The sequence below is a fragment of the Trichomycterus rosablanca genome, chromosome 3 (assembly GCF_030014385.1).
Source record: "Trichomycterus rosablanca isolate fTriRos1 chromosome 3, fTriRos1.hap1, whole genome shotgun sequence".
In the NCBI taxonomy this organism is placed as follows: Eukaryota; Metazoa; Chordata; class Actinopteri; order Siluriformes; family Trichomycteridae; genus Trichomycterus; species Trichomycterus rosablanca.
Window position 1 is genome coordinate 4033174 of NC_085990.1, and position 72089 is coordinate 4105262.

Genomic DNA, 72089 nt, shown 5'->3' on the forward strand with positions numbered 1-72089 from the left:
ACATTTATATTGTACTCCTTTACCACAGACATGGCCTCATAACACAAGAGACGCACCGGTTTCTCTTCTTGAAGCACAAACTTGTTTTCACTTTCCCATCTTTCATTACATTTCCTCCTTCTGCTTCAATTTTCTGTTCTTGTACATTTTGGGATCATTTGTAAATATTTCTCAACATCACTTGTTGGAAAACTGCTTCAGTTAAATGCTGATGATCTAGTGGCAGGATGCAGTCACTTTGCAGGTCACAAAATCAACATGCATTGTGGGAGATGTAGTTTATGTACAATTTAACAGTGTATTTTGAGACAATCATAAATTTTTTAAGCTCTCGCGGGCCACAAAAAATGACATGGCGAGCCAAATTTGGCCAAATTTAAGTTTGACACATGTGACCTAGTACATGGTGTCAGTCCATCGCAGGACATCATAAACTATATAGACCTATACAGTGTATATGTACATAGACGCCCCAGCTTTTGTCACTGGGATCAATCACTTTTGATAGCCATCAAGCTCCTGGTGGATCTTTGGACCACTCTACTTAACAGAATTGTTCTTGGCATGGATTTGAGTACAGTCCATGTAGTCTTAATAGGACTGAGATCATGAGAAGGCAATTCGGAAATCTTAGGATTACCTTGATTTAGCTTTCCCAAACCTAGTCTGGACATTTGTTTGGCACACAGTAACACCCTGGATGGGGTGCCAGTCCATCGCAGGGCATACACACATACACACACACACACACACCCATTCACCTATAGGGCAATTCAGTGTCTCCAATTAACTGCATGTTTTTGGACTGTGGGAGGAAACCGGAGCTCCCAGAGGAAACCCACACAGACACGGGGAGAACATGTAAACTCCTGAATACATTGTTCCTACAATAATTTTTTTATATATGTTTTATATATGTTTTTAAGTTAAGTTATGATCCAAGATGACGGGGTGTTAACACGCAGCGTGGGCGGCACAGTGGCTAAGTGGGTAGCACGCCTCACAGCAAGAAGGCCCTGGGTTTGATCCCTAGGTGGGGCCGTCCAGATCTTTTCTGTGTGGAGTTTGCATGTTCTCCTTGTGTCCGTGTGGGTTTCCTCCGGAAGCTCCGGTTTCCTCCCACAGTCCAAAGACGAATAGGTGAGATGAGTAACTACCGTTCCTGTCATGAATGTAACCAAAAGTGTAAAACATGACGTTAAAATCCTAATATCCAAACAAACACGCAGCGGATCCTCTCTGGATCCTAAAGACGCTGCTATTCACTGTGTACTGTCTTGCACTTTTGTTCTATGTTGCACCCTGGTCCTGGAGGAACGTTGTTTCATTTCAATATGTGCTTGTGTAGAGCTGAAATGACCATAAAGCCTCTCTTGAACTCTTGAACTCTTAATTTCAGAAGTACATACGTTTCATTTCTGATTTATCAGTACAATATCAACACTGTGTGAAAAGCTGCAAAGATACATTTAATGGAAATACATTAAATAACTAAAACAAAAGGGGTTGAAAACGTATTTCGCCTTTAACTCAGGGTACACATATTTTGTGTACGGTACACGTGTGTGTGTGTGTGTGTGTGTGTGTGTGTGTGTGTAAAATTCCAAGCCCTACCATTTACTGTAATCTGACACCTAAAACTGGGCTGGAGATTCAAAGTGATTCCAGATGAAAAACCCACTTTAACTCTTCCCTCCTTCCACACTTCCTCAAAACCTATCCATATAAACTGGCTGTCTGCTGAATCTGTTTCAGTCTGAAGTTGAAGAATTTCTTTCCACAGAACCGACTTTTGTGGCTTTAAGGTAGGATCAGCTTGTGCTCATTCTCGGACTCGGTTCTTTTTGGAAGAGCCCTCCTGCTTTTATAGTTTATACATTTTTACATACATTAGTTCAGGTTTTTACATTGTAGTGTGTGAGCATCTTGTAAAATACAAGTTGTACATTTATTCTTGTTTTGTTTATCTTAAGCTTAAAGACTTTAACTTAGTTTCACTTTCATTTAAAACAGGCAGAGCTCTGTGTGTGTGTGTGTGTGTGTGTGCATTCCTTATAAGTACACAGAGACTCGTACATTGTTTAAATGTGTGTTATTGTTGTTTTTACCTGCATGTTAAACAGTATTAATGTGACAGTAGTGTAATGTGTGTGTGAGAGAGAGAGAAAGAGAGAGAGAGCGTGAGTCACTGGTCTCATGACTGCCGTATTTTTTCTTGCAGGATGTTTGTGGCTGGCTTAACACTGCTGCTCCTGGGTTCTGTACTGAGCCATCCTTTAGATCAGCTTTCTCTGGATAGTGAATGGGAAAGCTGGAAAACCACTTACAGAAGAGAGTATAATGGCCTGGTAACTTACTTTATACTCTATACATATATGTTTCTCTTATGCAAAGCATAATGGTCATTTCTAAAATAAAGTTAGTTAGAAATTGTCATACCAATAATTGCTATTAATAACTAAAATGTCTTTCCTTTATACATACATTACATTATATCATAATTGGGCAGCTCTGGAAGCAACCCAATAATAATAAGCTATATTATACAGTATTTTATAGCATACATTAATATACATACATAAAGTATTTTGAGATATTAAACCTTCCCGTGGTTGTTTATTCATTTACATACATAATCTTTAAAACACTGAATTTTGTCATGGCCTTACAAATCTTTGTCTTTGACAATTATGGCACTGATAAGCTTTCTCTGGACAGTGAATGGGAAAGCTGGAAAACCACTTACAGAAGAGAGTATAATGGCCTGGTAACTTACTTAATACTCTATACAGACATGTTATAGAACTATGCAAAGCATGATGGCCATTTCTAAAATAAAGGTGGGCAATATGTTTGCCTGTTGCGATTGCATTTGAGTTATGGATTGTCACATAAATCATTGCAATTAATAACTAAAATGACTTTCCCTTATACATTACATTATATTATAACATCCCAATAAGAGTGTTTTAACTAAATAAGAAGCTATATTATACTTGATAGCATAGCGTACATTAATAATACATACATAAAGTATTTTGCAATATTAAACATCAGAAGTAACTTAGAAAGACAAAACAGATAACACATTAAGACACTTATGATGTTTTCTTGTGTCTTTGTGGGTTTTCTTGCATGACAATGTAGAATAAAGGAACCTGTTAAGCAGCTGATATAATATACTGTATATACTGTTTATTTATTTACATAATCTTTAAAACACTGTATTTAGTCATGACCTAAATCTTAGAACACTGCATTATGTTCAAGTGCATTTATTGTATGTGTCTAATGTAAAATATTCTGGGCACAATAAACCTGTGTGCAGAATAATAAATCACAGTATTTTATTTGTATCATTTGTATACAAACACCTATGGAAGATAAGCTTTAGTACTTGGCCTGTCACAAATGTGTCTGTATGTTTGTGTGTACATGGCAGGGTGAACAGGCTGTTCGCAGAGCTATCTGGGAAAAGAACATGAGGCTGATTGAGGCCCATAATCAGGAGTATGAGCTGGGCATTCACTCATATACACTGGGAATGAACCACCTCGGAGACATGGTAAATACCACTTTCATCACAGCCAGTTTCAATAAACCCAAACTTGAACTGTTTTGTGTTTAAATATTTCCAGGTTAGCACTTGTATTTGTTCTTGTTACTCAATTAGAAAAAAAATCTAACTTATTTCTTTATTGCTAGTCTACCTGCTTAATAGATCACTTTATTGATCCCAGATGGAAATTCATACTAGCTTAAATTGGACTGGTTTTTAATAAATGGATCTCACATTTTCTAAAAAATATTCTGTTCTATACCACATTAAGGTATTACGAGTTATTAACATGGTTTGGTAAATGTATAATTATATTTATTTCTACTCAGTATGTATTTATCTATTCGTTTATTTGGCACCGATTGTGCTTCCTTCCCATACACCTGTCAACCAGGAAGTGAAAGCACGTTGTTACTGGTGCTGATATTGTTTTTGGTTGTCTTGTATCTCTGATCTCAAACACGTTTGTCTCGTGTACTTACCAGTTCAGAAGAGGAACTGATCTTAGCTACAAATAGGTTGCCACATGCTTGGGTATTTTTTAATTAAAATGTTATTTTGTTAGGAATACCCCACACATGATTTACCAGAGTTATTGCTATTAATACAAAACAACAAGAAGAACTAAAATTCATAAACTTGTGAACAGTGGTAGCCTAGTGCAGTGGTTCCCAACCACCGGGTCATTTATTACCAGGCCACACAGAAAGAATAAATAATCAGAGGTTGCTAGAAAAGCAGTTTTTACTGCTTCCATTATCAAAATATTTAGGGTGTTTTTGTCTTGTATCACCATGAAAAAAGCTCATTTTCAATCATTTGTGACTAGTATTGTTAAATCCTCCCATCCCTGCCGGTCTGTGAAATTATATCTTATATGAAACCGGTCCGTGGTTCAACAAAGGTTGGGGGCCGCTGGCCTAGTGGGTAAAGCTTTGGGCTATCAACTAAAAGGCTGAGAGTTCGAATCCCAGCTCTACTATGCAGCCACTGTTGAGCCCTTAACCCTCTCTGCTCCAGGGGCGCCGTATGATGGCTGACCCTGCGCTCTGACCCCAGTTTCCAAACAAGCTGGCATACGTGAAGAGAGAATTTAGTTGTACTGTACACCTGTATATGTATATATGACAAATAAAGGTGTTCAATTCTAAATTATTAGTAGTAAGTCACAAAGACATTATTTCTTTATTTAATTATTAGCTACTTAGCATTAAGTAAAATTAATGTATTAACAGCAATGACTGTGGTAAATCATATGTGTATGGTGTTCCTAACAAAATAAGATTTGAATTTAAACACCCAAGCATGTTGTAGTTAAGATCAGTTTCTCATCTAAATTAGTAATAACACCAGACAAACTTATCTGAGATCAGAGATACTACACAACCAAAAACAAAACCAACACCAGTAACAACATGCTTAGCATACAGCCAACTATTGATGGTTTATACTGGTTTAAACTTTATAAGATAAGTTTTATGTTACCCTTTTACTCTGTAATGACTGAATATAAGATTCGATTGGCCTTAAATTGTAAAGTTTCATATTAAGAATGCAGTATCAGTCCGAATTAGATTTTGGAGAAATTACACTTTAAGTCTAATTTGTCCATAACTGACAGTATAAGGAAAAAAAAGTCTCCCCATGCTACAGCCATTCAACAGAAGCTATGATTTTAAAATCATGTTTTTTAGTTTGAGTGCATTATGTATGGTGGGGGATACATAATGTTTGGGGGTTGCTTTACTGCATCTAGGACTGTAGGCCTTGAATGCGTTACAGGAACAATGAAATCAGAGGATTATCAGAGCATTTTAGAGTAAATTGTGCTCCCAAGAAAGCTAGGTTTGAGTCCAGTAGCAGGATAATGACACAAAGCACATTGAAAATTTGTCCATAACTGACAGTATAAGAAAAAAAGTCTACCCCCCCCCCCACCACCACCACCAATACTACAGCCATTCAACAGAAGTTATGATTTTGAGAATGTGTTACTGTGTTAACATGGATAACATGACAAGCCCTCTTTGATGCTCTCACCACACTGTCCACACTATATGTCTTGTAAATAACACATGCAACCATGTTTAGCCCATACGGATTTACCTAGAGGCTCAATTTAGGATTTAATGTAGGATTTGTTTTTTTGTACTCTTGATTTGTTCTTTACCTTCTATCCCTTTTTGTTAGACAGCAGAGGAGGTGGCCGAGAAAATGCTAGGACTGCAGGTTCCTATGGAGAGAGATTCTATGAATGCCTATGTTCCTGACCCACTAGATAAACTGCCCAAATCAGTTGATTACCGCAAACTTGGCTATGTTACATCTGTCAAAAACCAGGTAAGAAATCAAAACAGGAATCATATTGTTGTAGCTTTAATTTTAAAGACATAAAACTATGGTGATGACAGTATGTGCGATAAAACTTTGGCCATGAAAAATATAATTATGCTTTTAATTACTACATCAGTTGGACAATGGACATGTTCTGTCTGTCTAAACAAAATGTTTTTCTGATATAATGGTAAAATTGAATTATTTAGCAAGGATAATTGTGCCTATGAGATGCTGAACTATGCATTTCTCTTATTTAAGGGATCTTGTGGCTCCTGCTGGGCCTTCAGCTCGGTTGGTGCTTTGGAGGGTCAGCTGAAGAAGACCACAGGCCAGCTGGTAGACCTCAGCCCTCAGAACCTGGTGGACTGTGTGACTGAAAACTATGGGTGTGGCGGTGGCTTCATGACCAACGCATTCAGCTATGTCAGAGACAACAAAGGCATTGACTCTGAGGAGGCTTATCCATACATGGGACAGGTATACCTCACCATGTTAAATATATTCTAAAATAAAGTGCTTATACGTGATTAATTGCACTTTTTGTTTGGTTTGAAGCAAATGACAAAACCAAACTAACTTGTGATTGATTAGAAATGAGAAACTGTCCCCACCTTGTCAGTGCTTTGGTGGCTTTGATGCTTAAAAGACCAGTTTTATTCCCTGTTTCACAATGGCAATGCCAAGAGTCTGTCTGAGCAGGCCAGTGATTATCTTTAAAGATCTTGGCATCCCAGCTTCAGCAGAAATTTTATTAAAAAGTTTGCTACTCATGGTACAGTCAAGAACTTTCCAGGACATCGTGGACAAATTGATAAGAGAACCTTACAAATGTGGTTTCAATGTGGCAAAGAAACCACTTAACATTCAAAGAACTTCAGGCTGAGCTGGAGGCATCTGGAGTGATGTTTTTAACCCATACAATCTGCAGCGCACTCCACAAAACAGTGCTCTGTAGGTGAAATATAAGAACGACACCACTTCTTGAAGAAAGGCATAAAACTGAAGTGACTGAACTTGGACAAACCACAATTATTTTACTTGAGCTCTTTAACAATGCGTTCCAGCATTATGTTTATAAACAATAAAAATTGAGCCTTTAAAGAAAATGCACTTTACCTACAGTGAAACATGGTGGGGAATACATAATGTTTTGGGGTTGCTTTACTACATCTGGGACTGTAGGCATTGAAGAAGGCATATTGAATGCCTTACAGAAACTATGAAATCAGATTATCAGAGGATTTTAGAGTAAATTGTGCTCCCAAAAAGACTAGGTTTGAGTTGGGGTAGCAGGTTAATGACACAAAGCACATCCAAAAGAAATGAGTCCTGATCTAAATCCAATTAAAAATCTATGGAGCTGAAATCTGCTTTTGGGAAACGGAACCCTGCAAGCATTCAATAGCTTGATTAAAAATAATTGCTGTGAATGCTTGTAGGAAACTTTTAGCACACAGGTGCAAAAAGATCACAATAATGATGGAGGCTGTCACTGTTGGCAAAAATGTTGTGCAACCAAGAATTAGGGAGGGGCGTCTTTAATCCTGCCCATGTCATATACTCCTGCCCATGTCATTGGTACATATCCAATAAGTTCCCAAAATACTGGCTATTTTATACTAAACAATCAACAGTGCCAATAATGTTGACCACAACTGTATTTGTACCATAGGTCACAAAGCTATTAGAGTTATACACTGATCAGCCATAACATTAAAACATCCTCCTTGTTTCTACGCTCACTGTCCATTTTATCAGCTCCACTTACCATATAGAAGCACTTTGTAGTTCTACAATTACTGGCTGTAGTCCATCTGTTCCTCTACATACTTTTTTAACCTGCTTTCACCCTGTTCTTCAATGGTCAGGACCCCCACAGGACCACCACAGAGCAGGTATTATTTAGGTGTCGGATCATTCTCAGCACTGCAGTGACACTGACATGGTGGTGGTGTGTTAGTGTGTGTTGTGCTGGTATGAGTGGGTCAGACACAGCAGTCCACTCACTGTCCACACCTACTTGGTCCACCTTGTAGATGTAAGGTCAGAGACGATCGCTCACCTATTGCTGCTGTTTGAGTTGGTCATCTTCTAGACCTTCATCAGTGGTCACAGGACGCTGCCCACAGGGTGCTGTTGGCTGGATATTTTTGGTTGGTGGACTATTCTCTGTCCAGCAGTGACAGTGAGGTGTTTAAAAACTCCATCAACACTGCTGTGTTTTATCCATTCATACCAGCACAACACACACTAACACACCACCACCATGTCAGTGTCACCGCAGTGCTGAGAATCATCCACCACCTAAATAATACCTGCTCTGTGGTGGTCCTGTGGGGGTCCTGACCATTGAAGAACAGCTTGAAAGGGGGCTAACAAAGCATGCGAGAAACTGATGGACTACAGTCAGTAATTGTAGAACTACAAAGTGCTTCTATATGGTAAGTGGAGCTGATAAAATGGACAGTGAGTGTAGAAACAAGGAGGTGGTTTTAATGTGATGGTGGTTGGTGTATATAAACTCTATTCAACTGTTGTTTTTCATTTTCTTTGATATAAAATTGAGATTATTATTAAATAGACACAGTATAAGTTGTTTTCTGAACATAGCAGAACTGTTGGTAAAACAAACTGTACAGGTTTTTAATGTTTGGCACCAAAAGAGCCAAACTGGTGGTGGCCCAGCAGTAGAGTTTATTGCTAAATAATCGTGCACACTGATGCAATTTTAGAATGGTTTAGTGCTCTTTTGAGTACAGTAGTATGTAGTTTGTACAGCAGTGTCTGGTTTGTTAGTACTATGTTTCTGGCTTCAATGCTGTTAATAAATGAACATAAATACTTTTAAATGTGATATTTACTAAGGTTTTTTTTATTTATTTTTGTCAGCAATTGGTTGAAATTAGTCAGGATTGCGGTGATATACATTAATATAAGTTAATATTTTTACTGTGCATATCGACAGCATTTTAAAACCCTTTGTCAATGAGTCTTTTAGTCAAGTATATTATCTACTGATTTTTTATTTTGTTATTATTTATTCTGCTATTATGTTATGACATCTGAGGCTGATCAGACGTTGACTGATGCAATACAGAAAATATAAATAAGTACAGGACCTAAATCATCCCGCAATCATGTCTTTGTTTTTATTCGTAATATTTGCAGCGTCAGTACTTTACATATCAGATTAGTATCGGTATTGGTCGATTTTCAAAGATGTAATATCGGAATCAGATAAAAACAGTAGTTTTCATGTGTGTCTGAATACTGCCCCCTGCAGGACGAACCGTGTGCTTACAATAAGTCTGGCAAGGTAGCAGAGATCCGAAGGTATAAGGAGGTGAAGAAAGGCAGTGAATATGCTCTGGCCTCTGCTGTGGCTAAGGTTGGTCCAGTTTCGGTAGGCATTGATGCCATGCAATCGACCTTCCAGTTCTACAAGAGTGGTGAGTGGCTAGAACATCTTGTTTTTGACCATACTGATTTAACAGACTTTGATATAAAATAAGACTTACATGACATCTTTTCCAAGGTGTGTACTATGACCCCAACTGTGACCAGGAAAACATTAATCATGCAGTGCTGGCGGTAGGCTTTGGTGTCACACCCAAGGGCAAGAAGTACTGGATTGTCAAAAACAGGTGAGTTGGTACCTTGTCATCTTTTATCATGTGCCATTAAAAAAAAACACTTCTTTGTTCATCATGTTAAATCCCCTCTATGTCTTTTTGCTTCTCTTCTAGCTGGGGTGAGGAGTGGGGAAAGCAAGGTTACGTCCTGATGGCTCGTAATCGCAACAATGCCTGTGGAATTGCCAACCTTGCCAGTTTCCCTGTCATGTAAACATTCTAGTATCCCACTACAACCACAAAAGTCCACTGACACTAAACAAACACATAAGAGACTTAATCATATTTCATAACTTGCACAAAAATGTTTCTGCACTTGAATGCAGGTTTTTATAACAACCAAGCAGGATCTATACCAGATTCATCATGGTTAATTGGTTTGTCTGAGCCCTTTAACTTTTGCTTGTATCAGGTGGTTGGTATAAATACAGCAGCCTGATATATGGCTTTGCAGGAAAACATTGTGTTTTTTAAAATCCTTGTTTTGTTGTATACATTTGTCTCTGACATTGTATTTTCTGTGAACAGGTTTAGTTTTAGATAATGTGCAATATGCAGCCAGATTAATTTCTTTTTGAATAAAAATATACCTCTGGTAGGGATTTTATGTGTTACATTTTGTCATTAAATTTTGACATGAAAGGGAATTTTGACAAAATAAAATAATGTATTTTAAATTGTGCTGTTTTCATTTTTATTTACCTTTGCTCTCATTTTGCATAACAATTCATTGTTGGTAATTAGATGTATGAATGATCTAAAATAACTATTGTTCACTAATGCATTAAAGAATATACAGTGTATCACAAAAGTGAGTACACCCCTCACATTTCTGCAAATATTTCATTATATCTTTTCATGGGACAACACTATAGACATGAAACTTGGATATAACTTAGAGTAGTCAGTGTACAGCTTGTATAGCAGTGTAGATTTACTGTCTTCTGAAAATAACTCAACACACAGCCATTAATGTCTAAATAGCTGGCAACATAAGTGAGTACACCCCACAGTGAACATGTCCAAATTGTGCCCAAATGTGTCGTTGTCCCTCCCTGGTGTCATGTGTCAAGGTCCCAGGTGTAAATGGGGAGCAGGGCTGTTAAATTTGGTGTTTTGGGTACAATTCTCTCATACTGGCCACTGGATATTCAACATGGCACCTCATGGCAAAGAACTCTCTGAGGATGTGAGAAATAGAATTGTTGCTCTCCACAAAGATGGCCTGGGCTATAAGAAGATTGCTAACACCCTGAAACTGAGCTACAGCATGGTGGCCAAGGTCATACAGCGGTTTTCCAGGACAGGTTCCACTTGGAACAGGCTTCGCCAGGGTCGACCAAAGAAGTTGACTCCACGTGTTCGGCGTCATATCCAGAGGTTGGCTTTAAAAAATAGACACATGAGTGCTGCCAGCATTGCTGCAGAGGTTGAAGACGTGGGAGGTCAGCCTGTCAGTGCTCAGACCATACGCCGCACACTGCATCAACTCGGTCTGCATGGTCGTCATCCCAGAAGGAAGCTGACGCACAAGAAAGCCCGCAAACAGTTTGCTGAAGACAAGCAGTCCAAGAACATGGATTACTGGAATGCCCTGTGGTCTGACGAGACCAAGATAAACTTGTTTGGCTCAGATGGTGTCCAGCATGTGTGGCGGTGCCCTGGTGAGAAGTACCAAGACAACTGTATCTTGCCTACAGTCAAGCATGGTGGTGGTAGCATCATGGTCTTGGGCTGCATGAGTGTTGCTGGCACTGGGGAGCTGCAGTTCATTGAGGGAAACATGAATTCCAACATGTACTGTGACATTCTGAAACAGAGCATGATCCCCTCCCTTCGAAAACTGGGCCTCATGGCAGTTTTCCAACAGGATAACGACCCCAAACACAACCTCCAAGATGACAACTGCCTTGCTGAGGAAGCTGAAGGTAAAGGTGATGGACTAAACCCAATTGAGCACCTGTGGCGCATCCTCAAGTGGAAGGTGGAGGAGTTCAAGGTGTCTAACATCCACCAGCTCCGTGATGTCATCATGGAGGAGTGGAAGAGGATTCCAGTAGCAACCTGTGCAGCTCTGGTGAATTCCATGCCCAGGAGGGTTAAGGCAGTGCTGGATAATAATGGTGGTCACACAAAATATTGACACTTTGGGCACAATTTGGACATGTTTACTGTGGGGTGTACTCACTTATGTTGCCAGCCATTTAGACATTAATGGCTGTGTGTTGAGTTATTTTCAGAAGACAGTAAATCTACACTGCTATACAAGTTGTACACTGACTACTCTAAGTTATATCCAAGTTTCATGTCTATAGTGTTGTCCCATGAAAAGATATAATGAAATATTTGCAGAAATGTGAGGGGTGTACTCACTTTTGTGATACACTGTACATGCAATGGCTTTCATTAATGTGTCTCTATTTGTAATGTTTAGTAACAAGGACCAACCACTGTTAAAGTCAACAAATTTATTTTAACATGGTAGCATGTGGACGGGGCGGCACGGTCGCCTCACAGCAAAAAGGTTCTGGGTTCGATCCCCAGGCGGGGCGGTCCGAGTCCTTTCTGTGCAAAAACTGTCCAAAAACATGCAGTCAGGTTAATTGGAGACACTGAACTGCCCTATAGGTAAATGGGTGTGTGTGTGTGTGTGTATGTGTGTCTGCCCTGCGATGGACTGGCACCCCGTCTGGGGTGTTACTGTGTGCCTTGTGCCCATTGAAAAGCTCGGATAGGCTCCAGCACCCCCCTTCCTCGTTACACTAATTTGATAAGCGGTTAAGGTAGTGAGTGAGTATGTGGCCAAAAGACAGTGTTCTGTGGGCGAAAACTGTGGGTATTGTGATGGCTACATGACAAGTATCTTTATGTATGTGAGACAACAAAGACATAGACTCTGAAGCGGCCTCCTTACACATGGGGCAGTTATGCCTCTCATCGACAAAAGAACATCGTAGATCTGGCTTCAGCCTATATATTTGTACATTCAGTTACAAGGCTGCATGACTGCTAGCTTTGTTTTGTCTTTGCATCTTGTTAAACCTTAGAAAAGCCATGAAAAACCAATATAATAAGACAAAGCAACAATCATATGGCTGGACAAATCACACAAGCTTGGCTTTAATCGTGATAAGTGATTTGATAAAAGGTTAACCTGTCTTATATATTCACTCATGTTTACAGATGATTACTACTATCATGTGCTGCTTTTAGACATCCCAGCTTGCTTCACATTGCTTCACAGGCTCTATTTAAGTGCTGAGCAAGGCCCTTAACCATCAATTGCTCAAAATCGTGTCCAGCCGTAACTGTAAGTCGCTTTGAATAAAAAAGCATATGCTGAATGCTGAAAAAGTTTTCAAGTTTGCCCCTTTCAGTGTGTACTAGGAGTGGAATTACATCAGAAGTAAATACAGACAAAACAAACTAGATGCAAGACCTACATCATAACAGTCTTATAACAAGTGATTCTAACATTATCTGAAGGAATAAACCAGACTTAGCAGTAGTTCTTTAGTATCACAGGAACTTATATTCCTAAACCACACTTTTTACTAAGGTGTGGTCAATTACACCATTGCTTTGGCACTTGTCTAGTAGCTAGCTTGCAAAAATGTTAAATAGCACCACTCAGTCATTCCATACCACCACTGTTTAAATGTGATTTGGGCATCTCTGGGTGGCAATTTATCAGCTTTGTGAAAGTATCAAAACAAGATACAAAAGATACCTTTAATGTCACTGTACAAGCAATACTACAATAAAGTTCAATTTGGAGCAAGCATACATTCATTTATTTTCTTATCCGCTTATCCAATTAGGATGGGGGGTGGGGGTGCTGGAGCCTATCCCAGATTTTCAATGGGCGCAAGGCACACAGTAACACCCTGGACGGTCCATTGCAGGGCAGACACACATACACACACACACCCATTCACTTATAGGGCAATTTGGTGTCTCCAATTAACCTGACTGCATGTTTTTGTACTGTGGGAGGAAACCCACACAGACACGGGGAGAACATGCAAACTCCGCACAGAAAGGACCCGGACCAAAATACAGTGAACACAGACAGCACACACTGCTAACAAAGCTGTCTGTATACTCTCCTTATGTGGTTATTCTGCAACAAGAATATAGAGTTTGCATGTTCTCCCCTTTGGGAGCTCTGTTTTCCTGCCACAGTCCAAAGACAACCAAGTGAGGTGAATTGAAGATACTAAATTGTCCATGACTGTGTTTGACATTAAATTTGTGAACTGATGAATCTTGTGTAACCAGTAATTATCTGTCCTGTCATGAATGTTACCAAAGTGTAAAACATGATGTTAAAATCCTAATAAATAAATAAATTCTTTTTTACTTCAAATTTTTATTAATACCAAGTATTAATTAGGAGGGTCATGCATCCCAATCCTCTTGTAAATCAAACAATGGTTTTGGTCCGTGTCCTACACTGCCCTCAGATCCACATAGTCCTTGTTACTTCTCTTTAACCCTTAGCTGATATCCTGAGATTAAATTCTGTAAATTGTATTACAGTCTTGAGTTTTACTGTCAATGTTTTAGAATTAAGAGTTGTGGTGTGAAATGCAAGACACTTGAGAGCTATTTTTAGACAGCTTGTCCATTATTTATTTAACAAAATGTTATAATCTCATGGTAGTTATTTAACCATTTGCTTTTATACACTTCACAGATGAACATTATGCAGATGTTCATGTGTACGTGCTTGCTTCTATTGGCTGCTTCAAGTAGCAGGAACTTTTGTGTGTTCCTGTAAATCACATCATTAACATTTGTCTGCTTCAGGGCCTACCAATTTACCATAACAATGGTAATGGAAAAACATAAACTTTTTGCAGTAAACATTTGCTTTTGATTTTTTTATACTAGATACTTTTTCAGGCCCCTGGACCTTTGCACACTTTTATTATACATTTTTAATTATATAGTTATTTTTAATTATATAATTATATAGTTTTAATTTTGAATGGCTAGTATTGCCATGTAAAACATGGTTTAAAGTTATCTCTTATTCACAGTACTCAGACCCTCTTCTGTTACACTCCAAATTGTGGTTGGGTGTGACCTTTTTGCTTTAATTATTCGTAAGATATGAACTGTAGAACTTATCTGAAGCTTAGTTGGTGCACTTTGAATTGATCACACATACTTTGTAAAGGCACACACATCATCCATTGTCATCCAGGTCCACTGGATAGTGTATGTTTTCAAACCACTATAGGGTGCTTTGCAGGTAGGACGTTAAAATACCATGATGTCTCTAAGACCATCTGTAAAATACTTATACTGGTCTTAAACAGTGACAGAACTACTATTACATATTTCCAGTTTATCCATTAATGTTTTAGCCAGTGAATGTGTATACTTTTGATCAAACTAACATGGATCATCTTAGTACACGTGAGACGCAGAACTGCCTTAAAACACACAGCCATCACAACCTGGACATTATGAATAACTTTCAAAACGAGACTAAGGGACCCAGGTGGCGCAGCGGGATATTCTGCTAGCACACCAGCACAGAGTTTATGAATTCCTCAGTTCGAAAGTCGGTGTTGCCACCGGTCGGCTGGGCGCCATCTGGCGGGCATAATTGGCAGTGCCTGCACGTGTCAGAAAGGGCGTGTACAGCGACGTGCTCGCCTTGGATGCAATCTGGTATCCCTTAACAGCAGAAGATAAAATTGAATGCTCTAAATCGGGAGGAAAATTGGGAGAAAATGCATTAAAAAAAAACAAGACTAAGGGGAATCACTTCCATTTACTCAAAAAAGAATCCAAATAGGGTCCGAATTCATCCTGAAAATGGAATAATGACAGGCTCTGTACAGACCAGTCAAGTTCTTCCACACCAAACACAGCAAACCATTTCTTTATTGATATTACAACAGTTGCCACAAAGATAAAAGCACACAAAATGTTTCTTTATTTTAAACCATTAAAGCAGCCACTGATCATAAACCTTACATTAGATTGACAATATGCATTCAGGTAGAGGTTCAATAGGTAGATTTGTTAGTTGTTATGCCACAGCAAACTATTGACTCTGGTAAGGAAAACTGCAGCACCAAAGCTTTAAACTAGTTTAAACTCGGTGTGAAAGCGGAAATTTGGCTCTGCATCATCTGAGTGCATCATGCGTATGCATATACAAAGGCATTTTTACGTAGTTTGTGTTCCACCTCAGTCATGATTATAGAACTGAATCATGATAAATCCACACGCACTCATACTGATTTTACCATGTCAGCGAAACCTTGACATGCAGATTTCACTTCCTTGTGTTGGTTCCCTTTTCCCCTGTGCTAATCTGAGTGCAGTGTGTTGTTCTTTCTTCATGTTACAACAGCTTTTGTCATCTTAAATTCACCATACATCGTGATCAGCAGAAGAAATGGCAAACAGAATTACTAAGAACAATAAATAATCAAAGTAAATTGTAAATAAATATAGAAAACATGCTCTATCTAGCCACTTTGACTTGTGTTTAAATGAAAACTGTTAAATGCCTGAAATACATTACAAAACATTGGAACACAGGCACATTAAGAGTAGGATTATGTTAAAATATTCAAAACAGATTATAAACAGATGATACAGTCATACTAGGGTATAAAAGAAGCATCCCGCAGAAGGCCCAATAACTGATAAGGCTTGCCTAACACGGTTGCCTCACTTGTCATGGTATGTGGTTTATTGGGTACCTAAATTATGGGAACTTTCTTTATTTACAGAACATTAAGAGCAGACCATTATGCAAGGTTGTTAAGATGAAGACATGTTTCCTTTACTGTTTTCAGAGAATGGAACATACTGTATGTAATAAATAGCATGAATTGATTTCATAACACTTCCATAACACATAACACTGCCGCATGACTGATCTAAAATTCTAATTCCTTAAAAAATATGCTGAAAAAGCACTGTTGCAAAAACCTGACTGGTTTCTTGCTGACTGTCAGGCCTTGACGAATGTTTCCTGAATTTAAAACTTTCCTTTTCATGCCTAACCAGATTATACAGGGATTTTAAAAAGTCAACTGTGTGAAACACTGATCTTTCAGTCATTTCAGACCTGTTGTTTAGGACAGTTTCCATTGCCAAGTGGAAACAACCATGCTAAATGTGTTAACCCAGTACTGAGGCAGGTCATACTGGTGGAGCAAAAAACAGTGCAGATGGTTGAATGGTCAAATACAATTAAAAAATAACCATGGGAGTGAGACAGAAGCACCATATTAAAAATCCAATTGCAATAGATTTTGATAAAGCAATGCCATGAAATTTTGGCGTCAATAACGTCAGTTTCTTATTTTGGGGGGACGGGGTGGCACAGCTGGTATGATGATTCAGGCAGAGCAGCATGGGTCCTAAGGACCTGGGTTCACTGCCTTCAGTCACTGTTACTGAGATGTTTGGCATGTTCCTTCCATGACACTGTGGGTTATCTTTATGTACTCTGGTTACTATCCTCCTAAAACATGCACAAGACAGACTGGCTGCTGCAAGTTGCACATTGGTGTGTAAGTATGGTGGTTTAAAATATTGTCCAGTGTGTTTTCACGTCTTGCGCCAAGCAATTACAGGTGGCGCTGGACTCACCGTGACCGCAGTAACGTTATAGAATAGAACGCCTTTATTTGTCATATATACAGTGTATCACAAAAGTGAGTACACCCCTCACATTTCTGCAAATATTTTATTATATCTTTTCATGGGACAACACTATAGACATGAAACTTGGATATAACTTAGAGTAGTCAGTGTACAGCTTGTATAGCAGTGTAGATTTACTGTCTTCTGAAAATAACTCAACACACAGCCATTAATGTCTAAATGGCTGGCAACATAAGTGAGTACACCCCACAGTGAACATGTCCAAATTGTGCCCAAAGTGTCAATATTTTGTGTGACCACCATTATTATCCAGCACTGCCTTAACCCTCCTGGGCATGGAATTCACCAGAGCTGCACAGGTTGCTACTGGAATCCTCTTCCACTCCTCCATGATGACATCACGGAGCTGGTGGATGTTAGACACCTTGAACTCCTCCACCTTCCACTTGAGGATGCGCCACAGGTGCTCAATTGGGTTTAGTCCATCACCTTTACCTTCAGCTTCCTCAGCAAGGCAGTTGTCATCTTGGAGGTTGTGTTTGGAGTCGTTATCCTGTTGGAAAACTGCCATGAGGCCCAGTTTTCGAAGGGAGGGGATCATGCTCTGTTTCAGAATGTCACAGTACATGTTGGAATTCATGTTTCCCTCAATGAACTGCAGCTCCCCAGTGCCAGCAACACTCATGCAGCCCAAGACCATGATGCTACCACCATCATGCTTGACTGTAGGCAAGATACAGTTGTCTTGGTACTTCTCACCAGGGCGCCGCCACACATGCTGGACACCATCTGAGCCAAACAAGTTTATCTTGGTCTCGTCAGACCACAGGGCATTCCAGTAATCCATGTTCTTGGACTGCTTGTTTTCAGCAAACTGTTTGCTGGCTTTCTTGTGCGTCAGCTTCCTTCTGGGATGACGACCATGCAGACCGAGTTGATGCAGTGTGCGGTGTATGGTCTGAGCACTGACAGGCTGACCTCCCACGTCTTCAACCTCTGCAGCAATGCTGGCAGCACTCATGTGTCTATTTTTTAAAGCCAACCACTGGATATGACGCCGAACACGTGGACTCAACTTCTTTGGTCGACCCTGGCGAAGCCTGTTCCGAGTGGAACCTGTCCTGGAAAACCGCTGTATGACCTTGGCCACCATGCTGTAGCTCAGTTTCAGGGTGTTAGCAATCTTCTTATAGCCCAGGCCATCTTTGTGGAGAGCAACAATTCTATTTCTCACATCCTCATAGAGTTCTTTGCCATGAGGTGCCATGTTGAATATCCAATGGCCAGTATGAGAGAATTGTACCCAAAACACCAAATTTAACAGCCCTGCTCCCCATTTACACCTGGGACCTTGACACATGACACCAGGGAGGGACAACGACACATTTAGGCACAATTTGGACATGTTCACTGTGGGGTGTACTCACTTATGTTGCCAGCTATTTAGACATTAATGGCTGTGTGTTGAGTTATTTTCAGAAGACAGTAAATCTACACTGCTATACAAGCTGTACACTGACTACTCTAAGTTATATCCAAGTTTCATGTCTATAGTGTTGTCCCATGAAAAGATATAATGAAATATTTGCAGAAATGTGAGGGGTGTACTCACTTTTGTGATACACTGTACATATACAGATGTACAGTACAATTACATTATTTTTCGCATATCTCAGCTTGTTTTGGAAGCTGGGGTCAGAGCGCTGGGTCAGCCATTGTACAGGACCCATGGAGCTGAGAGGTTTAAGGGCCTTGCTCAAGGACCCAACAGTGGCTGCATGGCATAGCTGGGATTCGAACACTCAACTCTCAACCTTTCTATTGATAGCCCAAAGCCCTATACAGTCCTATTTATAGCCCAAAACAGCCCTGACCCGTCGAGGCATGGACTCCACTAGACCCCTGAAGGTGTGCTGTGGTATCTGGCACCAAGATGTTAGCAGCAGATCCTTTAACTCCTGTAAGTTGTGATGTGGGGCCTCCACGGATCGGACGTGTTTTTCCAACACATCCCACAGATACTTGATTGGATTCAAACCATTCCTGAAACATTTTTGCTTTGTGGCAGGGCGCATTATCCTGCTATCAGGCCATCAGGGAATACCGTTTCATGAAAGGGTGTACGTGGTGTGCAACAAGGCTTAGGTAGGTGGTACGTGTCAAAGTAACGTCCACATGGATGGCAGGACCAAAGGTTTCCCAGCAGAACATCGCCCAAAGCATCACACTGCGTCACAGCCTGCTTTTACCCTGTCAGGACCCCCACAGGACCACTACAGAGCAGGTATTATTTAGGTGGTGGATCATTCTGAGCACTGCGTTGACACTGACATGGTGGTGGTGTGTTAGTGTGCGTTGTGCTGGTATGAGTGGATAAGACACAGCAATGCTGATGGAGTTTTTAAACACCTCACTGTCACTGCTGGACTGAGAATAGTCCACCAACTAAATATATCCAGCCAACAGTGCCCCATGGGCAGCGTCCAGTGACCACTGATGAAGGTCTAGAAGATGACCGGCTCAAACGGCAGCAACAGATGAGCGATCGTCTCTGACTTTACATCTACAAGGTGGACCAACTAGGTAGGAGTGTCTAATAGAGTGGACAGTGAGTGGACACGGTATTTCAAAACTCCAGCAACGCTGCTGTGTCTGATCCACTCATACCAGCACAACACACACTAACACACCACCACCATGTCATTGTCACTGCAGTGCTGCTCTGTGGTGGTCCTGTGGGGGTCCTGACCATTGAAGAACAGGGTAAAAGCAGGCTAAAAAAGCATGCAGAGAAACAGATGGACTACAGTCAGTAATTGTAGAACTACAAAGTGCTTCTATATGGTAAGTGGAGCTGATAAAATGGACAGTGAGTGTAGAAACAAGTCAGTGATTAAAAGGAAGTGAATCTGGTTTGGGGGGTATCAGGTGATAATGAGCTCATGACACGTGACAGTAGCAGCTCTTTATAAAAGTGCAATCGCACGACGTTCCTCATTCGCTTCCTCTTTAAGGTGTAACAGGTTCCATCTGATCATACAGAGGTAAGAACAATAAACACAACATGTAGATGGAGTTTTTGTTCAGAAATGTCGCTTACCAGCTTTGTTAGTTCGTTTGTAGCTCACTAACTCATGTTAAATCTACTTGAAAGCTGTTTCTTTTACTTTCGGTTTGAGTTTGTTGTTTGTGTTTGTAGGGCTGTAAAATGTGGGGTTTTATTGTGTGTGACTGTAAAGTTTACATTGTTCTTGTTGCTCTGTGAGTTTACTTGAAAATGTACTGAAGGTGATGTGTTTTTAAGAGGATTAAAACTGTGACTTTAGTTTTTGTAGTTTGTCTGCATTCATGTCCATGGTGTAGTGTAGACCAGAGAGGTTTCAGAGTTGAGTTTTAATCGTTTTAATAGACTAAACCCAGTCCATGAGAGTCTTAATGTTTAAAGTCTCTATGATTAAGTGTTTTAAATCAGTAAAAATACTAAAACTGAATAGTGCTGTGAACAGTCAGGGCTGAAGCCAGACATCTCTGTTAGAAACGCCTCAATTGCACCATATATAGGCCAGTTCTTACTGTTCAAGGCAGAAGTGAAGCAATTGTTAATAACCTACCAATAAACCTTCTGCAAACAAATGTGACCATGCCAGATTTAAGTAGAGCTATTGTAGAGCCTTCCACACTTTGCTGACCATTTCTCTAAATTCAAGCAGCTGCTGATTTCAGTTGTCAGAATCAGAATAATCGGAATACTTTATTGATCCCAGAGGGGAAATTGCAGTTTTTACAGTAGCACCCATTTATGTAGAAAAAAATAAACACTGTACTAGCTTAAAACAAAGAAAAAAGAAGAAAAATGTGCAAATAGAAGTTAGTTATTTACACAATTAAATAATTAAAATGCTTACATTATTATTCCATATATATATAAATAATATTGCACAGATAAACCATAGTGTTACACATTAAGGGAGGAATTATAGAGTTTGATGGCCACAGGTAGAAAAGACTTCCTGTGGCGCCCTGTGGTGCAGTTTGGTAGGATGTGTCTTGCACTGAATGTGCTCCTTTGTCTCAAGTTGTCTTCTTTCCTTTGGTATGATCACATTTGTATGCAGCAGGTTTATTGGTAGGGTATTAACAATTGCTTCTTGTCTACTTTGTGAACAGTAAGAATTGGCCTGTAACTTAGTTGCCATTGAAGTGTTTCCAATAGGGATCTGGTTTCAGCCCTGACTGTTCACAGCAGAGATTTAGATTTAGTGTTTTTACACTTATGTTTAAAACACTTAATCATAGAGACTTCACACAAAGACTTTCTCATGGACTGAGTTTAGTCTATTCAAACGATTAAAACACAACTGATACATTTCTGGTGTGCAGCATGACCACCAGTGTACATATTCCAGGCTGCTGCTTTTTATGCATTTATGAATATTATGCACTTTGTGTCTTAGTCCGTTTGTCCTCGTTTTCATCACGTATTTATTGCAAGATCAAAATACTTTAATTCCCTTAACCCTTTAATGGTCTGCCTAGAAAATGTTTAAAAAGTATGTATTTGCATTTCTTAGTTTCTTGGGACTATACCAGTAATATTATTTTACTAGTGCACACAGTATTTATTTTTTTTTTAATGAGCCTCTACCAAACATTTGATCACACAAATGATTCAACTTTTCATGAATGATTTTTCAGCTGTTAGCTTTAAGTTGACAAAGGTTAGAAGGGCTTTTTTTAAAACCACCATGTCATCTACCAATATCTGAGTTAGAACAAGATTATTTAAATACAGCTTATGTTTACCCAAATATTTATACTTGAAGTAAGCTCAACCAAATTCTGTTAAAGGGTTAATGTTTAACATGTACTTTCAGCCATTTGGTTAAGCTGCTTAAACAGCATAAAACACAAAGCATATCATTTATTATTAAAGCTGTTTGTTTGGATTTGTTTTTTGGACTCTAGCATAGTATCACATTGGCACTCCTACCTTACATGTATTTTTGCTGTGAGGCTGTGTTACAATATTCCTGATCAGAATTTGTAATTGTTGGTCACTGCTTTTATTTTTGTTCAGTTAAATAAGTGGATCAACGTAGTGTAATAGTTCCAGTAGTTCTGTTGCCTAAACAGCTACCCTGGTATTCTGCCAAATATTTATAAACCTAATGGCTGGAAATGTTTTTCCATACCTGTATCATGGTTGGCTCTGGTGTTGGCATACTTGTACTTGCTGAGTAAATGTGACCATTCTTTATTTTATTTTTTTTCTCTCATTGTATTATTGAACCTGTAGCTACATTGTAGAAACGTAAACAAACAGCCTGGCCAGGTTAGTGAATATTTTAATGCTTTTAAATCACTTTTGTGGTGTGCTCCTCTTTGTTGAAAGCTACTTTAAAAGTATTGTGTGTTTTTTGTTTTGTTCTTGGTCCACTAAAAGATTGAGTCAGTGTAGTCACTTGTGCAAACAAGAACGAAAGCTTTTTATCTGATAAATTGAAATGACTGGGTTGGGACTGATAGGAAAAGGGAACCTTGGTCATTAGCATGGTTTGTTTTTGATTAGGGTTTGGAAAGTGTGGGTGGTTTCATGTAGTGTTGTCATGTTTACTGTGTCCACTAGATGGCGGTGTATACACGACTACTGGCTTGATAGCCATTTCCTAAAACAAAATGCAATACCAGGGAAGCTGGCTTTAAGGGGTGATTTTATTTCAATGGCGCTGCAATCATCTATTAATATAGAGATTCCAGTCTTAACAAAAAAAAAACAATGTGCATAATGACTACAGCAACTAGATATAGCTTTAACTTGATCAGGTTTCGTTTGAGACGTGTCTAGATGGATGGTTTCCTACTTTATTGATCCCTAAGGGACATTATTTCAACTTCTGTCACTTCCCTCTGAGTTTTTGTTTTACAAATCTTGCAAATGGAAAACTGGTTTGGCTTAACCACACTTGTATATAATGTGAATCTCACATCTCACAACTTTTTCATTCTGAGCAGCTCAAGATGTTGAGGAGCTTGCTGTTTACTGTACTTTTTGGCACAGCATTGGCCATCACTGACCCAAGCCTGGACCTTCACTGGCAAATGTGGAAGAAAAATCACAGCAAGATTTACTCCACTGAGGTGAGGCCTGATTAACTTCATATAAACATGTTAAAATTAAGGACGTTTGAATAGAGTGCACTGATCAAGCATGCTATAGCAGTTGCAGCCCATAATGAGATGCAATTGTGTGAAAGCATGTAATGACATGAGTATTTCAGGAGAATTAAATAATTTGCCTTATTTTAAAATGGTTTATGCATTCATAAGCATTGTACATACAAACTAATGTCAGGATATTCACTGTAGAAGAACAAAAGTCAGAGTTTGTGTTAAGGTTTTACATGTCTTAAAGCATGCTATTTGAATGTTTAGTTTTCTTATTCAGTGCTTAGTTGGGTATAGTAAATGTTTTAAAGCATTCATTGTCACTTATGTGGTTTAGTTAAACCCAAACTGTAAAGTTTCATTCATTTGTAAATGTCCTCGTAGGTAGAGGAGTTGGGTCGGAGGGAAATCTGGGAAAGAAACCTACACATGATCACCCTGCACAATCTTGAGGCTACTATGGGAATGCACTTGTATGTTGTACGCATGAACCATCTGGGAGACATGGTAAGTGTTTATTAGAAATGCTGCAGGATGCTTTAAGGATTGTTTTGCTCAGCTTTGATCTGATTTGTCTTAATTATAATGCTTAATCACTTTCATCCAATGAATTTCAGACTGAGGCAGAGATTATGCAGAGTTTGGCTGGAACTCGAGTACCACCTAACCTAAGGAGACCAACCTTACCTTTAGTGGCCTCCTCAGGCCGTTCTGTGCCCGATTCAATTGACTGGAGAGAGAAGGGCTACGTCACTGAGGTCAAGCAGCAGGTATAATTGTCCATTTATTTCATGGTCAAGTCAGTTTGGCTTGATTGTTTGGTCAGTGTCTTAATTCTGAATGTTTATACAAGGGAAATAATGTAGGTTGCTGCTTTAATTTCAAAATTTGGTCTTCAAATGATTTTTGTTTACTTTAAGCTCCATTGTATTTATAATATTTAGGGTGAATTTGTATTAATGCAAACTAGGCTGGTGCTTTACCCAGTACAACCACTTGGTCATGGTCCTCAGATCAATTTAAAGCATCATGTATTGCTTTTGTAAGTCATTACAACCTGAAGCCATACCAGCCATGTGTGTTAAACTTCTATTTTACACCAAAGCAGACCCAACACTTAAGATTAGGTAGATGCAATCTTTAATAAAAAGTGACCAAGTTTAGATGAACTTTTGAAATTTAAGCTGTTTGGAGGTATCTGTGACCACTGCAAAGTTGGTGATTTCTCTTGCCCCAGCAGATACCTTAAAGTTAAACTCTAAAGCTGAGCAATAATGCTTAGTTTATCTTTGAATCAATGGTGTAAACCTGCATGTACACTTTTATTGCTTAAATAAAAGGAATTGGTGTCAAGTTTTTACTGCAGGTTAAATCATGTTTTCCAGGTACCAGGTCTGATTTAACTGAGATGTACCATATTTTAGTTCTGCTGTTGGTATAGCTTTCATTCTCATTGTTGTGGTGACATGGTGGCTCAGTGGGTATCCCTGTTGCCTCACAGCAACTGTCCTTTCTGTGTGGAGTTTGCATGTTCTCCCAGTGTCTGTGTGGGTTTCCTCCAGGAGCTCCAGTTTCCTCCCACTGTCAAGATGTGCAAGTAAGGTAAATTGGAAATATAAAATTGTCCATGACTGTTCGATAAAACCTTGTGAACTGAGTGACTACTGTTCCTGTCATTAATGTAACCAAAGAGTGTAAAACATGTGAGAATCCTAATAAACAATCTCATTGTTGCCAGTGATTTATTAAGCATAAACTTGTGTAAAAAAGCTCAATATTCCCAGCCTAAGCACATGCATATTTTGTCAATAGAAGTTTTATAAGCTATGGAACTATGTGCATTTTAAATGTTATGCAGTGTATTTTAAAGGTTAAATGCTTAAATGTCTGTTTAAAACAGAAAAATAATTGATAACGTATCGTTTGTCGTTTCAGGGTTCATGTGGCTCCTGCTGGGCTTTTAGTTCTGCTGGTGCTCTGGAAGGTCAGCTCATGAAGACCACGGGTCGGTTAGTGTCTCTCAGTCCCCAGAACTTGGTAGACTGCTCCTTCAAGTACGGAAACATGGGCTGCAATGGGGGTTTTATGTCTGAGGCTTTCAAGTACGTCATAGATAATGGTGGCATCGATTCTGACCGAGACTACCCTTATACTGCAAGTGTAAGTAAAGTTGTAAAGTAGCTTTATCGTATCAATTTACCAATTCATTCCGCAATTCTTGAAATTCTGTTGCTTTTTCAGGAAGGGCCATGTAGATATAACCCATCACAGAGGGCTGCTAACTGTTCCAGTTACAACTTCGTCTCTGGGGGTAATGAGGAGGCTCTAAAGGAGGCGGTTGCCACCATTGGACCGATCTCTGTGGCTATTGATGCTACTCGACCAAAGTTTGTCATGTACCACAGTGGTAAGATACTTGTGTTATTCGAGTGTTGTGTATAGGAAATTCAGCTGAAAGTTGTGGTATAGATAAAAAGTTAGTGTTATAGACAAACCTCTTCAGAGTATGAATGTAAAATAAGTTAACTGATGCAAGAACTGTTTGGGAATTTGAGTAACAAGCCCCGTTTTGTAATTGTTTAACTTCCTTACTGCTACGGTCACTGCTTCCTGGTAAACCGACAACTACAAGCAAGTTAGCCCAAGCTAACGATGGCAAAATTTGAGTAACAAGCCCCATTTTGTATTTGTTTAACTTCCTTACTGCTACAGTCACTGCTTCCTGGTAAACCGACAACTACAAGCAAGTTAGCCCAAGCTAACGATGGCAAAATTTTTCCTTTCCCCAGAGTTTAATGTAGCATACTTCAAATAGGTTAAATTATATTAAATGAAATTAATTGAGGTGGCAGGGTAGCACTGTCACCTCACAGCAAGAAGGTCCTGGGTTTGATCCTCAGGTGGGGTGGTCTGGGTCCTTTCTGTGCAGTTTGCATGTTCTCCCCTGTCTGTGTGGGTTTCCTCCAGGAGCTCTGGTTTCCTCCCTCAGTCCAAAAAAATGGTCAGGTTAATTGGAGACACTGTGTCTGCCCTGTGATGGACTGGCGCCCCGTCCAGGGTGTTACTGTGTGCCTTGCACCCGTTGTAAAGCTGATCTAGGCTCCAGCAATCCCAGTGCTCCTAAAATGCTGCTTAAATACTTTACTGCTTTACTGAGGGCGGCACGGCGGCTCAGTGGCTAGCACTGTCGCCTCACAGCAAGAAGGTCCTGGGTTCGATCTCCAGGTGGGGTGGTCCAGGTCCTTTGTGTGCAGGTTTCTATGTTCTCCCCGTGTCTGTGTGGGTTTTGTCCGGGTGCTCCAGTTTCCTCCCACAGTCCAAAGACGTGCAAGTGAGGTAAATTGGAGATACAAAATTGTCCAACTGTGACCTCAACCTTGTGAACTGATGAATCTTGTGTAATAAGTAACCACTGTTCCTGTCATGAATGTAACCGTGTGTAAAACATGATAAATCCAAATAAATGAATACTTGTACTGGTTGTATGTACATGTGTGAAACAATACTACTTGGCTGTAACTTGTTTTTGCTTTTCAGGTGTATACAGTGATCCAACTTGTACCCAGAATGTTAACCATGCAGTTCTGGTTGTGGGATATGGTACACTAAATGGAGAGGACTACTGGCTGGTGAAAAATAGGTAACCACTTAAAACTAGTTTCAGCTAGTGTAGTGATTATCTCAAATTGGGGCGGCTCAGTGTTTAGCACTGTCCTGGGTTCGATCCCCAGGTGAAGCGGTCCAGGTCCTTTCTGTGTAAAGTTTGCATGTTCCCCTGCATGTCTGTCTGCGTGGGTTTCCTCCAGGAGCTCCAGTTGCTCCCACAGTCCAAAAACATGCAAGTGAGGTGAATTGGAGATACAAAATTGTCCATGACTGTTTGACAAACTTGTGAATCTTGTGTAATGAGTAAAACATGATGTTAAAATCCAAATATCTCAAATTAAACAGAATTTATTTGTTTGCCAATGTCCTCATTCCTGTAGGATTTCAGTGTCTACATTGTATGTAATACTCTGTCTCCTTCCACAGCTGGGGAACTAGCTTCGGTGATGGAGGCTACATCCGCATTGCACGCAACAAGGGCAACATGTGTGGCATTGCAAGTTATGCCTGCTACCCAATCATGTGATTTTAACAAATAATTTTAATTTTATTTACCCCTGACAACTTGTATAAAAATTTAAGTCAGTTATACTTTATTTAAAAAGTTTTATAAATAAAAAAAAAAATGAATTTTTAGACCTTGTCCATTTACCAAATGGGTTTTTCTTACAAACCACAAGAAACTGCAAAACAAGATTGTAGTCCAAAAAAATGTACAAGTGACTTTATTCAGTGCAACATCACAACAAACAATTTCACATGAGGTATCAAAGGATTTCAATTAGTACACAACATCCAGTTATGATTGACAGACTTGTCATGATTCAAAACCTTTGGTTGGTTAGCCACATTCATCGATTTACATTGAGAGAATGGCACAGTGATTTACTGACAGACGGTCCAACATAACAGACACAAACACTATGAATGGTAATGAGTATAAAGCTTTTTGGTAATCGTGACTAAGGGATTACAATACAGAACAGAACTTTCTTTTTTTTTTTTTCTTTTTTTTTTTTTTTTTAACCAGCTTAATTTCTATCAATGCTTTTCTTTCTCAAAAGTATATTCTATTTGTATAAATTACAAAAGACTAAGTGGATGTAATTGTATCATGAATTTAAGTTTGGCTTTTGTATGCTGAAATTGATTACACTCTGGGAAGAAAACAATCATAAATACAGCAAGACCATCCTCTCCTGCTTCGATTGTCCCGTTTGATCTATTTTTATTTCCCTGTTTACGCACAATTTCGTACTTTTTCTGTAGGAGCTTTGTTTTTCTTAGATTGATTCCAGCACATTTGGTTAAAAAATGACACACTCTCCCTGAATGCATGGGATCTTTGGTACAGTTACACATCGGCTACACCGCACGGTTGAGGTAGATGAACTTTTCATAGTAGTGAAAGTCAACTTGTTGCTTGGAGGGTGGAAATAGCATTTTGTCAGCAGTTAGCTTGTAATGAAAAATAGAAAAGTAAACTGCTGTCTAAAGTCAATGGTCTTGCTTTTATAATCCTACAGTAGTATACACGCTTATGTAAGGGCAAACAGCTGAGCGACTAAGTATGTGTACACCATGTACATGCTAGAACATCCCTCACACAGTGCAGTCCAGCGCCATGCCCTCATTTGTGGGTGCAGACCAATACATTAATGCCATCTTGATTCCTTTAACCTGGAATTGATCTGTCTGCCATCTATAAAGACTTTCCTGTTCTCTACATGTGCCAAGAAGCAGGTTTTAAGGATGCACTAAGTGTAGTGGTGCTTGACATTTTCCATCTCTGAGAAATGGAAACCAGTTAGGTTGATTATCAGTGATTTGGATGTTTTGCCATATGGCATTAACAAAGTTGAGTCATGGCAAACAGTTTTGGGAGGGTGGGTGTGTGGCAATTGAATAAACCAGCATGTTTTATTTCACATAAATTCCCCCACTGCCTTTCCTTGTAACACTGAAAAGGAACTAGACCTCAAGAAAGCATTAAAGTAAAGGATGCACCCTCTATTTTAGTCTGGCATATCAGCCTCCAGACATTTTTTTTCTGAGAGTAGAAATAAATAATAAATAAATTAAACCACTAGGGCTCTTAAGTTTTTACTTTGTTCTTTCACTTCAATTTTTTGGCTCAGAGATGCAAAATGCAAATATCTACTATTAATCTATTCACTATCTGAAACATCACCCTAAGAGAACGGCTGCACAAATGCTAAGAGTTAACACGTGCTGCCGCCCTTAGTCTGCTCACAGCACGCTTACAATTGTCACTCATTAAACTTTTATTTGCCCTGTCCAACCCACTCCCTCCCGACTCTCCAACCTCTTGGTTTGGTGATGCAGCTCTTCTCTGATCTGCCCTCCCTTCTGAATGCTCTAAGCCCATGGGTCTGGCTGAGTGCACGGCCAGCTTCAGCCCCTGCCTCCAACAGGACGCTTATAAAAAGGACCTCTTTCATGTCGGCAAAAGTCGATGGCCTCTTTCATGGTCCCTCTTTCAAGTGCGTGCTGCACCACGCGAAGGTTAAAGACCGCGTGACGCATGCGAATGCAGTCAAAACAGCACCCGTGCTCGCTCTCACCTCTGAACCCCAAGCAACACTGCATAGTGCGTCCCAGTAGACAAAGGGCTTGTGAATTTGTAAAACATAGTACGAGGATTAAAGAAAAGGGATCACAGATTCAGAATGATCATATGCAGTTTTTTTGATTTGTTCAGAGCTTTATCCTGTTCGGACAATAGTCTGGTCATGGGAACATATAAGCCTACATTCAGGGAGGACAAACTTTCATCTTTGGTATCGTGATGGGACTCCCATCAGAGACAAGTTTACAGACAAACAACATGTAATGAAATAAATACTTACAATATATAACAAATAAATAACCAGGAAATAAATACTTAAATAATAAATAGAGCAATAGTACGTCAGTGTGTCAATATAAGCTTAAGTCAATGCAAGTTGCAGTCTTTTTTTTCTTTTTTTGGTTTGAGAAATAGCATGCCTTTAAGGTCGAACAACAGGCAACCTGTAATCCAGGGCTATGTGCTTGGTATCTGTAGAAAATCACAACCTAAGAATACATTTCTCCATCTCGCAATATGAGCACCAAAATAAACCTTGCATTAGATCTACAGGAGCTTCTTCTACAGGTCATTTTAAAATCAGAACCAGCGAGCAGAATTCGGATCTAGTAATAACCAACGCTCACTGTACATCTGCCAAGGATTCCTCTTTGTACCTTTGTGTTTTTCTGCAGCAGCTCCCATGAGGTTCACCAATCAATCGATCAGCGCTTCTGAGGGTTCTTTAAAAAAAAAAAATAGAAAAAGGAATACCCCTCCTCCTTCTCCACCAGGATCTTTTGACCCCGTAGGATTTAACCTTATTGTTTAGTTTGGGAGGATGAAATTCAGTTCTGCTCACTGGCGCTGGTTATCTCCTTACAGAAGCGAGAGCTGGAGCTTTTTTTAATCTTTTTTCTTGTTTTTTTACAGTCGGCAGGTTGGCAGTTTATCTAAAATAAAAGATTCACCTAAAAATCCAGTAAAGATGACATTTACAGACACGATTTTGGTCAAAAAGCAAAAGCAATTCTCTTTGGTTTGGTTTAAATAAAACTGCTCAGGAATTTAAGAGCAAAATGGGTCCATCGGTCGCACAAATCAGTGCTGTTTAGTTTCTGTAATACTGATACTTTGGGTTTCACTATTAAACAAAAGTGACTAGAAAAATTGTCAGTCATTAAACACACAGTTCATCTCTTGATTTCCTTCATTCGTTCAAAAAAACAAACCCATGGGTCGGTCTCTATTCTGAATTAAAGCTGAACTACACTTTAACTACTGAGATCTACATGAACGCCTCTCTCCTCTACTGAGGTTTATCTTTGGTTTCAGTTGTACTTTGATTCCTGTGTGAAAACACCTCTGATTGAAAAATTCTCCATCAGCGTCGGACACAATAGATCATTCTTGTGCTGCGTAGAGCTGGTCTGTTCAGCCATTATGCTGTGGTGCAGGATACGGTAGGGGAGGAGGTACTGGACCCGGAGGAGCCGGTGGAGGATGGACGGCCCTCCTCGCTCCAGCGGTTGATGTTTCTTCGGCGAGCATTCATGAAGAAGTTGCTGACGGTGGAGTGCTCGAGGCCCAGCTGCTGCGCGATGGTCACCTGCAGCTCCTTCGCAGGCCGCTGGTTTTCTCTGAAGATGGCCATCAGGGTACGACGCTGCAGGTCTGTGAAGACCAGCCGAGTTCTCTTTGGTCCCTTGTTCCTCTCCTGCTTTGACTGCTCCAGCTCTTTACGTTTACAAGCTAAGGGAGAAAGGGCGAAAGATCGTCGATCAGTCAGAAGAATCTTGCTAAAGCTGCAGTGTATAACTGTAATTTCACTTTGTCACATGTATAATAATAATAATAATAATAATAATGCCTATCATGATGACTTTTCTGTGTCCTTATAAAAAAAAACACAATCTGTCACTTTATACTGTAAGAACAATTGTCTAAATAGTCAGATATAGTCAAAGAACCAGCCAACTATTGACATGCTGCTGTAATATGGGTCAAGCTTTCCACAGTAAAGCAAGATTTGCTTCAATATGGGCTTAAATGCTGCTGTGCAAGAAATAAGTACCCATTTACATTTCAATGTATTTATTTATTTTTTTAAACAATAGAGGTCAGAGTGTAAAGGAAAATGTAAACGATAAATATATTAAAGCAATAGAATACTACAGTATTTTTATATACTTGTTTATTCTCACACACATAAATATGTAAATATTTTGCTTTAGTGAATGTACTGGTTTACATTTTCAACATTTAGCAGATGATTTTATCCAAAGCAACTTACAGTTGTGACAGTATATAATCTAAGCAATTGAGGGTTATGGGCCTTGCTTAAGGGCCCAACAGTGGCAACCTGGCAGTGGTGGGGCTTGAACCAGCAACCCTCTGATTACTGGTCCAGTACCTTAACCACTAGGCTATAACTGCCATAGTTGAAGTTCATTGATACGCCCTTGGTAATTGCTTCACCTGTGCAGGATCATAGTGGGTTCAGAGGCTATTGTGGAAACAGTGGGCGTGAATACACCATGGACAGGGCACCAATCCATCACTGTATACACACTCACCCAATCAGTACAGGTAACTAAAGGGTGAGGTGGCCAATCCAACTGCGGGTATGGTTTTGGGAGGTGAGTGGAACCCATAAACAAAGATGTAAAAAACAATGGCAAACTCTATTTTAGCAAATAAGTAGTAAGCAGCAATAATTGCTGCTCCATTATGCAGTTTATTTTAAACTGTTACAGACAAATTATATGTATATATTTTACTCTACAAAGTAAATGTTAGAAAATATAATTTATACATATGATAAATTAATTGCAATTAATTAATTGCAGATTTTACATTATTTAATATTTTAAGTCTGTCTAATATGATATTTCTTCAATAAAAATGTAATTAAAAATGCAAATGTACAAAAGTGTTTTTGTAATGTACTATGTTTGTTATATTTATGGAATATTTTAACATTTTCGTAATATTTTAAATTGTGTGACATTAAACAATGACTACACCACAGCTACCAATTTAATCTCACGTTCTATAAATTATGTATATATACAGTATATATATATATATACAGTATATATATATATATATATATATATATATATACATACATACATATATATATATACATACATATATATATAGTGTTAATAAAAAACAAATATAACCAAATATAACTTCAATAAGACAGAAAATACTTAAAGCCGATTCTATCTAATAAACATCTGTTTATGGCCACCAGGGGGCCTCATAACAGCTGTACAGTAAATACCACCGAACTGTTTTTAATCATCATTTTATTAAAGCAAAACTCTTTCCTATCACATTTATTTATTAGAAAGTATACATCTTTGGAATGCCTGTTGAATATACATACATATACTAAATTCACTCAAAGAGATAAATAAATACTTATTATTTTTAGACTTTGTTGTTTAAGTCAATCTATTATATATATTAATCTATTATATATATTAATCTATTATATATATTTTAATCTATTATATATATTATATATTCAAAATATTTTGCACTTTGCCAGACCTAAAATTAAAAATGGTCCTTTTCTGATATTTGATAAGGTATTTACACAGTGGGTGTTGCTGGAGTTCAAATTTTGCCTCCTTCTTGTTATCATGATTGCCTGGGTTTTCTGCCACTCCTAAAAATATGCCTGGATGTAAACTGGCTACCTGTAAATGCCCCCATGTGAGACTGAGTAATTAAATAAGTATGTAATGAAAATGTGATATTTTACGAATGACTGGTGACCTGTTCGGGCTGTGTTTCAGAGCAGTGGTTTGTATAGGAGTAGATACTTAAGGAGTAGATAGATAATTACTTGCTCAAGTCCCACCACTGCCAGGATGCTACAGTGGACCCCAAGAAATTAAAGGCTCTTGATTTTTTATTTCTTGGATTGTATTTGGTCACAATTGGATAAATACAATTCCGAGCAGAGTAAAGCAGCTAAGGGGAACAACTTTTATTGTTTTACTGCCTGAAATTCGTGTGTTACATAGTGTTTTGAGATATTTTAGCATTTTAGTTTATATGTATAATCATATGTATGTATAATTGTGTTGACATTAATTAATATGGAAATGTCTTTAATGTTATAATGTAATTAATTCAGCTGCTCTTGTTTTTAAATGTTTATAATGTTTTAAGTGCTAAGATTAAATTAAATGCGAGGTGAGAGACCATATAGAGTTTGCTACAGGCCCCCCAAATCACTAGAACTGAAAACACTAAACTAAAATTACGTATTTTTAATTTAATATGGTACTTTAAAGAGTCTATCCTGTCAGCACCAGTAGATGCATTCCAGCGTACTATTCCACTTGGTTATAAAAAACAAGTACTAATACACAAGTCGCTGTGTGTTTGACGTATACATGTCACAGATTTATAAGAGCTCGTGGAAGCATCTCCCTCCCATCCTCCCCACCTACACTTGCCGATATAGTGCCAAGCATTAACTAAATGCTTCCTTTTGTTGTAATCACGTGTAAAAGGCTGGGAATTACCATGCTATAAATCCAGAGCACCGCACCTCTCTCACAAGCATAAACATCCCCCCATAGAGTTCTTATGATCGTGAGAGCAGACCTTAATCATGATGTATGCCTCTTGTCTCATGTTGCTGAAACGTGATCGAAAGCACCCCTGTTCTTCATCAACCCCCCCCCCCCCCCCCCCCCCCCCAATCCTTCACTACACTACCTCACTACCCCATCACAGCCTCCCCCTTGTCGACCCACCCCCTGCTGATTTCTTGGGCCATGGGCTGATAGAAATTATTGATTAAATCTATGCTTCTCAGACTCCTCGACCTACAGAAGCTGGTTAACCCCTTCGGCACTGTGCCATGCCACAGCTTCCACTAAACAAATACAAATGTTTCTTTTAAGACTCCGCAAGCAAAACAATCAGGCGGGCATCTTAGCCGTGCCAGTCTGGACTGTAGACAGGCTGGTGCTCGGCCTGCTTTGCCCATCATCAGAGAGGCTAAATGGCTCTCAAACTCGCTGATGTTGAAGGTGCAGACACTGAGAGAGCCACTTAAGCTGTTTTTTTTATCTCATTTATTCATTTAGACTTTAAGGCAAGAGCTTCAGGCTCCAGCACTGCTGTGTACAATCCCTGCACTAGCAGTGAGCTGAGGTTCAGAGCGATGATCTCCATCCAGCTTTGGTACTGAGCCATTCTCTCCTTCTGTATTCTTTTTTTTCTCTCCTGTCATAACCCTGTGTATCCTGCATACACCCACAGTCAGTTCTGCGCTCACAAAACAGCCCAAACGAAACAAAAAGCTGTATTTTAGCATTCGGTTTTATCGCTCATATTTGCTCTGGTTACATAATGAACTCGGTAGTTATTTTTAAGTGCTAACAGATACCAAAATCCAAATTTGTATTGCTAAATGTTCTTTTTTGAGAATATGACCAAATATCTATTTTTTACATATATTTTATCTTTTAATACCGGAGAATCTTTGACCTGTTCTATAGCAGTTTTGTTTAATAAGCTTTGTTAAAGTTTCTAACCTAAAAAAAAACCTGTAAACAGATATCTCACAGCATCCCAGATATCAAATAAATATAAAATTTTTATCTTTATTTATATAGCTATATTTACAAATCTACAAATCATTTGATTATATACTGGACTGGCAAACCATATGACCATTTCAACTGGGGTGTTTGTGTTTCTCCAATGACCTTAAAAATGTCACAGAAACCTTATAAGTGAACGGGTATGTGTAATGTTCAAAATTCAGTTCAAACCTTCCTGCATTTTATAAAAGTACCCTTATAAAAACTTATTAGGATTAGGATTAATAACGTGTATGTATTTTTGAGCACTTTCAGTACTTTTAACTGTATATGTTTATTTTAAATACTGTGTAAATAGATTATACTGTATTTGATTTGTAGATTTAACTGGGGGCCAGCTGTAGCCTAGTGGTTACGCTACTGGACCAGTGATCAGAGGGTCGCTGGTTCAAGCCCCACCACTGCCAGGTTGCTGCTGTTGGGCCCTTGAGCAAGGCCCTTAACCCTCAATTGCTCAGACTATATACTGTAACTGTAATGTAAGTCGCTTTGGATAAAGGCGTCTGAAATGCTGAAAATGTAAATGTAAATGTAAAAACTGTCCAGTGTGGACTTGCAGTTTTGATTATTGACATGTAAGCTATTTATAAGTCTATCGACTGATATCTTAATATTTACATTTTTCGGCCCTTTAAGCGCTAGTATTGTTAGTTATTGCTGTTAGTATTTGGCTGTAATAAAGAATATTTTATGTGTGTATGGGCAGTGGTAGCACAGTGGTTAAGGACTAGTGATCAGAAGGTTCTTGATTGAAGCTCCACCATCATCAGGTGGCCACTGCTGGGCCCCCAAGCAAGGCCCTTAACCTTATTTTTTGGATATAAGCGGCTGCTTAATGCCATAAATGTAAAATGTAAATCCAAAATGTAGGTTTACATGTAGTGTAATGTGTATTAATATTATCAGTGCCTATTTTTGGTAGATTATAGTATGTAAGGCCGAGCTAAGAATTACACTGTTTATGCCATTCTTAACAGTATTTTACTTTATTTATGTATTTGTTTTATTTATTGTATTTTATTTAATTATATGCATATGTTGTTTTTTTTACTGTAGTATTTTTTGTTTTTATTGTAGTAAATTTTCAACATATGTTGTGCTTATACAGCCCTATACAATAGAGCTTTAAGCATGATATTTTGTGTTCAACCATTAAAGAACCACATAATATCATATTAAGTTGATGTTTTATGATATATACACATTTTTAGAATCATTTTTGTGATCAGAGTGTTCAAATCTAGTCGAATCATCTTTCTTCTGGTCGTTATTTTGTGTGAACTCTGTAAAAAGGAGGCATCGGAGGTATCGGAGGCATTGGGCTGTGTGTATTCTAATTTCAGGCTGCACTTGCTTATTTACAGGAGCTGTGATCTGCAGGCCTGTGCTCTGCTTTCCCAAGGAAATCAATACCAGCTGATAATTAAACAAAAGGCTTGGCAAGAAAAGCCAAGCCTTGTGAAAAGTAGGTTACACAGGGAGGAACAGAGGTGTCCACCTCTCGCCTTTGCCAGTGCTAAAAAGACTGTATGTAAATGAGTGTCTGTCTTTTTGTGTATATGTGGCCACTGATCAGACTCTTTCGACACAAATTATAATATGAAGTGTACATTAAATGTACTGTATTTATACAGTGACTACAAATACAGCAATGTTTAAACACAGAACATGCCCAAATATCTAAAATACTCATCCAGAAACTGTGAGACATTAGTTATCAATGGAAAAACAAATACACTTTATATAAATATATGTCTCACCAGCCAAAAATTCTATACGTTTATTTGCAGCCACCAAACTACCAAACATTTGTGTTTTTTGGAAGTGGCACAAAAACAACAGAAAGACGCAGTACGGTGCGGGCAAAAGGGGCCTTGATTGATTTTGTGTTTTTCTGCGCTTAGAACACTCCTATGACTGAGAGCACAGTGTTCACCAATCAATATCTGTGGTGGTAATGCAAGCAGAATAATTCATTCTGAAGCACATTTCAAGCTTCGGTGATTGATCGCTTGGGATTCAGACAGACTTTGGCAAGGCGGCGTTAGTCTTCGCTGGCTAGCTACAGTAGGACGCTGTCCGACATTTTGAGAGCCATTCTCATGTTACAATTTTGCTTCGCAGCTCTTTGTGTGCCATGTGCATCAACTGGATATTCAGCCCTGGTCTTGTCACAACACTGAAATACTATGATGGACACTAGTAAATATCTGAAAAATATTAAGTGGCAGTCTGTAAAGGTTTTCCGATATCTAGTTCAAATCTAATTAGGTGCATTTACATCAAAATGGCTTTCTTATTTAGTGTGTGTGTGTGTGTGTGTGTGTGTGTGTGTGTATGTGATAAATGTAAAATTTTATTATTATATTTTATATTATATATTATTTTCATTGAGCAGTTTGTTTCAGTAGCGTAGTGTGTTACACCAGCTCTATGGCTACAATAACATCAATAGTAAGCAGGTTAGTAGAGATGTTCTTTGTGGTGATCAAAGTCTAACTGATAAAACACATAAACAGGAAACAAAGCTAAAACACAACGTAACAACAAAGCTGACCCTTCCTCAGTTTTTTGATGTATGCATAAACCCACATTTGAACTAAATCTTGGTGTTATTTTGCTAACCGTTGGTATGTTCTGGGTTAGAGAAGGAAAAAAAAAACAGTGCTTCAGAATTTTACCTTCCAGTCGCAATGATGCCATCCTTTGAAATTCTGGTTCTTGCAACCAGCGAGACATTCTTTTGAAGGTCTCCCGGCCGGACTTGAGCTTGCTCCAGGGCTTGGGGTTGCGCAGCAGGTCAGACAGCGTGCCCTGAGAGCGGCATAGCACCCTTTCTGCAAAGATGGCCTGTGGGATGCTGTACCTTTTCAGCTCTGTAATGATCCTCTGCGCCACATCTTTGGTGTTGATCTCCTCACCTGCGCTGCTGCTCTGAGAGCTGGCCAACATGCCCTCTCTAGACAGAGCGGAATGAGAAGAGGGGGAAGAAGAGGAGGAAGAGACAGCGAGCTCCCCCAGCTTTGAGGCCTGTTGGTTGTAATGATGGTGCTGGTAGCTCTGGGCATAAAGATGGGGGTGGTAGGTCGGTATATGTTGTGGGTGGCTGTCCATCTTGTTCAGATGGTGGCTGACCCCATGGTCCCCCACCAAAGCGGGTGGTGACATTTCCCTTCCAAAGTCTGCTGTTCTGCAGAATAGGTTACCCCCGTTGCTGCCCATATGGACCTCATGGCTGGCTGCTAACATCTGGTTGCTGTGTCCATTCTGGCTCCCTAAAGAGCCATAGCCGTGCATGGTTGGCTCCAGGCCTGAGCTACCCAGCGGTGGAGATAAAGTTTGTGCCATGCCCAAGTCTTTGCTGTAGGGGTTATAAAAGTTTCCCCCAAGGCCCCTATCCTCTCGCATAAGTGTAAAGCTACCAATCACGTTGCTGACGGGCAAACACGGATGGTGGTGATGATGGTGAAACTTGTCATCGAATGGCTGCAAGGGGGTCAGTGTGGTATAGGTGTTAGAAGGGCTCTCCCTGCCATAGCCCAATGTTGACATACTGTGCTCATATCCAGGGCTTCTGTGCTCATGTTCCAAGCCCATCGGAGGGCTTCCCAAAGCAGGACGTGGGAAGGCGGCCGAGATGTCTCGCGCGTGGAGCATCCGACTGTCCTGACTGTGTGCAAGCTCCACATGGCTGTGTACTGAGACCTCTCCCATATTCCCATTCATTTTGGTGTAAATGTGTGAAAGGCTTGAGCTACCCTTCTCTTTTTTTTGATCAGCAGATGATAAGAAGGTGGATCTGTTTGCAAACCTGCTAGGAAAGGGATAAAATCACTGCCTAATTAAGACCCTCTGTATTTTGGTATTTTCTCTTTTCAAGGATGATTAAATGAGTTCATGGTGATCATGAGTGTTAAAAGCACATTGTCCTTGACCAGGGGAAGCCTGCGAAGAAGAAACAGTAGGCCATGATCACTTGATTGCTTATTGATCAGTTACTCATGAAAGCTTAACACATATCACACACACACATCTACCGAGAAGTTTTAATGTCAAGCAGAACAATTACGCAAGTGCAAATCATTCAGAATATCTATTTATCCAGCTAATTCAGTGTAAACAAAAAAAAACCTCGCATTGCTTCCTAAACATTGTGAATGTTTTATGCTTTAAATGAAGAGCTTATTACCTCAACGCAGCCGAGGTTCAACCGGATGACCGAAGCACAACAGCGGCGCAGTAAAATAACAAACAATCCTTGGAATTTGAAATCTGTTTTCCAATCTTCAGAGATCTCGATTCGATAATTCCAAACCCCGTTATCCTGAGGAGGAGACACGTCTCTTTATGATCACCATGATTCTGGATGCGAAAAGGCGACGGTGTGTCTCAGCTCAGCTTCACTTTCGGTAAGATGCGCACGGAGGCGGAAAACAAACGGGATGTAACCGGACTCCCTTCCGATTCCTCCGAGCGCTCGGTACGGTTCTTTACGCGAACTGTTCAGTGTGTGTCTACAGTCCTAGTTCTCCTTCTGTCATTATCTCTCTGTGCTTCCCCCTCCTTCGCTTTCCTCTGTCTTTTCATCGATCTCTGCCCCGTTTTTCTCTCCACCTCCCCTTCGCCCCCCTCGGAACGTCACACACTTAAAAATCTGACAGATGTGGCATGAATTCCTAACTGGGATTAACCCTTTCAGTCCTGCAGCTCGACTTACTTCCAATAGATCTTTAGAACTCAGATGCTGCTCAGAATCAAGTGTCTCTCTCTTTGTTCTTCTTTCTTTTAATTTCTTCTTAATTATTATGACTTGTTTGCCTTTTTAAAATGATCCAAATCGGGTTATCTTATTATCTTATCTTTAAGTAATCTTATTATAATTAAATTATACTAAATCGTGTTAAATGTGCATATCATTTTACCATTCATCATTTTTCTTAATTTCTTATTTTGCAGTTTCCCCATTACACTGGCACAGCTATCATTGTTGTATTAAGTGGTGATTCAAATGTTAAATTAACTCCAAATTTGTATTAAACATCTACGTGCTGTGATATTAGAATTTATCATTGTATAGCATGTTTAACAATTACTGTAAGAGAGTTTCGAAGAGCTCACTAAATGTTTTAATGGTTAACACTCACTAACGTTAAAGGTTAAAGTGAAACATTTAATGAGTTTAGTAGTGCATCATATCGTATTAAGTATTGCTTCATACAATAACACCATCCAAATATTCTATTTAGGATTAATTCCAATTATAAATGTTTAAATTTAGTATAAAACAGCTTAATCTATAAGTATTACGCCTATTAAAATAAGGTGGCACTCTGCGTAAAGTTCAGAAAATGCTAGTTTACATATTTGCATATAGTTCATCATCTTTCTTTCTTTTTTTTTGCTTGTTCTGTTTACTGTCTCCATAAAAAAAGTGATTTTTTTATTTCAATTTTGTAGTAATGACGGATAAATGAACACACACTTCATGTTCTGAAATCAGTGCTGAAATAAAATACTGAACTTTAATATGTTCTTAGATTAATAAAACAACAGCTCACGCTATAACACGTTTTGTGCATTCTTTTTATGTATTATTGATTTTGTAATATATTCTGTCTGAAGTTATAGAGTATAAGTGTAAGAAGTGGTCTTTTATATATGAAATCAGAAGGAGAGCCCCTTACTCTCTAACGTTATTAAATAAGTAGCTGTGACTCCCTGTAACGATTTACAAAATCGTTTTAATACATCAAAAAATCTAAAACATCTTTGAAAATTAGAAAAATGAATAGCTCAATATATACTCTGTATTATAAAATGTAAGGATTTCTATTAAAACACGCTCTGAAATTAAAATGTAAACGATTAAAATATTAAATCAATATAATAAGGTTGCAGTTTGTTGCTTTCTAAAATTAAGAATTGCTCTTTCTGTAAAATGTACACTAAAAGTGAATATATGTTTCTTTTTAACATGTTTCAAACTCTCTCACTCCACAGCTTGTTTTAAAATTTAAGTTTAATCTATCTATAGGCTACCCCTTCTTTCATTCATTTTTTATAAGCACTTAATCCTGTTTAGGGTTCCTGCGCCACCAAAAACACTGATCAGAACGCACAGCATTTGCCAGGTCACCATCTGTATGTTTTGAGAGGGTAGGTAAAGGCTGGAGTACCCATAGGAAATCCTGGTGGACATGGGGAAGACACAGGACAGGTTAAACCCATAGGACCTTGTTGCTTTGGGACACCCATACAGTAATACAGTTATGGTTAAGGGACGTATTCCAAGATAAGCACAAACATTGCTTACTTTGCTTTATGCTTTATGTTTAGTTTAAAAATGGATTAATCTGAAATGCCACAAAATTAGCTCGAGGTATATGTTAAAGTATATATTCTGAAGTCATTATAAGAATGGTTAAACGTTCTAGATTTAGTAGAAGAATATTGTAGTGTGGATGGAATAGCAGCAGGGTTATTAGCCTGTATGGCTTACTTGATTAAAGACTGGGATCTTATTGTTGCATAAATATTCCTTAAAATATAGTTCTTAATATGGCAGTTCTGTGTAAAAGGGAGTGAATTTTAACAACTTGCTTTAAACGGCTTCTTTGCTCAGTAATCTTTCAGACTTAGTTCTGAACAAATCAATAAAGCTCTTCATTTTGGACTCACACTTGCCTAACCTCCACAATTTGCCGAACAATAAAATTGCACCTCTACCATGTCCTCATTGAACCACCCCACTTAACGCGCGCGTGTGTGTGTGTGTGTGTAAGAGATGGAGAGAGAGAGTAATTCGGAGGTGAAGAGTGTGAATAATTTCCTGCTAGTTACATTTTCATGGATGCGCATCTCTGGCGGCTGAAACATTGTGGTGCGGGAGCCGCCGTGTGCTGCAGCAGATGCTGAGCTGTCCACACACACACACACACACACACACACACACACACACACACACACACACACACACACACACACACACACACACACACACACACACACACACACACACACACACACACACACACAGTCAATCCGTGATAGGGAAATGGAGGAAAGTTCTCTTAATGTGGGGAAAGTGCAACCAAAACAACAGACCTGACCACAAACTTCTGACATCCTGTAGGTCTATACATTACAGTCCACTGACCCTATAAATGTGACCATAAAACACAAATAAATACAATAAATAACTTGTTTACCAGATTTCGCGTTTCTTTATTTAATAAATACACTCCAATATAAATAAGCAAATTTTTATACACAGCACACTCTAACTAACTATTAATTTTATCTTGAATTTAGTGTTGTACCATGTAACCATGTAATTTCAAGAAGAAAATTAAGCTTTTACTTATTATTACTTTAATTAGCAATAATAATAATATTTAATAAATATATGATACATATTTTTATTGTATAACAAATAATTTACCAAGGTATTGCGCCATATTAAATAGGAATGTACTTATTTATACATTCCTTATACATTACATATATTTATAATAATAAAAAATAATTCTAATAATAATTATTATTATTATGACACTGACTGTTGCTAATAAAACCCATTTTATATGTAAAATCCTGCAGTTGAGCAGCAGTAAGGCCTGTGCTTATTTAATGGTCATCGGCCACATCTCTCTCTCAATGATCGAATCCAGATCACAGCATCCTAATCAAAGCTATAAGCTGTTCAATTATTTAAACATGTCTTTGGGAGCATATGGTGCTCTCAGCCTGTCCGGGCTCATTTACAAGCTTCTATAGAGCAACACTGTCCTGTTACCTACTGAACCAAACGCATCAGTGTGTCAGTCCGAACAGCATCTTTATTCACGTCCTCATTCATCCTCAAATTATCATCAGAGTTTTAACAACTTCTAAATCTCTTGGTAACTTACAGGTTTTTGTTTGTTTTTTTCTAGTCATTTTTCACAAGTGCAAATTTATGCCCGACGCGATTTACTTTTGGAACTCGATAGCACTGTATATAAAGGGTATTTTAATTAGATTTTAATGTTAAAATACATTTAAAAAGCATCCATTTAAAACGAATTTCAATCAAGAAATACAAACGTGCATAAATGCTTCTAATAAGCCAGAGACTTTAATTAAAAATCAATAAAATTAGAAACACCAATGAAATGAAAATCGTAGATCATAAAATATTGCATATGTTAAAAAATACGTTAATACGCATTGAAAAAAAACCATGTTATAAAACATTAATGAATGTTTTATTTCACTTACAAAGCAAATGCCACTGAATGCTGTGAAGAAAGAGTGTTAAAATCACATATTTCAATCACGTATAAAATGCAATAATATACGTCTATGTTCAATCATATATTTATATAAAATATAATCTAATCTAGACTACTTAAAAAATTTCAATCAAGCTTAATGAATGAACAAATAACACAGAAGAAGGTGTTGGCTTTGCAAAACCACACCCTTGCAAAACCATACTATACAGTTTCCTCGTTTTAATGGTAATACAAAATGTTACTCCAAAAAACCAATAAATAGTTTTACAAATAGGCAACTAGAATAAATAAATAAATAAATAAATAATACAGTAAGATTATTGTATGATGTTATTACAGGCCTGTACAGTTGACTTACTATACAAATTTGATATATTATAGACAATATTTCCTCAAAGCTGCAATATTTTTTTTTTAAATGTAGTATTTCCAACAGGTGTAATGTTAACAAAAAATATTGCAAAACAGATGAAAATCTTAAATAATGTTCTGGAAAAAAACACAAATAAATGGTTTGAATTGTGATTGAGATTCCAATTTAAAGAAGTTTTATTTCTAAAATACAGTCAAATATAAATGAATAATCCACTCAATTATTCTAATCAAAAGAGCTACTGGCATGTACACTGTGTATAATACAAATGTACTGGCATTAAATCAGGTCTATGCTAGACGGAGTGCAAAATAAAGCAGAATTAGCTAACCATTGGTTTAAATCAAACATGGTCTTAATGCAAATTTCTCACCCAGTAATTCTACATTATTGTAATTCATTACATTGTTTTAGAGCAGAGATTAACTGTTAGAGATACTGGATGTATGTATGTATATATAGTGTGTATTTAAACATAAAACAGAATGTTCAAGCTTGGCAATGGCAATGCAACATAATTTAAAATAGATACCAGCCCTAGGATGATGATCTATCTATCTATCTATCTATCTATCTATCTATCTATCTATCTATCTATCTATCTATCTATCTATCTATCTATCTATCTATCTATCTATCTAAAAAAAAGTTTTATTTCTAAAATACAGTCAAATAATATAATAATAATCACCAGTGTGTAACAGGCAGCAGTTAAACTGTGCTGTTTTACTACGTGTCCAAATGTTAAATCGATTTTTAAAGAGGAAAAAAAAATTAACATATTTTAACAATCGCGCATCAGGTTGGATTAGTCTAATCGCTTTTCTAAAATCAATAATGTCTTCATCCAACACAAGTCAACAATCTGAGCGTAAATGGTTTACATTCATGTAAACATACTGACATGGTAAAACCAATTTTCTTATTATTTATAATAGCAACATACTGTATTTCTATTTTTAAGAAATGAGTAAGAGTAAAAAATGCCTTTTTTATCTTATTTAAAAATCCCATGTGTTTACCTTTTAGCTCTAATTCTAATTCAGTACTATGCTGAATATAAACATAAAAATAAACTGTTATTTAATAAACATAAATGTAGGTTTGAAAAGTGTTTAAAGTTTTATCAATGTGGGGATTTTACACAGTATAGAACAACACACCCGGAGTTGTATTAAAACTCGGGTTATATTCTTTTAAATAGAAATTAATAAACATAAAAATAGTTCATTTAAAGTAAACAAGGTTTTAACTGCAGTGTAAACAATAAAAAATAAAATATAAAACAATTAAGCGCATGCGCATACACACAAAATGTAAAAATCTGTGCCAGTTTGCACCTTCTGATTTAGACTCTAGTGAGCTGGAATTATGATCCAGGCATATTTCACATGAACATGTCTGATCTGGTCGGGTGTATCGATCAGTTAAAGCAGGAACACAGTGTAATTGCACTCACACTAGTGAACTGTGTTCTGCGCTATGAGCGCTCATATGTGCACATGCGCCCACACAGCAAGCTGATTATTCTAATCAAAAGAGCTACTGGCATGTACACGGTCTATAATAAAAATGTACTGGCATTAAATCAGGTCTATACTAGACGGAGTGCAAAATAAAGCATCATTAGCTAACTATTTGTTTAAAATAAAAACATGGTCCTAATGCAAATCTCCCACCCAGTAATTCTACATGTACAATGTAATGTACATTGTCAATATTAAAAATGAATAATAGTTTCATATATAAGGGGTAAATAGGATGAGAAATTTATCTGCAACAATCTAGAATGTAATGAATGTGATCAAGCTTCTCAATGATAACACACACATATATAACAGAATGTTCAAGCTTGTCAATATTAAAAATTAATAGCAATTGTAATGGCAATGCCTCATAATTTAAAGTAGTTGTTAAAATGAATATGTATATATATATATATATATATATATATCATCCTAGGGTTGGTAGGTCTATTCTCATTCACCTGTTTCCTATTCATTGACATCATTTTAACAACTACTTTAAATTATGTTGCATTGTCAGTAAATCTACCCTTCATTTTTAATATTGACAATGTACTGTACATATATATAGCCTATAAGGGGTAATGAATAAAATGATTTTAATTCACAAAAAATAAAATCATAAAAGCTATAAAAGGCCTAACAGCTATACCTGTAACACACAGTTGTTATCTAGCAGCAGTTATCCTTAATGAACAGTATGTAAATTTAAAAAAAAAAGTCTGGTACATTTGGACATTTGGCCTGGTGAAGAGAAATCAACGAATTAATGGTCTCAAGAATATGAACAAAAAATACTTAAAAGCGGTAAAAATCAAACACAAATTAATATGAAGAAAAAAATAAAAATGCAACAAAAAAATAACCTAGCTTTAATAACAGTACACAATGTGCCTGGTTCTACAGCAGCATAAATAATGACATCATTTGCATCCACACCCTTATTATCCTGTACCACTTCTCACTACATCAAAAAAGGAACACAAATCTGCAAAAATTTCACCTGCAAAACCCTAAAGCACAACATCAGCACAACAGACATAAGGCTGACACATGCATTATCGGTGCAAACATCTATAGATGTTATCTCTATGTGTATCTGTACTGTTCATGCAAGGTGTGTGTGGTGTGCATGTGTGTGCATGTGTATATGAAGGTCTGAATGTGTGTCTCTCCCCCAAGTCTGGATCCTGTATGATGGCGGCTCCTTGGCTGGGTGAGCGAGGAAGGTGCAGTGCAGCCAGTTTGCATCTCAACCCCTCCTCCTCTCTTCCCCCTCTAGTCCTCCTCAAGTTTTAGGTCAGCAACTTGAATCCATTTTCTCCTGTTCTGCAATTTTATTTGTTCCCAAGTCCTATATAATATCCCCTCAGTATCTGCGTCCTGCATCCTGTGCATGTCCTCCTGCTTCACGGCTGTGCCTCTTCTGCGTCTGTGCCGTGGCTCTGCTCAGTGTTTCTCTCCTGCTCTTTTTAATCAGCATGTTAATAAGAAAGGTAACTAATCAATACGTTCAATGGCCTGGCCCTGCAATTGATACCATCTTGTCCTTCCTCCCACCTCTCCGTCAGATACTCAATCAGCCTCATTCTCTCCCAAACACACACATTTGAGAAAGGACATAGTGTGAGTGAAATAAGTATTTATAAATAATATATATATTTTCATATTACATTAAGCAAGTGTAATATACAGTACTACTTATTTATTCCTGTATAATTTTCAGACAGCAGTCCTTACTTTGACATTAAACTTGGACTTGGATTCACATTGTGCCAAAAATGAGATGCTGCTCTACAAGAGAACGTATGAAATCCTTCAAGAAATTTCAGTATGTGCTTTTAAGAAGCTGAGGGCTCTTAATGCACACATATTTTCTTAACACACACAAAAAAACAAAGCAGGCCATCTCACATATAACCCCAAGATAAAAATATCTCAGAAAGCTGAAAGAGTGTGTGTTTTCCCACCCCAGGGTAAGATCTCTCACAACAAATGTCCATGCATCAAACAGGCCAACTAGAGAGTGATGGCAAAAGATGAAGAGAATTCCCTTAAAAATTGTCAAGGAACAAAAAAACCTGAAAAACAAAACACACACAAGCAAACAAACAATATGGCCCGCATAGCCGCCATAACAAAACTATTGTTCAGAGCCCGGCTTCGTCTCTGCCTCCAGGTAAAGTCTGTGCAGAAAGAATATGGCAAAGCTTCTGTAATATTTTCCTGTGGCTAATGGCTAATTCTGACCCTCTCTTCACCTTTGTTGTCTGAACAGACTTTGTTTTGGTTTTGGTTGTATAGTGGTAAAAAAACCTTCATGCCTTTCAAGATCTAAAAATGCCATCCAGTAACACACTTGATGTATTTTCCAAGCTTGTACCCATGTAGAGAAATCAATGACGGCATTATGAATGTAATGTATGATGTACGTGCAATCGCATGAATACATGCCCAGTTTTGATTTTCCCGAGTCTTTTGGGAGGCTTCGGGATTAAATATCAGATATCAGAGCCCCATTTGTATCAGAGTAAGCAGGATCAGATTCCCTCTGTTCACTGTAATCGTATTTATGTATGATGAAAGCAACATATCTTAGATCACCGAGTTATGAGAGCAAATATATCAGTATATCTTACATCACTAGGTTATAAGAATAAATACATCACCCAAGCTTACATCAACAAGTTATGAGAATCAATACATCACGAATATTTTATCATTTATTATGTAAGTGTCTAGGGGGCTGACTGAAACCCTAAGATGAATTGACACCCAGTCCAGCATACTCCTTCTGCCTTGCGCAATGCTGGACCTGTGTACCCTGCGGAACTGGACCCGCTGCAACCCTGACCAGGATAAAGCAGCTAATAAATATGAAGTTCAAATCTGATGTAAATCTGATACGTTGTGATCATATATAAATATACACCGATCAGCCAAAACATTAAAACCACCTCCTTGTTTCTACATTTGCTGTCCATTTTATCAGCTCCACTTACCATATAGAAGCACTTTGTAGTTCTACAATTACTAACTGTAGTCCATCTGTTCTTCAATGATCAGGACCCTCACAGGACCACCACAGAGCAGGTATTATTTAGGTGGTGGATCATTCTCGGCACTGCAGTGACACTGACATGGTGGTGGTGTGTTAGTGTGTGTTGTGCTGGTATGAGTGGGTCAGACACAGCAGCGCTGCTGGAGTTTTTAAACACCTTACTGTCACTGATGGATTGAGAATAGTCCACCAACCAAAAATATCCAGCCAACAGTGCCCCGTGGGCAGCGTCCTGTGACCGCTGATGAAGGTCTAGAAGATGACCAACTCAAACAGCAGCAATAGATGAGCGATCGTCTCTGACTTTACATCTACAAGGTGGACCAACTAGGTAGGAGTGTCTAATAGAGTGGACAGTGAGTGGACACGGTATTTAAAAACTCCAGCAGCGCTGCTGTGTCTGATCCACTCATACCAGCACAACACACACTAACACACCACCACCATGTCAGTGTCACTGCAGTGCTGAGAATGATCCACCACCTAAATAATACCTGCTCTGTGGTGGTCCTGTGGGGGTCCTGACCATTGAAGAACAGGGTGAAAGCAGGCTAAAAAGGTATGTAGAGAAACAGCTGGACTACAGTCAGTAATTGTAGAACTAAAGTGCTCCTATATGGTAAGTGGAGCTGATAAAATGGACAGTGAGTGTAGAAACAAGGAGGTGGTTTTAATGTTACGGCTGATCGGTGTATATATAAAAGCTTACAGTTCAGTACTTAAGACGAAGGTTTTTTTTTTACCAGATTGCACTGACATTTTAGCTTGTGGATGCAGGCGTCCCGTGGGAGTTTGAGTGACCACTGGCTTCCTGACCCTGCTTTAGGCTGTCAGCCCCATCACCCACACCTTCATCAGAGATGCTGCGGTCACCTAGCAACAACAGAGATCCGAGGTCAGAGGTCAAAGACCATGTGCTCTTTCAAATAGGAATGCATTCGGATGTGTACATGCACCAAGAACATTCAACAAACTATTAAATCTGCATTATGTAACTTTTTCTTTTGGCTGAATGTCTCGTGTTGCCATGTTTGCCAGGAAGATCTTCAAATTTTCTTTTAGATTCTGCAGTTTAAAGATTTCTGTAGAGTAGCCTGTTACGGATATGTGTTTATTTAATAACTCAAACTGAAAAAGTTGTCTTAGTCTTACATATTATAACCACATCATCCATTTCAAGTAAAAAACAACACTGAACATTATTTCAGTTAACCCAGAACGACCCAGAATGAAACACCATCAGAACATCCCTTTTAGCATCTTATAACAGCCTACATTCTCAATTTTTATTTCTCTTTACATATTATAGATGAGTTTTTACAGCCCTGTTAAACCTCCTTCATGTGTCTCTTCATATGAACTGAGATTTCTCCTTTTTTGCAGTGAATCTTGGATGACCATTTCACTCTCGCCTCTTACAATCAGCCTGGGGGTCAGTGACCCCAGCTGACCAGGAGAGGAGGATGGGCACAATCCAATCACCTTAAACAGTCGGAGAAGGACGGACGGAGCAATGAAGTCATGGGGGAGGAGAAGCGGTGGTGGATAGGTGCAGCGCTAATCTGTGCCTTGATCAGGCCTGAAGCACCCTGAAAGGAGGGATGAAGTAGAAAGGATGGATGAGCGGAGATCCTCCTCTTCTCCATCTGTCCTGGTTGTCCATGTGGTGACGTGTACTCAGTTCGGCATCACCTAGGGGATTTTGCAATTTCTTACGGCATGTTTTCATCAGTAATATACTAAAATTTGGGCAAATTCTAGAATTCTAGACAGAAAAGTTAGTTAGAAGTTGAGATATGACTACAGTTTTTAAATCTTTAATAACTTTTTTTAACAATTTTAAACAATAATCCAATGAAGAAACACCCTCAAATACAGACATGATTGTTTCTTCCACATAGTAGGTGTGCACAATAAATAAATAGAAAATACAAGTAATAGTCCTAGTCCTGCTTTGCACCCACACTGGTCACAGTGGTTGAAATGGGTCACAGTGGTTAAAAAAGATGAATGTATGTATGAATTAATGAATAAATAAATATATAGCAAAATTAACCTTGGTTTTAATGCTCAAATGATTTTTTGCATATAAATGAAAATTAATTTTTACTTTCTAAACAAAAGGCCCACCTTATATTTAACAAAAAAAGCTCAACCTATTGTTCTCTGCCTCCCTAAATAAAATACATCCAAAGCATGTGAAGCAAGGATAATTTTTCACACACCCAAATGAACAACTCAATGTGCTCCAGTGGTTTAAATCAGCCTTGTGTTGAATATCAATAACTGCATAATGACATTTACTTCTTAGCCATTTTTAAAAGTAATTCCTGATTTTTTCCGCCCTGTGAATGATGTGATTCTACGAATAGCTAAAATTTCTGGGTGGCTTCACGGGATGCCACATGCCTTCTACAAGAGGCCAGCTGTGCTGTCACCAAAATGCTCTAGCACAGGGCAGCACACTTCCCCCACCCACACACACACACACACACACACACACAGATGGCTGGTCAGCACGTGCCCAGAGGAGGGCACATCAATGACCCCCCAGCTGGACTTTGCGGACAGGTCAGTGATACTCAATCCCCTCTTTTAGGCCAGCTGCTGCCGGGGCTGGACTAATGGAGCCCCTGCTATCACACACATACAAACACACACAGAGACAAAGCCCGAACCCTCAGGCCCTCACAATAGCCCTGAATACTGACCAGTAAAAGGCGCGTGTCAGGGTTGGGGTGGAGGTACAGCTGGACACTTACTTCTGAGCTTTGTAGGCAGGGGTAATTGTGTGCGTGTGCATGTTTGTGTTGAGAGAAAAGCTGAGGGTGGCTAATAGCCACAGAGGTGACACACAAGGGCAAGTCAGAGCCACGAGAGGCCTTTAACAATTCAAGTGACAGAGGGTCACTTCAAAAGAACAGGATGACCATGTGTTTTAAGGACAATGTTTTTTTCCTTTGACTGCTTGATCCTGCTGACTCTTTCTGTTACTGTTGCAGACTTGAAGAAATGGCAGAAAAGGCCCTCTGCCAGTAGTAAGCTGGTATTTAAGCTGAAATAATGCACAAGTGCAAATGAAGCTGGCGAACTCATGAAAAGGCAGCAATGCCTTTTATTTAAGATCTATAAGAACGTCCCTCTGCACCATTGATATTTTATGTAGCTTCTAATAAAAAGAACTAACCATTCTTCTAACCTTCAATTTGCCAGGAAGGTCTTTAAATTTTCTTTTTGATACTGCAACTTAAAACATTTCTGTAGAGTAGCCTGTTAAATATAGATGTTCATTTAATAACTCAAAATGAAAAAACATATGGGGTGTGTTCGAAAATCTAGTGAGCTGCCTTGCTGTCTTACTGCCTACACAGGCAGCTGCATTAGCAGAGAGGATTCTAATAAGTCATGGACTTATAAGGCAGGTTATTCGAACACGCTAGACAGCGATAACATCGGGTTTTGCTTACTAAGCTAACACAGCTAGCATCATGCCATTCAAACCAATGGGATGGGGTGGCACAACGCGCTAGCATGTCAACTAACATCTCCCTCTGTGTACCGGAAACGGATAAATTCGCCGACAAGCCTGAATTTGCAAATAAAACACTTTATTGCAAGTTTATACAAATTAAAAACCAACAATAATGTATTTACGTTTGAAAATACCTCGTTCAGGAGACTTGTACAAGTTTATACAAATTAAATTTAGATAATGCCCCCGCCACTTCGTTTCACAGTTAGGAGGAGGTATCTTAAGTGATTTCAAGAATTTTTATTAACTTTGCAGCTGCCCTATTCAATTAATTCATCCATACATTGTCTGTTTTATTACCGCTTTATCCTGGTCAGGGTTGCAGTGGGTCCAGTATATTAACCAAAAGGTAGGAAACACACCAGACAGGTGTAGACAATTTCTAAAAGCTCCAGTTACCCTGACTGCATGCCTTTGTACTTGCAGGAGAAAACCGGAGCACCTGAAGGAAACCCACATGGACACAAAGAGAACATGCAAATTCCATACAGAAAAGACCCGGGCCCTTCTTGCTGCGAGGTGACAGCACTACCCACTGTGTCATCATGCCCTCTTCCCTCATTAAACTGCTTATTCTTATTTCAATTCTGTTTGAACTATTTCATAAAATATAGAGAATCAGCATTCAGAAACTGAACTGCTTCATTTAATGCTTGGTCACATGACCCATAAAATGCATTTAATTGGACCCTCCCTACTTAAGGTTCACTGAATGTACATGAATTACAGATAATGCAGACTTCTGAAAGAACAGCAACAGCATAATTATTACATGTACTCATGTACATTATATAGTCAAAACTATGTGGACACATAATTATTTGAGCCATACCTATTATTCACAAATATATAGAATAAATTAAATCCTCCAAATTTGTGGTAACCAGTTAGACTGTGCCCCTGAGCACAAAGCTAAATGCACAAGGACTTGGTTTGATGAGTTTGACTCCAGTCGTCCACACAGAGCTCAGACTTCACCTCACTGAATAACTTTGGGATAAACTGGTATGTTCATTGAAAGCCGGACCTTCTTGTTCAACATTAGCGCCCAGCCTCACAAATGCCCTCGTAAAAGCAAATTTTTACAGACACATTTTATATCTTGTGGAAAGCTTTCCCAAAATAGTGGGAATATTACAGCTACAAAAATAGATGGAGGTGGTGCAGGCTGTATCATTTTCATGTCCATAAAAATGTAGTTTAGAATAGGATGTTCAACAAGCTCATAGTCAGGTGTCCACTTACTTTTGGCCATATAGACTGAAAAATAATTAGTTTTTTTATGAATTCCCCCCTTCCCCCAATTCTCCTCCCAAACTATTCATATCTAATTACCTGATTATAATTCAGCTTTCCTGACCAAGGAGGGCCGTAACTAACACATACCCCTCAGACACGAGTGCGGTAGCCGATCGCTTCTTTTTACCTGCACATATTGGGAGAGTCAAGAACCAGTTTCCATTAACCCCTGCATCGCCTTTGTTCAGGCACCATCCAGCAGAGGTCGTAATTGCAGCAGTTATAAGGAATCCCTACAGCCTCCCTATCTCAGACTAGCCCATCATTGTCCTTGTGGACACCCATCTAGCTCTTAGCAAAGCTGAGATTTGAACTTGTGAGCTTGATGTTGGCACTGGTGGGCTAGCTGACCACTGCACACCAGGAACACCCCACAAGAGCTGCAGTTTTGAAGATGCTCTGACCCAGTCGTCTAGCCGACACAATTTGGCCCTCGTCAAACTCGCTCAAATCCTCACGCTCGCCCATTTTTCCTGCTTCTAACTTCAACTCTGAGGATAAAATGTTCAGTTGTTGCCTAATATCCCCCCCCCCCCCCCCCCCCCCCTAACAGGTGCCGTGATGAAGAGATAATCAGTGTTATTCACTTATTCACAGGCATAATGTTATTCCTGGTCAGTGTAAATATAAATATCTGACATACAGTGAAACTCTGCTAGTATTAACTAATCTGAACAAATGTAACTAATAAATCAGAGCAATGAAAACAAGGTAAATTTTGCTATATATTTATTTATTCATTAATTTATACATACATTCATCTTTTTCAACCACTGTGACCAGTGTGGGTGCAAGGCAGGACTAGGATGTATTGCTTGTATTTTCTATTTATTTACTGTGCACACCTACTCTGTGGAAGAAACAGTCGTGCCTGTGTGTTTCCAAAACCCTGTAATGTAAATGCTCAGTTCAACTTGAAACGCTTGACTAAACTCTGCAGTAGATTTTACGAGTGTGTTTTATTGACTGTGTTGTTTTGCTGTGTGATGAGCAGCAGTCAGATGCAGCAGAGTGAGTACAAGTCCAGTACACTGCAGCTTCAGGCTAACCTGGTGTGAGAGAGAGTGTCCTGGACCAGGCTGAGCCAAGCAGTTGATAAATCAATAAGACACACACACACACACACACACTCGTACATCCATGCGTCACTGCAGGCCTGAGAGGCCATATGAAACTACCATTGATCGGAGGGGGTAGGGAGCAGACTTGATTTCTGCTGGGTTTGTGTATGCGAGGAGCTACACAGTCTGCCTCCATTCTTGACGCAGAGGTAGCAGGTAGCCGCAAAGTGACCCAACGAAACCCTCCAATCTGTTCAAAAACAAGCTCCCAGACTGCGCTCGCTGCTGAGAGATGTGGCTCTGTCAATAACTCAGGACGAGCTCGGTGAACTACATCTTCGGCTGTGTATCTACCTTGCTCCATCCCTCCCTCCGTTGCTCGGTGTGCCTAGATTCAGTCGGTGCCTATTAATAGTGCTGTGCCAGAGGTTCCTGGGCTTGACAGTGTTTAATACACTAAAATAAAAAGCTTTCTCAGCATAACAGCATGATGAGTTTTGACAAAGCAAAGTGGTTAATAACAAGTCCTCAGCACAATTTTATCAACAGCATAAGGAGCATAACAACTTCCTCTCGATAAACGAGCCCGCTTTGCTGGAAGTGCTAATAGCTGAGTGCCACTTGAGTCAAATATGTATCTACAATGAATGAGGCGCGTGGGGGGCATCTAGTGTCATGATACTCGACTTTCCGTTGTTCTGTATGTGTGGGCTGGTGAAGAGCTCAGTCCTTAGTTCTGCAGCATTCTTGCGACCCCGTCGTGCGCTAACGGCAGCGGCACTGTTCGTGTTTACTTGACCTACAAATTGGGGTCAACTGACAGTAAAGACCTGCGCACTTGTGCAAAGATCCTTCCACGAGGAAAAGAAGAGGTACTCCTGAAACCTCGAAACACTCCAAGCACCATGTACCATGGATGGAGAGAAGGAGAAAAGCATAACAAAAAAAATCTATTTTAATTCACCGCTGCTTCGGCTTGCAAGGTTAACGCGGTATGAAACGTTGCGGGTCTGATAAAGTGGTCTGCACATCATTTTTATGCATCTGTTCCACTGTTCTGAGACGTGCACCGAAGGCAGCGAGACTGTAGACAGGTGTAAATAAACGGCAGGGCTCTGACTTGGTTCGGGCGAGTTGCCATGGCAACGGCTGATAGAGTATCCTATTGATCGCGGCGTCCAGTTGGAATTGTGCAGCCCCTGAACCCAGGTTTTTTTTTTCCGCCGTGATGGGCGTGGATCAATAGCCTGATATTGTATGCCTCTTTCGCCTTGTGTCTCCCACTGCCTCTATAATAGTGATAATGATAGTAAGAAAAAGAGGAAGCCCAAAGAAGAGAAACAATGGCTAAATGTCAGATGAAGCCTTATGTGTTAAAAAAAAAAAATCTAGAAAATGAATCGCCTCTTTATGAACAGAAAAGCCTCTTTTTTTTCAAATAATAGGTTGCAATCATGCCAGAAATGGGATTGATCTCGCTCGACTGCCGTTCTCGGGCTGAATAGAATCCCAGATTTGTCTAAATCCACCCTACAGTAAGGTACAAAGCACCCCAGATACAGCTTCATCTTTCCAGACAAGACCTCTGTCAGATTTAATTCTGATGCCCCGGTCGTCTCCACATATGCAAACAGCCAGGCGACATTTACCTAAAGTGGAAGCATTTACTCTCCATCCACCTCTCCGCGGTTGTCATGCAAATATGCACCACAGCGAGCGCGGGGCCGAGCGCAGAGAAGGTGGGAGAGACATGTAGGTGGACCTGAGGGAGCTCGTTTAAATCTGGCCTGAGGGATCCCTCCAGCTAGGGGTCATGGTTGGAGTCACAGCACTCTGGTTGTAAAGGTGGGCCTCCTTAAGGTGCTTCTGTTGCCTGGAGGCACAGCCATCACAATTCCAGCAGTGATGGAAATAAAAGCAAGGCCAGGACAAAGGCTCTTTCCTTGCTTATGGCCACTGCTCAGAAACATTACCCAAATGATTGAGATGTCCGGTACATCTTGGTCTTTTACCTCTGTGTGCTTCAACTGCACTCTGTGGTTCACAGTCTTATCGAGATATTTGAAATACTGTATAATCACAGGGCACATTTTAGTACTCGTTAGTCAAACTTCATTCTGACTATGCTAAGAAAATCTAAGCTGCAGTTTGTACCCCACTTATTAACCAGCTTATTGCCCCAGTTTATTTATTTAATGGGATTTTAACGTCATGTTTTACACTTCGGTTACATTCATGACAGAAACGGTAGTTACTCATTACACAAGATTCATCAATTCACAAGTTTACTATCAAACACAATCATGGACAATTTTGTGTCTCCAATCCACCTGACTGCATGTCTTTGGACTGTGGAAACCCACGCAGACATGGGGAGAACATGCAAACTCCACACAGAAAGGACCCGGACCGCCCCACCTGGGGATCGAATCCAGGACCTTCTTGCTGTGAATTGACAGTGCTACCCACTAAGCCACCGTGCCGCCCTATTGCCCCAGCACAGTAATGTTCCCATTTTGCTTTTATTAACACCACACACACACACATACACACACATAAACTTTTAGCAAGTACCCTAGCAGCATAGTGTTTGTTTGTTTATTAGGATTTTAACATCATGTTTCACACTTCGGTTACATTCATGACAGGAACGGTAGTTATTCATTACACAAGAATGATCAGTTCACAAGATTATATCGAACACAGTCATGGACAATTTTGTCTCTCCAATTCACCTCACGTGCACGTCTTTGGACTGTCAGGGGAAACCGGAGCTTCTGGAGGAAACCCACTCAGACACGGGGAGAACATGCAAACTCCACACAGAAAGGACCTGGACCGCCCGACCTAGGGATCGAACCCAGGACCTTCTTGCTGTGAATTGACAGTGCTACCCACTAAGCCACCGTGCCACCCTATTGCCCCAGCACAGTAATGTTCCCATTTTGCTTTTATCAACACCACACACACACATACACACATAAAGTTTTAGCAAGTACCCCAGCAGCACAGTGTATTAGTGTCATTTCTAACATTTGTCCAAATCTAATATTTCAACACGTTCAGCCCATTGTTCACCGTATGGCCTTGGATTCATGCCAGAAACCATGCATGACAGCTGAGGTCACGGTCTAAAATACAGCACCGTTCTGATCGCTGCCCAGATGTATGGGACAAGAAGCAGGACTGTTTTCCCAAATTGCACCGATCGCTTATGTCTGTACACTATCTTAAGTGTAAGATAATGATTTCTACAGCGTAATGTACTGCACCACTCTCAGGCGCTGGGTTACTTACACTTATTAGCACTTTAAGCATGTGCATTATAGAAGAGATGGATATACAATTACTACGCCAAGTTGTATTTATACACCACCTATCCTATCAACAAGGCATTTTCTACAAAGTTAATATGGGGGACACAACTGCTGTTATGGCTCCAAATAACAGAAAAAAAAGAAGCAGTGATGGTTGCATTCGAAGCCAAAAGCTGAACAGCTCCAATTTACCTTTGAGAACTCATTAAGCCCCATTCTGTGCCACACAACTTTCAAACCATAAGTCTGGCATGTCTTTATCACTCAGAACTTAAGGAAGACGACCAACAAGGCTCTTCATTGTACCACCTCTGTTCCAAGAGGTGGAACAAACTTCCCCTGTCTGTTCAAACATCTGAGTCTCTCACCATCTTCAAAAAACTCTAAATGACCTTCATCACCTCTTTACTGAGCACTTCATTTAAAACTAACATGCACTAAGTAAGGGCGGCAGCGTGGCTCAGTGGGTAGCACTGTCGCCTTACATCAAGAAGGTCTTGGGTTTGATCCTCAGGTGGGGCAGTCCAAGTCCTTTCTGTTTGCATGTTCTCCTTGTGTCTAAGTGGGTTTCCTCCAGGAGTTCCGGTTTCCTCCCACAGTCCAAAAATATGCGATGGACTGGTGCCCCGTCTAGGGTGCTACTGTGTGCCTTGTGCCCATTGAAAAACTGGGATAGGCTCCCCCCCCCTCCCGCGACCCTGATTGGATAAGGGGTTAAGAGAGTGAGTGAGTGCACTTACTAATCTTCTACACTATTAGTTAAAAACCACACTTCTATCTATATTTTGGTTCCAACAGGGTTTCAGCAGTTTAGTATTCTTAAACTACAGTAAGAAATGCTTATTAAGGAAGCACTTTTGTAAGTCACTCTGAATAAGAAAGTTTGCTAAATTCCAAAAATGTTAATTAAATACAACAATGTATAGTGCAATGTCAAAGTCATTATGGCTATTAATTAAAAAAGGGAATAATATTATAGTAGAAAGTCAAGCAGTCTCTATAGATCATATATACAAAATTATATACAGTGTATCACAAAAGTGAGTACACCCCTCACATTTCTGCAAATATTTCATTATATCTTTTCATGGGACAACACTATAGACATGAAACTTGGATATAACTTAGAGTAGTCAGTGTTCAGCTTGTATAGCAGTGTAGATTTACTGTCTTCTGAAAATAACTCAACACACAGCCATTAATGTCTAAATAGCTGGCAACATAAGTGAGTACACCCCACAGTGAACATGTCCAAATTGTGCCCAAATGTGTCGTTGTCCCTCCCTGGTGTCATGTGTCAAGGTCCCAGGTGTAAATGGGGAGCAGGGCTGTTAAATTTGGTGTTTTGGGTACAATTCTCTCATACTGGCCACTGGATATTCAACATGGCATCTCATGGCAAAGAACTCTCTGAGGATGTGAGAAATAGAATTGTTGCTCTCCACAAAGACGGCCTGGGCTATAAGAAGATTGCTAACACCCTGAAACTGAGCTACAGCCTGGTGGCCAAGGTCATACAGCGGTTTTCCAGGACAGGTTCCACTAGGAACAGGCTTCGCCAGGGTCGACCATAGAAGTTGAGTCCACGTGTTCGGCGTCATATCCAGAGGTTGGCTTTAAAAAATAGACACATGAGTGCTGCCAGCATTGCTGCAGAGGTTGAAGACGTGGGAGGTCAGCCTGTCAGTGCTCAGACCATACGCCGCACACTGCATCAACTCGGTCTGCATGGTCGTCATCCCAGAAGGAAGCTGACGCACAAGAAAGCCCGCAAACAGTTTGCTGAAGACAAGCAGTCCAAGAACATGGATTACTGGAATGCCCTGTGGTCTGACGAGACCAAAATAAACTTGTTTGGCTCAGATGGTGTCCAGCATGTGTGGCGGCGCCCTGGTGAGAAGTACCAAGACAACTGTATCTTGCCTACAGTCAAGCATGGTGGTGGTAGCATCATGGTCTTGGGCTGCATGAGTGTTGCTGGCACTGGGGAGCTGCAGTTCATTGAGGGAAACATGAATTCCAACATGTACTGTGACATTCTGAAACAGAGCATGATCCCCTCCCTTCGAAAACTGGGCCTCATGGTAGTTTTCCAACAGGATAACGACCCCAAACACAACCTCCAAGATGACAACTGCCTTGCTGAGGAAGCTGAAGGTAAAGGTGATGGACTAAACCCAATTGAGCACCTGTGGCGCATCCTCAAGTGGAAGGTGGAGGAGTTCAAGGTGTCTAACATCCACCAGCTCCGTGATGTCATCATGGAGGAGTGGAAGAGGATTCCAGTAGCAACCTGTGCAGCTCTGGTGAATTCCATGCCCAGGAGGGTTAAGGCAGTGCTGGATAATAATGGTGGTCACACAAAATATTGACACTTTGGGCACAATTTGGACATGTTCACTGTGGGGTGTACTCACTTATGTTGCCAGCCATTTAGACATTAATGGCTGTGTGTTGAGTTATTTTCAGAAGACAGTAAATCTACACTGCTAAACAAGTTGTACACTGACTACTCGAAGTTATATCCAAGTTTCATGTCTATAGTGTTGTCCCATGAAAAGATATAATAAAATATTTGCAGAAATGTGAGGGGTGTACTCACTTTTGTGATACACTGTATATATGTATGAGTGGACCAGACACAGCAGCACTGCTGGAGTTTTTAAATACTGTGTCCACTCACTCCACTCTATTAGACACTCCTACCTAGTTGGTCCACCTTGTAGATGTAAAGTCAGAGACAATCGCTCATCTATTGCTGCTGTTTGAGTCGGTCATCTTCTAGACCTTCATCAGTGGTCACAGGACACTGTTGGCTGGATATATTTTTGGTTGGTGGACTATTCTCAGTCCAGCAGTGACAGTGAGGTGTTTAAAAACTCCATCAGTGCTGCTGTGTCTGATCCTCTCATGCCAGCACAACACACACTAACACACCACCACCATGTCAGTGTCACTGCAGTGCTCAGAATGATCCTCCATCCAAATAATACCTGCTCTGTGGTGGTCCTGACCATTAAAGAACAGCATGAAAGGGGGCTAACAAAGCATGCAGAGAAACAGATGGACTACAGTCAGTAATTGTAGAACTACAAAGTGCTTCTATATGGTAAGTGGAACTGATAAAATGGACAATATGTGTAGAAACAAGGAGGTGGTTTTAATGTTATGGCTGATCGGTGTATATATAATATATATTAAAAAAATTTAGTAGTACAGTTTAAGTGTAATAATCATTACACTTTTTATAATCAACTTTTTATACTTACTGTTCATTGAAACTGACCCCTACTGCTCAAGTCATTCACCACTATAACATAAAGAACACAGGTTAAAGCGTTTGAATGATTGTAGCTCATCTGTTGCTCTGTTCTGCACATTTATTTGCCTCCATGTATCAATACAAACAGAACACTGTTGAGCAAAACTAGTAGAACCACTAGGGCTAGAGGGGAGTTAACATAACTGGTGCATGTAAAATGATCTATATACAAAAGATAACCTTTATAGTCTTAATATTTAAGGTGTACTGTCTGACACCAGTACAGTGCACCACTTTTATGCCAGAGCACTAACATTTCACATCCTGGTCTCCACTACTGAAACGATATAAAGCCCAGAGAGCAGCATTTTGATGATCGAATGTACCCAGTTGACCCTTGCGGTCAAATGTTGTAAAAACCATTATGGTGCCAAACAGTATGTCCACATGAAATAAGATTTAAAATCTGACCAGACAATCCTTTCTCTAACTTACATTCCAGTCTATATGTTTATATACGTATATACAGTATATATATATATATATATACTGTATACACACACACACACACTATATTGCCAAAAGTATTCGCTCGTCTGCCTTCACACACATATGAACTTTAGTGACTCCCATTCTTTATCCATAGGATTTAATATGATGTTGGCCCACCCTTTGCAGCTATAACAGCTTTAACTCTTTTGGGAAAACTTTCCACAAGGTTTAGGAGTGTGTATATGGGAATTTTTGACCATTCTTTCCAAGGTGCATTTGTGAGGTCAGACACTGATGTTGGACAAGAAGGTCTGGCTCACAGTCTCCGTTCTAATTCATCCCAAAGGTGTTCTATCGGGTTGAGGTCAGGACTCTGTGCAGGCCAGTCAAGTTCTTCAACACCAAACTCGCTCATCCACGTCTTTATGGATCTTGCTTTGTGCACTGGTGCGCAGTCATGTTGAGCCCAAAAAATGTTGACTCCTAAAAAACAACCCTACACCATAATCCCCCCTCCAACAATCTTTACACTTGGCACAATGCAATCAGACAAGTACCGTTCTTCTGGCAATCGCCAAACCCAGACTTATCCATCGGATTGCCAGGCGGAGAAGCGTGATTCGTCACTCCAGAGAACACGTCTCCACTGCTCTAGAGTCCGGTGGCGCCGTGCTTTACACCACTGCATCTGACGCTTTGCATTGCGCTCAGTGATGTAAGGCTTGGATGCAGCTGCTCGGCCATGGAAACCCCATGAAGCTCTACACACTGTTCCTGAGATAATCTGAAGGCCACATGAAGTTTGGAGGTCTGTAGCGATTGACTCTGCAGAAAGTTGGCGACCTCTGCGCACTATGTGCCTCAGCATCCGCTGACCCGCTCTGTCATTTTATGTGGCTAACACTTGGGCGCTGAGTTGCCAATCGCTTCCACTTTGTTATTATACCACTGACAGTCGACTGTGGAATATTTAGTAGAAATTTCACGACTGGACTTGTTGCACAGGTGGCATCCTATCCCGGTACCAGGCTGGAATTCACTGAGCTCCTGAGAGCGACCCATTTTTTCACTAATGTTTGTAGAAGCAGTCTGCATGCCTAGGTGCTTGGTTTTATACACCTGTGGCCATGGAAGTGATTGGAACACCTGAATTCAATGATTTGGATGGGTGAGTGAATACTTTTGGCAATACAGTATATATATATATATATATATTTTTTTTTTTTTTTTTTTTAACTTATCAGCCATCATCCTAACTTGTTTTACTTGACATTTTTTGAGTAATTGGCCTAAATTATGTGTCCAGGAAGTAAAGCACACATGAACTGTCTGTAGAACAGTGTGTTAGGGGAAAAAAAAAACCCAAATAGACAGAGACTAATGCTAACCAGTCTTGCTACAAGAAAGTCAGTGATGATCAAGGGTTGCAGAAAGCTGAAACACTGTGCATAGCAACAGATTGTCTGTTATACTTAGAAAGTGCACTTATAGCTTGTATAGAAAAGAGAAAGATGTATTAACTAAATCTGGCAGTGGAGTTTGTATGTTATATATATGAACAGTGAGACATTTACATTTCAGGGAGACTGCTGCAGTTGAACTATAGCCTTCAGAGCTCTGAGCTCCAGGATACAGTGCCGCTACCGGATATGGCACTTAGCCTGCGGCGCAGTGCAGTGTGAGCCCGAGCAGAGTGTTGCCCTCCCGATCCCACAGAGATGAAAACCCATCCTTTTGAGCCAAAAGTCAGCCGCCATGTGGGAGAGAGGGAATAAGGCAGAGAATACGTTTCTCCGCCTCTAGCGCTGTGTGTGTGTGTGTGTGTGTGTGCTGTAGGAGTGAGAATTGAACTTGGCTGCACACACTTGAGAAGATTCTGGAACTCACTTGTAACATGGCATGCTCATAAGAACTGCATCCTTTAGTGCTTCTTAATATAAGCACTCGTGATAATATATACTGCATGGCTAAAACAATGTGGAAACCTAACCATGAGCTTGTTGCCTCCTGTCCACCAGTATTCTGTTAAGGCTTTACACAAGATTCTGGAGTGTGTATGTAGACATTTGTGTCAGGCACTGATGATTGGCCTGGCATGCAATAAACCTACCAGTTTCCCCCAAAAGTGTTGTGTCACTGGAGTTTTGTGACATTATTACGATTGGTGGTAGAAAATTGTAAGACGGATATTTTGCGGGATTAATAGCTACATAAAGGGGTGCACATGGTCACCACCACTGTCACATAGAGTGAGGCATTTAAACCATGCCAAAACCAATGAATTTGTACAGAACCCACTTCAAAAAAGCTGTAAGACACTTTGGATATACACTGATCAGCCAAACCATTAAAACCAGCTCATTGTTTCTACACTCACTGTCCATTTTATCAGCTCCACTTACCATATAGAAGCACTTTGTAGTTCTACTGTACAATTACTGACTGTAGTCCATTTGTTTCTCTGCATGCTTTGTTAGCCCCCTTTCATGCTGTTCTTCAATGGTCAGGACCCCCACAGGACCACTACAGAGCAGGTATTATTTAGGTGGTGGATCATTCTCGGCACTGCAGTGACACTGACATGGTGGTGGTGTGTTAGTTTGTGTTGTGCTGGTATGAGTGGATCAGACACAGCAGCGCTGCCGGAGTTTTTAAACACCATCACTCACTGTCACAGCTGGACTGAGAATAGTCCACCAACCAAAAATATCCAGCCAACAGCGCCCCGTGGGCAGCGTCCTGTGACCACTGATGAAGGTCTAGAAGATGATCGACTCAAACAGCAGCAATAGATGAGCGATCGTCTCTGACTTTACATCTACAAGGTGGATCAACCAGGTATGAGTGTCTACGAGGCGCTGCTGTGTCTGATCCACTCATACCAGCACAACACACACTAACACACCACCACCATGTCGGTGCTGAGAATGTTCCACCACCTAAATAATACCTGCTCTGTGGGGGGTCCTAATCATTAAAGAACAGGGTGAAAGCAGGCTAAAAGTCAGTAATTGTAGAACTACAAAGTGCTTCTATATGGTAAGTGGAGCTGATAAAATGGACAGTGAGTGTAGAAACAAGGAGGTGGTTTTAATGTTATGGCTGATCAGTGTATATCCAAAGTGTCTTTATTATTATAGCAAATGTACTGCTTTTGTTTTTAAAACCATTAAAGACTCAGTAGTAAATAAAACCAGTAATGTGTTTCTTTTTATTATTTGAACATTTTAGACATAGATGAAAGATACAGTTCTATAATCTTTGTTTTATGTCAGTGTAACTTGGTGTTACATGATTTTACTGTTTAAATAGTAATAAAAACTTTATATTTTAGTCATTTTTATTGGTTTATACTGTATAAGTTTATAATAAATGGTGAAACAGCTTCTTTGGGGAAATGCTGTTTGTGCTCCTGCTCCATCTGAAGCCTTCAGTCCAGCAGCAGCAGTAATCATACAGCAGTCAATAGCTATTTCATCATCCACCATATTAATGACTTCAGTTTGTCAATATGAGGTCCAGGCCCAAAATTAGTCAGTGCCAAGCCAGTGGCTCCAGTTCAAGGTCACAGGAGCACACACTCAGCTGTGACAGGACTGATGCTTCTCTCGCGTAGTGACAAAAACATCCAGTTCAAGGTCACGTACAGGACGGCTGATTTAAACTAATGCACACAAACCATTAAATAAAGATAAAAAAACCATCCAGGACGATTTGTTGTAATTTGACGTTATTAAATTATGTTGAAAATACAGCAGCTTTGGTTATATCTAACCTTTTTTTAAATGTATATCTTATTTATATTTTAATGGTACAATAAACAAAGTAAATCACAAAACATAGATACAAAACATAGTGAGAAAAATTACCTGACATAAATTTAGAGCTTGCAATGGTGTGAAAAGTATGACAACAAGCAAGCCAGCCTACTGAGAAATGTATTAAAAACTCAAGGTCTCTTAAGCTTGTCAGCCTTCCACACTAATAAGCAGTGCTGTCAAGTCCTTTATTTACAATACATGGTAGAAATAAATACGCCATTCCTGTTTATTAACACTCCGTTATCCGATTATTTATTATTCATCCTGGATGAAGTGTCAGGCTATAACATACTTACACTGATCAGCCATAACATTAAAACCACCTCCTTGTTTCTACACTCACTGTCCATTTTATCAGCTCCACTTACCATATAGAAGCACTTTTTGTAGTTGTAGTTCTACAATTACTGACTGTAGTCCATCTGTTTCTCTGCATGCTTTGTTAGCCCCCTTTCATGCTGTTCTTCAATGGTCAGAACTCTCCCAGGACCACCACAGAGCAGGTATTATTTGGGTGTTGGATCATTCTCAGCACTGCAGTGACACTGACAATTCTGATGGAGTTTTTAAACACCTCACTGTCACTGCTGGACTGAGAATAGTCCACCAACCAAAAATATCCAGCCAACAGCGCCCCGTGGGCAGCGTCCTGTGACCACTGATGAAGGTCTAGAAGATGACCAACTCAAACAGCAGCAATAGATGAGCGATCGTCTCTGACTCTACATCTACAAGGTGGACCAACTAGGTAGGAGTGTCTAATAGAGTGGACAGTGAGTGGCAAGATATTTAAAACTCCAGCAGCGCTGCTGTGTCTGATCCACTCATACCAGCACAACACACACTAACACACCACCACCATGTCAGTGTCACTGCAGTGCTGAGAATGATCCACCACCTAAATAATACCTGTGGGGGTCCTGACCATTGAAGAACAGGGTGAAAGTATAACGAGGTCTGTGGTAGCTGGTGAACGTGCCCCGGGTTCCCAGCGAAACAGACGTTACAGAGCTCAGCAAACAAAGGGTTCTTATACCAGACCTCCCAATTAGTGCTGATCACCCACAGCTGTGGGGCTGGCTATTTAAGCCAGCTCTACACAGCAGTGGGTGTCGCACCTTTGTTTGTTTTGTGGTCTCTTGTGGCAGCTCGTCCACACTGTTGTTTAGCTATAGGTGGTAGCCCTGGTGGCGCTAGGCCATTAGGGTAAGTAAAACCGCAAGGTTTGAGGTATGAGGGTTTTCTTTCGTCCTCTTAGAAATAGTGTGGTGCGACGCCGCGCAGTCCTCGAACTGCTGTTTGTTTCAGCGCTAGCTTTAGCTTAGCGGTCTCACTCAGTGCTCTAGTAGCGCTGGTTATATCCTAGGCATCAGTGCCTTCAGTCAAACAGAACATTGGATTCTCCAACCGCTGGGTGGCGACTCCGGAAAGTACTCGGTAGTCACGCCAACATCCCCGGTTCGAATCCACACTCTCTACAGCTGCCCAGCTCTCGTGCAGTTGCTGGGCAGACTCTTTATCGCTGTCTCTTTAAAACGCTAACATTAGCATTAGCGGCTTTCACTCCGCGCTGTTTTAGCGTTGGTGGTAATTTCGGCATCAGTGCCTTTAGTTAAACGGAACATTGGATTCTGTAACCGCTGGGTGGCAACTCCGGAAAGTAATCGGCAGTCACGCCAGCATCCCCGGTTCGAATCCACGCCTTACCGTTGTGTAACCTTTCTCTTTTGTTTTTCTCCTTTTCAGATCGGTGTTTGTCAGCTTCCGTCGGAGTTTCCGATTGGGTTTTGTTTTATTTTATGTTAGCTGTTTACCTTTTCTGTTGTCCTTATTAATTAAATAAAATATCTTTTTATAATTTTACTTCTGCATTTGTGTCCCTTTCTTCCCACGTGACAGAAAGGTGCGACCATACCATGGACGCAGCAGAAGTTCCACCCCTTACGGACGTTCTACGTCATCAAGGGGTAGCGTTAGGCAGGCACGAGGTGGCCCTAAACGAGTTGGCGCAGCGGGTAGCTGCGCTCACCCTGCAGTCGCCAATTCTTAGGTCCGGTCCTGAACCCCCTGCCCACTCTCCTACCCACTCCGGAGGGTGCGGAAACCGCGACACCCCTATTTCGCCTCCCGAAAGGTATTCGGGAGAGGCTAAGAGGTGCCGTGGCTTCCTCCTCCAGTGTGCCCTTGCGTTTGAGCTGCAACCCTCTCGCTACCCTACGGAGCGATCGAAGGTTGCATACATAATTTCCCTGCTGACTGGCCGAGCTTTAGAATGGGCTACTGCCCTCTGGGAGCAAAATGCTCCAGAATGCTCTTCGGAAAGCTCCTTTAAGGAAGCTATAAAGGAGACCTTTTTTCACCCTTCGGGTGGCCGTGAGGTAGGCCCTCGTCTACTCGAGCTTACCCAAGGTGCTCGGTCAGTAGCCGATTATGTAATCGAGTTTCGAACGCTCGCGGCTGAGTGTGGTTGGGACGAGGGGGCCCTTACTGCCATATTCCATCGTGGTTTGTCTGGTAAGGTGAAGGACGAGCTAGCCACCAGGGACCCTCCTACCACTCTTAAGGACTTCTATGTCCTGGCCAACGCCATAGACACCCGCCTTCGCCAGCGAGCCCGGGAACGGGGCACCTGTTCCCCGTTCACCCGCTCGCAGGTCTCTCCCAATTCTCCTCCGCCTGTCCTGGATCCTGAGCCCATGCAGTTGGGGTCAGCTCGCGCTGGTGCCCCAACGGCTTCGGGTCCGTCTGCCAGACCCCGGCAGCCGTTAAACTAGCAGGCCGCTCTCGAGCTAGGGACTCGGGAGTGAGCCGAACTACCATCCCTGCCCAAGGACTATTTCTGCAGGCCCGGTTGCTTTGGGGTCTGGGAGACACAGACCTTCGGGTCTGTGTGGATTCAGGCGCGGTGGAGAGTTTCATAGACATCAACCTGGTACACAGGCTGGGGATTGAGGTCCAACCGCTAACAACTCCAGTGTCGGTCCATGCTGTGGATGGCCGACCTGTAGCGGGCAGCCCGATAACCCACCAGACGCGACCTCTCACGTTGCGCCTGGAAAACCACGAGGAACGGATCACCTTTCTTGTGACTCACGTTCCTCACCTCCAGGTGGTTTTGGGGTATTCGTGGCTGCAAAGACACAACCCCCAGATCGACTGGGCCACCGGATCGATCTTTATCTGGGGAACGCAGTGTCGGGACTCGTGCCTACTGCAAGGCGGCGCGAGCCCCGAGCCGTCCGAACCCAAGATGGCGATTCCGGATTTGGCAGCTGTTCCTCCTGTGTACCATGATTTACGGGAGGTTTTTAGCAAGTCCCGGGCGCAGGACTTGCCCCCCCACAGACCGTTCGATTGCGCCATCAACCTTTTGCCCGGCACTACTCCTCCTAGGGGGCGCCTTTTTTCGCTCTCCGGCCTAGAAAAGGTTGCTATGGAGGAGTATGTGCGTGAGGCGCTTAAACAGGGGTTCATCCGTCCTTCTTCCTCCCCAGCTGGGGCAGGGTTCTTTTTTGTGAACAAGAAGGACGGCACCCTGCGCCCCTGTATCGATTATCGCGGTCTGAATGCCATTACGATCAAGGATCGGTACCCGCTGCCGCTGATGGCCACGGCTTTCGAAGCCCTTCAGCGAGCATCGGTTTTTTCAAAGCTCGATCTTCGCAGCGCGTACAATTTGATCCGGATCAGGCAGGGGGATGAGTGGAAGACTGCGTTCATTACGCCCACTGGCCACTATGAGTACTCGGTGATGCCATTTGGGTTAATGAATGCCCCCGCAGTCTTCCAGAGATTTATCAATGAGGTCTTGCGGGAGACTCTTGGTAAATTCGTCTATGTTTACTTAGACGATATTCTTATCTTTAGTCAGTCCATCGACGAGCATATAGGGCATGTCCGACGAGTTCTCCAGCTCTTGCTCGACAACCATCTGTTTGTCAAGCTGGAGAAGTCGGTCTTTCACTCCCCCACGGTCTCGTTTCTGGGGTTTGTAGTGTCCAAGGGCACCCTGCGCATGGACTCGGCTAAAGTATCTGCGGTGGAGAAGTGGCCAACTCCAAGTTCTTTACGCCAACTGCAAAGGTTTTTGGGCTTTGCAAACTTTTTTCGGCGTTTCATTAAGAACTTTAGCTCAGTCGCCGCCCCGTTAACGGACCTCACAGGCAAAGGTCCGTTCCAATGGACGGTGCAGGCCCAGCAAGCTTTCGACAAGCTAAAAACACTCTTGACGACTGCTCCCGTCTTGCAGTTGCCCGACCCAGAGGAACCCTTCGTTGTCGAAGTGGATGCTTCCGAGGTCGGGGCTGGGGCAGTTTTGTCCCAAAGAGTGGGGCCGGGGAAGAAGCTACATCCATGTGCCTTCTTCTCGCACCGCCTGACTCCAGCCGAGCGGAACTACCCGGTTGGAGACAGGGAACTCTTGGCCATTAAGTTGGCGTTAGAGGAGTGGCGACACTGGCTCGAGGGGGCCAAACATCCTTTTCTTGTCTGGACGGATCACAAAAATCTGTCATTCATCCAGCAAGTCAAGAGGATGAACTCCCGTCAGGCCCGGTGGTCCTTATTTTTTGGAAGGTTCAATTTCACACTGTCTTATAGACCGGGGTCCGAAAACGTCAAACCGGACGCTCTGTCTAGACAGTGGGAACCGACCAGGCCGGAGACCGGACCTGATCCCGTGATCCCCTCGACCCAGATAGCGGCCCCAATCACATGGGGCATATCGAAGGTCATTCGGGATGCCCAACGGGCTGAACCCGACCCCGGTGGGGGACCTCCTGACAGACTGTACGTACCTTCATCCGTACGGCGTCAGGTCTTCGAGTGGGCTCATGCTTCCCCATTTGCGGCGCACCCAGGCGTGACTAAGTCCCTGGTCTTGCTGCGCCGAAGATTTTGGTGGCCGGGGATGGAGAATGAGGTACGTGACTTTGTCCGTGCCTGCTCGGTGTGTGCTCTTAACAAGAGTCCCAGAGAGCGCCCCAGGGGCCTTCTTCACCCGTTGCCAATACCGGCTAGACCGTGGTCCCACATTGCCCTGGACTTTGTGACAGGCTTGCCTAAGTCCAGAGGGTTCACGGCGGTATTGGTAATTGTCGACCGGTTTACCAAATCTTGCCTCTTTATCCCACTGCCCAAGCTACCATCCGCCATGGGCACTGCGCAGATCATTCTGAATCATGTGGTGAGAGCACATGGGGTCCCCTCAGACATTGTGTCAGATCGGGGCCCACAGTTTGTGAGCCAGTGCTGGCGGGCCTTTTGCCAAATTATTGGCGCGAAGGCCAGCTTATCCTCCGGTTACCACCCGGAGTCGAATGGGCAGTCGGAGAGGCTTATCCAGGATCTGAGCAAGATGCTCAGGTGCCTGACGGCAGGGAATCCGACCACGTGGTCGGATAAGCTGATGTGGGCAGAGTTTGCTCACAACACCCTGCATCATTCGGCGATCGGCATGTCACCGTTTGAAGCTCAGTTCGGGTACCCTCCTCCGCTCTTTCCTGAGCAAGAGCAGCAGGTAGCGGTCCCGTCTGTACAGCTTCAGGTCCGCCGCTGCCGCGCCGCCTGGCGCAAAGCTAGGCAGGCACTTGTGGCCACCCAGCGCTCTGTGAAGCGCAAAGCTGACCGCAGGCGGCAGCCGGCTCTTACCTTCCGGCCAGGCCAACGAGTACTTGTTTCAACGAGGGATCTCCCCGTTCGAGGTGTTCCACATAAGTTGGCACCCAAGTACATTGGCCCGTTCAAGGTGGTAAGGCGGATTAACCCGGTGACGTATAGGTTGGAGCTTCCTCCCCGCATGAAAGTGCATCCAACCTTCCATGTCTCCCATCTCCGACCATTTATGTGCGGGGGAGTTTTACCCCCTCCCCAACCGCCCGCCCCTCGTATCATCCAGGGTGCCCCTGCCTTCACGGTTCGCCGGTTACTTGACAGCAGGAAGGTTCAGGGTAGTACCCAATACTTGGTGGATTGGGAAGGTTACGGCCCTGAGGAACGTTCATGGGTACCGGCTCGTCAGATCCTGGACCCTGAACTGATCCGCGAGTTCCGACGGAACCGTGCTGCGGGTCTTGGGACCTCAGGAGCTGTCCCTAGAGGAGGGGGTTCTATAACGAGGTCTGTGGTAGCTGGTGAACGTGCCCCGGGTTCCCAGCGAAACAGACGTTACAGAGCTCAGCAAACAAAGGGTTCTTATACCAGACCTCCCAATTAGTGCTGATCACCCACAGCTGTGGGGCTGGCTATTTAAGCCAGCTCTACACAGCAGTGGGTGTCGCACCTTTGTTTGTTTTGTGGTCTCTTGTGGCAGCTCGTCCACACTGTTGTTTAGCTATAGGTGGTAGCCCTGGTGGCGCTAGGCCATTAGGGTAAGTAAAACCGCAAGGTTTGAGGTATGAGGGTTTTCTTTCGTCCTCTTAGAAATAGTGTGGTGCGACGCCGCGCAGTCCTCGAACTGCTGTTTGTTTCAGCGCTAGCTTTAGCTTAGCGGTCTCACTCAGTGCTCTAGTAGCGCTGGTTATATCCTAGGCATCAGTGCCTTCAGTCAAACAGAACATTGGATTCTCCAACCGCTGGGTGGCGACTCCGGAAAGTACTCGGTAGTCACGCCAACATCCCCGGTTCGAATCCACACTCTCTACAGCTGCCCAGCTCTCGTGCAGTTGCTGGGCAGACTCCTTATCGCTGTCTCTTTAAAACGCTAACATTAGCATTAGCGGCTTTCACTCCGCGCTGTTTTAGCGTTGGTGGTAATTTCGGCATCAGTGCCTTTAGTTAAACGGAACATTGGATTCTGTAACCGCTGGGTGGCAACTCCGGAAAGTAATCGGCAGTCACGCCAGCATCCCCGGTTCGAATCCACGCCTTACCGTTGTGTAACCTTTCTCTTTTGTTTTTCTCCTTTTCAGATCGGTGTTT

General features: G+C 40.8%; 3 protein-coding genes across 3 annotated transcripts; 2 read left to right on the plus strand and 1 right to left on the minus strand.

The window, feature by feature from the left end:
- Positions 1 to 1715: 1715 nt before the first annotated feature.
- ctsk (cathepsin K) lies at positions 1716 to 10175 on the plus strand. The gene is made up of 8 exons (XM_062992474.1): positions 1716 to 1805; positions 2222 to 2348; positions 3443 to 3565; positions 5750 to 5899; positions 6155 to 6373; positions 9180 to 9345; positions 9432 to 9540; positions 9643 to 10175. The coding sequence occupies exons 2-8, from the start codon at positions 2223 to 2225 to the stop codon at positions 9740 to 9742; spliced, it is 993 nt and encodes a 330-aa protein (XP_062848544.1). The 5' UTR covers positions 1716 to 1805; position 2222; the 3' UTR covers positions 9743 to 10175.
- Positions 10176 to 20132: 9957 nt separating this feature from the next.
- LOC134310795 (cathepsin S-like) lies at positions 20133 to 27579 on the plus strand. Its single transcript, XM_062992477.1, has 8 exons — positions 20133 to 20216; positions 23185 to 23310; positions 23722 to 23844; positions 23955 to 24107; positions 25273 to 25497; positions 25579 to 25744; positions 26875 to 26977; positions 27370 to 27579. The coding sequence occupies exons 2-8, from the start codon at positions 23191 to 23193 to the stop codon at positions 27467 to 27469; spliced, it is 990 nt and encodes a 329-aa protein (XP_062848547.1). The 5' UTR covers positions 20133 to 20216; positions 23185 to 23190; the 3' UTR covers positions 27470 to 27579.
- A 3374-nt stretch (positions 27580 to 30953) lies between these two features.
- onecutl (one cut domain, family member, like) lies at positions 30954 to 38877 on the minus strand. Its single transcript, XM_062992476.1, has 2 exons — positions 37833 to 38877; positions 30954 to 31264 (listed from the first exon to the last, which is right to left on the minus strand). Exons 1-2 carry the CDS (start codon positions 38875 to 38877, stop codon positions 30954 to 30956), a joined length of 1356 nt encoding a protein of 451 aa, XP_062848546.1.
- Between the last annotated feature and the right edge of the window lie 33212 nt (positions 38878 to 72089).

Excerpts from the sequence above, each read along its gene's own strand:
- ctsk (XM_062992474.1), top strand. The coding sequence starts at position 2,223 with ATGTTTGTGGCTGGCTTAACACTGCTGCTCCTGGGTTCTGTACTGAGC. Across the intron at positions 5,900-6,154 it reads TTACATCTGTCAAAAACCAG|GGATCTTGTGGCTCCTGCTG; the intron begins GTAAGAAATCAA and ends CTCTTATTTAAG. Across the intron at positions 6,374-9,179 it reads CTTATCCATACATGGGACAG|GACGAACCGTGTGCTTACAA; the intron begins GTATACCTCACC and ends TGCCCCCTGCAG.
- LOC134310795 (XM_062992477.1), top strand. The coding sequence starts at position 23,191 with ATGTTGAGGAGCTTGCTGTTTACTGTACTTTTTGGCACAGCATTGGCC. Across the intron at positions 23,845-23,954 it reads TGAACCATCTGGGAGACATG|ACTGAGGCAGAGATTATGCA; the intron begins GTAAGTGTTTAT and ends AATGAATTTCAG. Across the intron at positions 26,978-27,369 it reads TACTGGCTGGTGAAAAATAG|CTGGGGAACTAGCTTCGGTG; the intron begins GTAACCACTTAA and ends CTCCTTCCACAG.
- onecutl (XM_062992476.1), bottom strand. The coding sequence starts at position 38,877 with ATGAATGGGAATATGGGAGAGGTCTCAGTACACAGCCATGTGGAGCTT. Across the intron at positions 31,265-37,832 it reads GGCATCATTGCGACTGGAAG|CTTGTAAACGTAAAGAGCTG; the intron begins GTAAAATTCTGA and ends TTTCTCCCTTAG.